The 60,948-nt window shown below is 37.0% G+C and overlaps 1 protein-coding gene across 2 annotated transcripts; it reads left to right on the forward strand.

Moving 5' to 3' along the window:
• Positions 1–8,421: 8,421 nt before the first annotated feature.
• On the forward strand, positions 8,422–37,527 carry TMEM33 (transmembrane protein 33). 2 transcript variants are annotated; one of them, XM_007496512.3, is made up of 8 exons: positions 8,422–8,595; positions 8,821–8,892; positions 13,168–13,262; positions 13,705–13,892; positions 16,446–16,513; positions 18,106–18,239; positions 27,708–27,791; positions 35,458–37,527. In XM_007496512.3, the coding sequence occupies exons 2-8, from the start codon at positions 8,848–8,850 to the stop codon at positions 35,585–35,587; spliced, it is 744 nt and encodes a 247-aa protein (XP_007496574.1). In that variant the 5' UTR covers positions 8,422–8,595; positions 8,821–8,847; the 3' UTR covers positions 35,588–37,527. The 2 variants fall into 2 exon arrangements, with proteins under 2 accessions (XP_007496574.1, XP_056658550.1); XM_056802572.1 differs by lacking the exons at positions 8,422–8,595; positions 8,821–8,892 and adding an exon at positions 9,110–9,258.
• The last annotated feature ends 23,421 nt before the right edge of the window (positions 37,528–60,948 follow it).

Raw genomic sequence — 60,948 nt, forward strand, 5'->3', positions numbered from 1 at the left:
GGTTTTATAGAGATTTTAATTAATAATACAACGAGGAATTAAAGAAAGAGAGAAGGAGAGTAAGAAAGGAATAAGTATGAAGGGCCTCAAGCCAATATAGCCTAGACCTGAGTCTTAAGAGAGAGAGATCAGTCAGTCAGTCTTTTATCACTCACAAGGTCTGTCTAAGCAAGGATTCTAGTGACAGAGTCTCCTCAGAGAGAGTTCTGGCCAGAGTCCTCCTCAAAGAGCCTTCCAGCCAGAGACTGTTTCAAAGGGCCTCTCTCAAGAGCCTCCAGAGGGACAGAGTCCCCTCAGAGGAGCTCCAGCAAGACCTCCTTAGAGATTGTCCTCCAAGAGCTTCCCTTCTCCAGAGCCTCTCTCAAGAAAATTTCCAAAAGGATTGATCCTCAAGAGATTCTGCTTTTTTTTATATAGGGGGTTTTCTCCTATGTCATCTCCCCTAAGTTCTTCCATCTACCAATCTCAGTAGACGTTTTCCAAAGGACAGCCCATTCTGAATTCACTGCTGGGTTGACTAATCCCTTTAGTAAGTTTGAATCAGAAAAAAACACTGCTGGGTCGACTAATCCCTTTAGTAAATTTGAATCAGAAAAAACTTCTGAATAAGTTTTCACCTCTTTGCTCCTGGCAAGTTTACAAGTTGCCTGCCCTTTAATAGGTACTTAGCACCCCATTGTATTAATTCTAAAAATAGGCATGGCTTAAAGAACTTTTTGCTTCATTATAAGTATATGTTTAAGTACTTTCATTGTTTAGCAAGGAGTTTTCTCCCCTAAAGTCTTAAGTACTGGTGGAGTAGAGGTCCTCCCATTTTTGATCCAAGTAGAGTTCTCACATCCAAATGTGGAATGTTCCCAGTAATGAATTGTTCCAATTGAGAATTCCCCAATGGGGAAATTTTAAACATTCATAAGTCTGAGAAATTTCAAGATTCACAAGGTATAGATTTAGAATTACAGGGGGAAGCTGGGTGGCTCAGTAGGTTGAGAGCCAGGCCTAGAGATGGGAGGTCCCAGGTTCAAATCTGGCCTCAGACACTTCCCAGCTATGTGACCCTGGGCAAGTCACTTGACCCCCATTGCCTAGCCCTTACCATTCTTCTGCCTTTGAACCAAAACACAGTATTGACTCCAAGATGGAAAGTAAGGGTTTAAAAAAAATAATATTCCTAATAGTTCCCCAATTGAGTCAATGGGGAGATCTCCCCATTGGATCTCAGCCAACTATGCAATTCTTTTTTTTTTTTAAACCCTTACCTTCCATCTTAGAGTCAATACTGTATATTGGCTCCAAGGCGGAAGAGTGGTAAAGGCTACCAATGGGGGTCAAGTGACTTGCCCAGGGCCACACAGCTGGGAAGTGACTGAGGCCATATTTGAACCTAGGATCTCCCATCTCTAGGCCTGGCTCTCAATCCACTGAGATACCTAGCTACCCCCTAGGAATATTATTATTGATTAAGTCATAAATTATGATAAGTTGAGTGACAGGAGATACAATTCTCAAGCCAGATCAGAATGGGAAGTAGGAGATTCTATCAGAATCCTGTAATAATTAAAATAGTTGAAGGCCTATAAACTGTAATAATTAAAATGGTTGAGGTAATAAACTATAGTGATTAAAATAGTGGAAGACTTAAATTATAGTAGATATAAGAGTTGATGAGTAAATCGTGACCTCAGAAAATATGTTTTCACTACAGTGTCTTGTTTCAAATCAAATATAAGGTGGTTGCCAGGGAAATATTCCCAATTATGAATATACCCAAGTCAACTGGGTTTTATAGAGAATTTAATTAATAATACAATGAGGAATTAAAGAAAGAGAGAAAGAGTAAGAAAGGAATAAGTATGAAGGGCCTTAGCCAAAAGGTCTAGACCTGAGTCTTAAGAGAGAGAGAGATCAGTCAGTCTTTATTCACTCACCCCAAGATCTGTCCAAGCAAGGATTCTAGTGACACCAGGCCAGCATCATCTCAGCTGCCTTCACCAGCTCAATCCTCAATCTGAATCTGAATGCCCATCTGAATGAATCTGAGCTCCTATTTAAAGGGCATTTTCTCCTATGTCACCTCCCATAAGTTCTTCCATCTACCAATCACAGTAGACATTTTCCAAAGGACAGACCATTCTTAGTCCACACCTAAGAAGGTGTAAATTTTTGAGTAATTCACACCAGGAAAGCTCTGAGTAAGTTTCTCAGCTCTTTGTTCCTTGTAAATTCACAAGTTGCTTGACCTTTATAGGTACTTATCTTAAGAACTTTTTGCCTTATTATAAGTATGGGTTTAAGTACTTTTCATTGTTCAGAAAAGAGTTTGCAACTTTATCTTCCCCTAGGGCAGACTTAAGTAGGTGAAGTAGAGTTCTCACATTCCTGATCTAAGTAGAGTTCACTGCCCAAATGGGGAATGGTCTTAATCCAATCTTATGAAGTAGGGTCTGGGAATTTTTAAGGTTCACAATCCTCAAGTGGGTTTGTTTTTTGTTTTTTTTTTAACTGCCACTCTGAGCTCTGAAAATTCTGAGCAGTTTCTCAGGAGTCTTTGGTCTAAGCTTGACCCAAGACAAAGTTATTTCCTCTCTGAGACTTTTCCTCTAAAACCTTTGGAAATATTTAGAGTGACAACTTTTGGAGAGAGGGGTGACTTTGTGATCAGTGTTAAACGTAACAGAAGAGAAAGATCTTTTCTTCTGACTTTTAACCCAGATTGTAGGTAGGCCTCAGGCCAAACCTCAGTCAGGGCAACTCATGACTGGCTAACTCTGAAACTTATCATTGACCTACTTTAATGAACATATATAGATTTTACAAGGCTATTAGTTATAGGTTATTTAGTTAGAAGAATTTGGTTTAGTTAGAATAAGAAGCTCAGTGTAGCCTGGGTTTCCAGGACTGAAGTGTTGCCTTACCGTATCAGATGATGGGTGGTATTAGATAGACATCCCTTTAGTGAAAGAAAATCCTTCTTTTTCTATCCTTTTACAAATCCTAAAAAATTAATAAATAGTTTTAATTTATATATTAGTCTCCAAAGCCAGTTCATTACTGTGCACAGCCCTGAGGTAAAAGCTTCACAACCAGATAGCCTGCTGGGTTTTACCTCACAAACAGCAACAAATAGTTTCCAAAAGTATCTTACAGTTTAAGATCCTCTCTTACAACGTGCATCCCTCACATTAACATCAACTCTTGGAGGGAAGGGATACTTGTGTCTTTATATCTCCAGCATCTACTATCTGTGTGGTACATAGTACATACTTGATACATGTTTGCAATTGATCTATTGAATTTTTTCTGTCTTTTTCTTCTGATTTTTTCTAGTAACAAACATGATTTGGGGGGGGGGATTCATTTTGTATTCTGCTACATTGCTGAAGTTATCAATTTTGTCAATAAGTTTATTCTCCCATTCATTCTCTTGGATTTTCTAAATAAAGCATCATATCACTTACAAATAGCATCAGCTTGCTCACATGCCCAGGTAGACTGAGGGTTAGGTCTTGAACATAATAACCTTCACTAATGTCCTTATCCACTTTAAAGTACTTTAAGATTTTCAAGGTTCTAAACTAAAGGGATGTTCCTCAATTGAGGAATGGCTGAACAAAATGTGGTATATGATGGTGACGGAATACTATGATAAACAGGATGATTTCAGAAAGAGCTGGAAAGACCTGCATGAACTGAAGCAGAGTAAAATAAGCAGAGCCAGGAAATCATTACAGACAGGAACTGCAATACTATGGAAAGATCAGACTTTTCTACTAACAGCAATATAATGACCCAGAAGAATTCTGAGGGATTTATGAAAAAGAATGCTATCTACTTCCAGAGAAAGAACTGTTGGAATAAGAATGCAGATGGAAGTAGACAATTTATCACTTGTTTATTTGGTTATATGTTTGGGGGGGGGTTGATTTTATAAGATTATTCACTTACAACAATGGATAATATAGAACTATGTTTTGCATGATAATATATGTAAAACCTAGGAGAAAAAAGAGTTTTCAGGTTCTTTACATTAGTGATCTCAGTTGATCCTTATAACAACCTAGTTAGCAGATAATACTAAGCAGTATTATTCCTATTTTTACAAGGAAAGAATCCAAATCTTAGAGAGGTTGTTTGCAGGATTTAAGCAGAGATCATTGCTGATTCCCATTCTAGCTAGTAGTATACTATGTTAATTTTCTTCAGAATTGTAAGGATACTATGTTTAAGGGACTCTCTCCAAATAATACAACAGGCCAGCTCTCTGATAGAACATATATGGCAAGTTCCTGTTGGAAGCAGGCAAGATAGAATAATCCATTTTATCTCTTGATTTGGGATCTTCTCCCTCTTGCCTTTCTTTCTGTTTCTAGTTCAGCATTTTTCATCAATTCTTCTCTTTTTTTCTGCTATATTGGTTCAACTCCACAAATATTTAAGTCTGTAACACTATGTACACTGTGCTAGAACCTAGGGATACAAAGAAGAATCTCACAGTCCCTGTTTGTTCAGGCCATTGTAGGGGATTACTAGAGGTACTGAGGTGGAAGATAGGACTATGCATAAGAATAGTTCATCATTCAGAGATTGCTGAGCTCGAAAATTCTGCCCACTAGCCAGGACTTCACAGCTCCCATATTCTACAGAGTTGATCTCTCCCTGTGTGACCCTTTGGGCTCCAGTGAAACTTCCATTCCACCTCCATTGGAATTCTCTTTACCATCTTGGTAAAACTTAGATCTTGCCCTTCGTACTTGTATAGGACAGGGAGATAGAATAGGTATACAAGTACATATAAAAAAAAATAGAATAGGATGAATACAAGGGAAAGGTCAAAACAAAATGAATATAGAGATTGAAGAATGAAGTGAGATTTTCTCTAGCTGGAAGAATAAGGGAAGACTCCAACTTCACAGGAGACATAGCATCTAATTTGTGCCTTGAAAATTTCTCAGCATTGGAGAAGAAGTCCATGCTAAGGTGTAGAGGAAAATAAGTAAAGAGAGAAAGAGGGTGGGGCCTAGGGTGTGATTAGGGAAGGGCAATTTAGCTACACCATAATTAGGAGTTTGTGTACTGTGGGCAAGCTCCCCAAATCATGCCCAGGGCAAGCACTAAAAGCAGTCAATTCAGAGGCAGAAGCAGATACCATCATGCAGGGGAGATGAAGAGCCCAAGATACCAGGAGGCCATTGCTAAGGAGGCTCCCTCCCCAACAGAATCAGAATACTTGGTAGCTTCTTTTTTACCGATGATATTAGCCATCCCCTCAACAAGTATTGAGCATTAGTTCCTCGACATTTTTCATTAATACTTCCATTTTTTCTTCTATATTTAGTTCAATTCAATAAATATTTAAATTTGTAATACTACGTGTACTGAAAACGAACTCTCCTCCCCTCACCAAGCCCTCCAAAAATTCATGCTAGCACTAGAAAGGACTAGGTTGGTTCTCTAGGCTAGTGGAGTCAAATTCAAATAGAGATGGGGCCACTAAACTGCACATAAAGATGCCTGTGAACCACACATTAACTTTAAAAACCAGATGACCACCTAAAGATGACCCTGACACTTTGAAGCCCCTCTATTTGAGAGGATTGATTTTTTTTTCTATTTTAAAAACCGATTTCATATATTCTTTCAGATTACATGTAGATAATTTTAATAATCATTTTCTGACAATTTGGGATCCATGCTCTCTCCCTTCTTCTCATTTCTTCCTCATCCCTGAGAGGGCAGGTAATATGATATAGGTTGTATATGGGCTATCATGTGATTCATATTTCCATGTCTTTCATGTTGTGAAAGACAACACATATCAATTATAGGAGCCATGGTAAAAGTGGTGTCTTGAAGGAGAGAGTAGAGAATGAGAACAGGGTCAAAAGGAGATATATCCATCTATCTGGCAAGAGAGAGATGAGGAACCAGTGAAGGAGACAGTGAGTGGTTAAAAAAAAAAGTAAAAAGAAGAAAGCTACTCTACTTAGGGTTTAATCACTTAACCTTCCCTATGCCAGAATTGTCCCATTGATAAAAGGATGCTAATACTTGTATTGCCTATCAAAGTTCTCTCTTTTGTCTACCTGTCATCCTTAAAGGTTTTTACATTTGCCAGGCCTCTATCTGTAGGGACAGAGATAGGAACTGTGCCTGTGATTTCACTGGGAGGGGAAACTCCCAAGTTAGGAAACTCTCTATTAATGCAGATTAGCACCTTCTTTGCAATTTTCTGTCAAAAGGGACTCTCCTAGAGCATTAAACAGATTAAGTAATTTGCCCAGAATGACCTAAACAATATATATCAGAGGTCATATTTTTATTGATGTCATCTATTTCCTCTATGTATGTGTGTATCTATGTATGGATCTGTGGATCTATGTATCTATCTATGTATCTATCCTACTTATATCTATCCAGGGCAGCTAGGTGGCACAATGGATAGAGTGCCAGGCCAGGAGTCACCTTTCTGAGTTCAAATCTGGCCTCAAATACTTAATATCTATGTGATCCAGGGCAAGTTGCTTAGCCCTGTCTGCCTCAATTTCCTCATCTGTAAAATGAGCTGGAGAAGGAAATGGGATGGTAAACCATGGTAGTATTTTTGCCAAGAAAACACCAAGGGCTGGAAACCACTGAAAAACAACAAATTTTAAGTGTCCTCCCAAAGTAATAAGAAATTAATCTAACTTGTCTTCATAAAACATCTTCATATAACATCATACTTGTATTAGAAGGGCAGCACCTTTCTAGGAAACACTGAATACACTTGAATTTTGCTTTATTTCTGGCTCTTACAACCAGCTGTGAGAGATTTCTTCTCCACTTGTAATATAAGGGGTATGACACTGGATGGCTTTTCAGTTTCTCTTACAATCTGAGAATGAATACTCATGTGTGCCAAGGTTATGGATTCTAGTCAACCTCCCTACCTTGGACATCCCTTTTTTCTCTCCACTTCATCTTCTCACAGGATCATAAGATTTAAGAATGGAAGTAAACAGTGGGATACTTTATAGATGAGGAAACTAAGTCCCAGAAAAAAATGAAATGGCAAGCATTATCATTATTCCAGCCTCCCCTGTTAGTAGTCTCAACATTATCCTGGACTTCTCACTTTCTCTCATACCAGATATCCAATCAGTTGCCAAATCTTCTTGTTTCTACTTTCACAATATCTCTTTCTTTGCCCCATTTCCTTCTTGCCAAGGTTACCTATAGTTCAGATTCCTCTTAGGTTTTGCTTAGACTATTGCAACAATCTAATTGGTCTTTTCTGCTAAAAGTCTCTCACCACTCCAGTCCATTTACCACTAAGCTTCAGAAGATAATTTTCTTTAAGTGCAGATTTGACCATGTGACTCCTCTATTCAACCAATTCTAGGGACTTCCTATTACAGCTATGACAAAACAAACTCCTCTACCTAACTTTTAGAATCCTACACAATCTAGCCTCAACTACTCTTTCTAGCCTCTGCATATTACTTCTCCTCCCACACTCTGTGAGCCAGCTAAACTGACCTTCCCCTTGTTCTTTTGCACAGGGCACTGCCTGGAATGTACCCCTTTCTTCCCTCTCTTCCAGTAATTGGGGTTCATTTAGGTAACAATTCAAATACCTCCTTGTACTTGGAGCCTTTTCTCATCCTTCCAATTGCCTTTCTCCCAAAATTACCTTGTATTTAACTATTCTATACATAATTGTGTTAATTCACTTTATTTTTATAGAGTATCTTTTTATATGTACTTCTTGTCTCCCTTCTCTTATCAGATTGTAAACTTCTTGTGAATAGAGATTAATTATTTGTATATCTTTCTTCAGCACATAATAAACACTCAATGAGGGGTCCATTGATTGATTACACCCTAGAGGAGAGGACCTGGGATGGCGTCCCAAACCTGGCACTTATTACCTGTATGGCCAGGAATAAATCACAAGCTCCCTGGGCCTCAGTTTTCATATCTCTAAAATGAAGAATTTGAGTATATGATCTTTAAGAACCCATCCAGCCTAAATTTTATTATTCTCCCTTAAGATTTCCGGGGTTGGCTAAGAAGGAAAAGGGAAAATGGAAATTTTATATTCATAAACTCACTTGGGTGGGGAAGCAATGAATTTCCAGTTGGAGGATCTGAGTTCAAATTCAGACCATGTCCATCAAATAGCGGTAGATAGAGCACTCCACCCTCAGCTTTGGTTTCCTTACGTTTAAATTACCTCTACAAGCTCTAGATCTAGGATCCTCTGATCCATTTCCTGGATGGAGAGGATTTAAAGGAGGATCAGTTTGTCCAAGCTGACAAATGCCAACAACGCTGCAGAATTTGACCTTAAATTTCACCCTTCCTCCAGTCTCCTTAGCGCCTGGGCCAGTGTGAACTACATTTCCCGACATGACTCAGGAGTCGCCGTGCCTCCGAATCCATCCCCGGATGTAGGAATTCACTTCCTGGTTCCCTAGGCTCTGCGGCTGCTGAGGTTAGAATTACTGCTGCCGGCTGGCCAGATCGGAGAGCGGGCCTCCCTGGGCGCTCGGAGCCGCTTTTGCCGCTCCGCATTCCGCCGTCCGCGCGAACCTGACCCTAGGCGCGGAACAGGTATTTCTGCCTGGGCCCGGCCTGGATGGGAGACCCTATCTGGAGGGGCCCCTGCATGGCTGGGGCGCGGGGGCGAGAGTTGCTTGAGGGAGCGGGGTAGCCTCTTGGGGAGGAGGTGGGGGCGCGGGGGCAGCCGCTCGAGGTGGGGTGGGGGGTACTGCGTCGGAGCGGGCAGGTACGGGCTTGGCTACTGACTTCTGCTCCTTCGTTCTTCTCTCGCCGCAGGGTTTCCCTCTCGCGTGCTTCTCCCTCATGGCGGATCCAGCCCCGAACGGCCCCCAAGGGGCGGGCGCCGTGGTAAGTGCTCTGGGTGCGGGTGGGGACCCCTCCTAGTCGGGAGGGAGGGGAACGTCTGGAGGCCTGAGGCCCTGCAGGCGCACCCCGGAAGCGTGAGGATTTCAGGGCTGTCATTATTCATGGGGGCTACAGGTGGTGGTCATTGAGCTGTTGCTTCCGGAAAGGGCGCAGGAGGAGGAAAAGCAGAAGGAGTAATAGGGTGGGAGGAAGAGAAGGAAAAGACCGGAGAAGTCTGGTGGAAAGACCATTGGATTTAGGGTGAGAGATTCCAACCTGTGTTGGAATTCTGCCTCTGAACTTTAAGTGTACTTGAAGACCTTTCTCATCTTTGGACCTCAGCTTTTTTGAAAAAGAGGAGTTTAGGCTGTAAGTGATCTTTATGGCTCTTCCCAACTCCAAAAGCATAGACCCTAGGTTTGGAAATAAAAGGCATCTTTCTTTTCTAGTGTGCCCTCTCACCTTATCGGGAATGAGAGCCCAAAGAGGTTCAATGTTTGGAGGCAGTTAGGTGGTGGCAGAGGATAGAGTGCTGGGCTTGGAGGCAGGAAGACCTGAGTTCAAATCCAACCTCAGATTCTTGCAGGCTGGATGGCTTTGGGAAAGTCACTTAACCTCTTTTTACACTTGGAGACGGAAATGACAAACCACTCCAGTATCTTTGCCAAGAAAACTCCATACACATTGGTCCATGAAGTCATGAAGCATCTTTTAAAAATTCTATTTGTAATGATGTCTTCCTGCTTTCCTTCTCCCAAAGAAGCATTAGACTTGAGTGATATCTTCTTCATTGCCTTTGATAGTAAACAAATTCAATAGGTATGAAGATTATATCATATAAGATATTAGTAATTCCTCTGAGTAGAACAAAAAACTTGCAATTTGAAATTATATCACTTTCAAAGGGGGAGAGTTTAACAACTTTAAGAGGAGTTTCTGTACAACATCTTACATCTTTCCCATGAGTTTTCTTACTTTTCTAAATCATCAACTGTTCAATATGATGATATATGGGAATAACTTAGGAGTATCATACTCAAATTGAAATAGCACTTAACCATCCATACCTAAGGATTCTGTGGATTCATATTGAATTAGAAAACCACTTATGTTTATATATATTTTAAATTAATACATCAACATTAAAATCAAATAAAAACCGTATTTTAATCTATTCAGGTTGTATTCTAAAGTGTTGTGGTCTTAATTAGGGCCAGTTATCTCTTGTTTGACCTTACCTCAATGTAAATAAAGGATTTTCTAAAAGTCTTATTGAAATTTTGAGCTATTGAAGTTTAAGCTGTAAGCTACTGTTCTTAACTTTTTAGAATTAGATTTTATTTTCTTTAATTAACAAATGGATTTTAATGTCATTCTAGTTCCCCCATTCCACTAGGTGGAAAAAGAGAAAAACATCCTTCTGCACCCTAAATCCATGATATCTCTGTCAGGAGGTAGATAGCATGCTTTATTATTGGTACTCTGAAATAGCAGATGGTTATTTCATTACAGCTATCAAAGCTGTTTATCTTTACAATGTTACTATTATTGTATAAATTGTTCTATTTCTGCTATTTCATTCTTCTTCAGTTTATACAAATCTTCAAACTGTTACCTAGTTTTTATAGTACTGATGTTAGAGTGTATATTGTTCTGGGTCCACTCAGTTGCTCTCCAGGATGATAGGAACTATTTACAGCTCCACCAACAGTTAGTTCATCAATATTCCTGCTTTCCCATAGCCTCTCCAACACAAGTCATTTTCTTTTTTGTCAGCTTTGCCAATCAGATGGGTATAGGGTTAGATCTCAGAATTGCTCTAATTTGTATTTCTTAAATTATGACTGATTCAGAGTGTTTTTTAAAATATGCCTTTAATGGGTTGATGGGGATATGATTGGGGATGTAGACTCTAAATGATCACTCTAGTGCAAATATTAATAATATGGAAATAGGTCTTGATCAATGACACATGTAAAACCCAGTGGAACTGCTTGTTGGCTATGGGGGGTGGGGTGGGAGGAGGGCAGGGAAAGAACATAAAAATCATGTAACCATGGAAAATTATTCTAAATAAATTAAATAAAAATATTAACAACCAACTTTCTGGGGGAAAACACACACATGAACCACATTTAAATTTAATTTGCAATAATATTTTCATCACTTTCTTTAGTCTAGATTACTAATGTCAAATTCACATGATTCCTGTAGGCAGCATGTTGACTTAGAAAACTACAAATTAACATTATGTCTGAATGTTTTATTTTTTATTTTATTAAACATTTCCCAATTTAAAAATATGCCTATAAATCTCCTGGGTTTCTTTCTTTGAGAATTGTTCGTTCCTGTCTTTAAACAAGTTAACTAGGAAATGGCTCTTAATCTTATCGATTTGAATCACCTTCTTTATAACTTGGAAATGAGACCCTGTATCAGGGAAACTTGGTGCAAGGATTTATTTCCCAGTTCTCTTTTGATTTGATATGTTTGTGCAAAAACTTTTAATTTTATGTTATCAAAATGATCTATCTTATCTTTATCTCTTTGATCATGAACTTTTCTTTTATCCGTAGATCTGATAAGTAATATTTTTCTTGTTTCTCAACATTGTTTATAATGTGACCTTTTTTTAAAAAAAATTTTACCTTCTGTCTAAGAATTGATGCTAAATATCGGTTCCAAGGCAAAAAAGTGGTAAAGCCTAAGTAATTGGGTTAAGTGACTTGCCCAGAGGTACACAGCTAGGCATTGTCTTTGAGGCCAGATTTGAACCCTTCAGCACCTTCTATCTCCAGGGCTTGTTTTTTAACCACTAAACCACCTACTTGTCCCTAGTGTGTGATCTTTTATGTCTCTAAGTCATAAATCTATGTGGAACTTTTATTAATAAAAGTTAGCTGTGGTCTAAATTTAATTTCTTACTGCTATCTGGTTTTCCCAAAAGTTTTTGTTAAATAGGAGGATACTTTGTTTTTATTGAGCCTTGGGTACAAGGATACAAACTTCCTTTGTTCCTTTATCTTGGGTACCTAATCTTTTCTACTGATTGATCTATTTTTTAAACCTGTACCAAATTGTTTGGATAACTACTTCTTTAAAATGTGGTAGAGGAAGCTTTTCAAATAAGGTTATCCTTTTAAGCAGAAGCCAGTAACTTTTAAAATAAAAAAAAATGTTTGAAATGAAATTGCCACTACCCTATAGAATATTAAAAAATAAATGCTGAGAGAAATGGAGGACGTAAAACCACAAGTCATGTTTTTTTGTTTTTAACCCTTACCCCATCTATCAGCCTTAGCATCACTTCTAAGACAGAATAGTGTCAAGAACTAGGCATTCAGGATTAAGTGACTTCTAGGGTCACACAACTAGCACAAATCACATTTTAATTTGTGTGTCTATTTAAGATAAATAGGTGGAATAGAAGCCAAGACATGGAGTCTAGAAGATCAGAGTTTGAATTCTACTTCAGATGGTATTTATGTGACCCTGGAGAAATAGCGTAATTTTGATTAACCTCTTTCTTTCTTTTTTTAATTAACCGATTTCTTAATCTGTAAAATGGGTATGCATATATTCTCTCATTTGATCCTAACAACAATCCTGTAAGAATAAGAATAATAGCTAACATATAGTGCTTACTTTGTGCCAGGCACTGTTTCTAAGCACTTCATCACCTAGCTGCCCCTATAAAGGTAGTATTATTACCCATGTATTTGTTTAAAAACTTTTAGTTTGTGGAAATAGGCCTTTGCTAGATTTGTTTAATCTAAAAGATACTTGGTGTTGATGAGTTCCATATTGCTTTCAGATCTCTAAGTATATGTAGTTTTCTGAACACAATTTGTTCTTTCCTTAAAAAAATTAAAATATGAATATTAAAGAGGACTTAATCTTTGTTTAAAATTATAATCTACCCCTTGACGGTATTGTTACTTATTTCTTATCTAATCAGTTTTCTTTGTTAGATATGATTTTCATTTTTTGTATTTTGATACTTTAAAAAATTTCCTTTAATAGCATAAAGGCTGTCTTTATAAGTAATATCTGAAAATCATAGTAATGTGATGTTTATCTCATCCTGTTATGCTTATACAAATTTATTAAATGTAACTTTTTTTTTAAGGCTCCTTACAGGATTTTAACTGGTGATCTGAAGGAAAATTTACATTGTAACTTTACATCAGTTTGTTTAGGAAAAATAGCACTTTATCCTAATAGAATTTTCAGGTTTAATTTACTAAAAGTCTTTAATTTTTTTTTTCTTGAATATAGCAATTTTTGATGACGAATAAGCTGGACACAGCAATGTGGCTTTCTCGATTGTTCACAGTTTATTGCTCTGCGTTATTTGTTCTTCCTCTTCTTGGGTATGTATTGTACATTAATTTGAGGTCATGAATTCCACAAGTGTCTGTTGAAACTAACTTATTTGTAAGGAATGGCCAGGTGTCCTCGGAGATATAGGACGAACAAATCAATCCTTTTTTTGAAATCAAGGGACATTTTGTTCCTAAATATTTATGAAAATGAATGTTATACAAAACTCTTAGCAAAAATGGTTTAGTGGAGCTAGATAATGAGCTTGGACTATTAAAGCTTTTAGTTTTATTTAATGGGTAGGATTTTTCTTTATAAAAACCTAGTAACTAATGGACATTTGTGTTCTGAAGAATATTTATAAAGTAATCTCATCCATTAATAGTAAGCAGAGGTTTTGAGTGTTGTGCAATTATGATGCAATTCCCCAATGAGGAAGATTCATGGTGGTTGTTTGTGTTGTATGATAATTTTTCCTCTGATAATTTACAGGTTACATGAAGCAGCAAGCTTTTATCAACGTGCTCTGCTGGCAAATGCTCTCACCAGTGCTCTGAGGCTACACCAAAGATTACCACACTTCCAATTAAACAGGGCCTTCCTGGCCCAGGCTTTATTAGAGGACAGCTGCCATTACCTTTTGTATTCTCTCATCTTTGTCAACTCTTACCCTGTTACAAGTATCCTTTTTCTACAGTTTTTAACTTAAACTTCAGCTTTAACAGTATTTTCTCTGTGATAGGACTCATCACATCCTAGCTGCTTACCTAATCAACAATCATTCATCTCACCTAGTATTTTCCATAGTGATATGATAGTAAGATATGAATGTATGAATTTGTGAATGTCATTATTATAGCTTCATGGGTTAGAACTTTCAAACATTCAAGTTGGTGCTAATTCCTTCTGGGGTTCTGAAGAAATAGTTAATAGTGGTATTAGAAGGGGCTCCTTGGCTCTGTTTCTATATCTTGCCAATGGACTTGTTTCAGGGGAGATTTATCCATAGGCCCTGGTCTTACTCTGTCTCCTCCCCAGGCCTAGAGAAAACCAAATGATGTTTTTTGTCTTTAATTTTTCATCACTGTTTGGAATTTTAATCTAGAAAAATTTATTTTATTTGATTTCAAGGATGCAGACCTCCTCCTTAGGCATCTTAAAGATCTAGATTCAGCCAACATCTCCAAATATGCCTTTATTTTTATTTAATGGGTAGAATGGTTTTTTGTTTTACAAACCTAGTAGTAGTTCTTTTACTGTGGGCTTCTCTGCTTCATTCACTATTTATGAGAGCCAAACTGGCCTACTTGTTTTCCCCTATAGGTTGCATTCCATCTTCTGGTCTCATGCTTTTGTATAAGTTTTCCCCATGCCTACAATACTGTCTTCCCTTGCCTCTACCTCATAGAATTCTGCTAAGCTTAGCTCAAGTGCCACTTCCTATAGGAAGACTTGTAACTGTGAAAATATGGTTTGCCAAGACTGAATTGCCAAAACTGTAAAGGTTTCGACCAAACTGTAAAGATAATTTTTAGTATCTTGATTTAAATAAAAAATAAGTGGTCGCTATGGGAAAATTCCCAATATGAAAATACCCAAGTCAGCTGGGTTTTATGGAGATTTTAATTAATACAAATGAAGGAATTAAGGGAAGAGAGAGAGAAAATAGTAGAGCCTTAAGGGAGAGAGAGTCAGTATCACTAACCACAAGGTTGTCCCAAGCAAACTCTAGTCCTTCACTGAAATCCTTAACTCCTGAACTGAGTTCAGAGACCCTCCTCTGAACTCCTGACCCCCTGAACTGAGTTCAGAGAGCTCCTTTTAAAGAGAATTTTCTCTTATGTCACCTCCCCTAAATTTTCACATCTACCAATCATAGTAGACACTTTTTCCAAGGACTGCCCATTCTTAGTTCTCATCACTCTTTAGTTCTCACTTTCTCTGGGTATATTATATATTCTGAGTATTTCACATCTCTTTTGCTAAGTTTGCCTTTTGTAAGTTGCTTGACCTTTTAGTGATTAATTTAACCATTATAGGTACTTAGTACCCTTTTGTATTAGATCTAAAAATAGACCACCTAGCTTAGGGTTTTTGCTTCACTCTAAGTATGAGTTGGGGACTTTTCATTGCTCAATCAGGAATTTGCAACTTTATCTTCCCCTAAGGCACTGTCTGAGCAGGGTGGAGTAATTTTAAAGTTCTCAATACATTCCTGACCAAGTACTTTCATTGTAGAAAATGGGGAATAGCTTAAGCAAATCTTCTGAAGTAGAGTCTGAGCAGTTTTAAGATTCACAGACTCCTGCTTTCCTTAGTTTCTAGATTTCTCTTTCCTGTCCCCAAGAAACAACTTTGTTTTTAATTGTGTATATTTTATATTTACTTTTCTATATCTAGGTTATTTTCCCCCAGTAGAATTTGCCCCAGTAGTTCCTTGAGGGCCACAAATGTTGTCACTGTCTTTGTTAGCACAGTGCCTGGCACATAGTAGGCACTTAAATGCTTGTTGGATGAATGGCATGACTTATAATTAGAAGAGAATTGGTTGGGGAATACACTCATTAAAGTTACTTTGATATTTATATTGTATTAGTATTGTATTTTTCTGAAACCCCAGGATGGCTCATGCTACTTATATTCCTGAGTTAGCATAGCATCATATACTAGCATAGTAATACTCCATACTACTACAATGTTTTATTTTCTTAGAAATCTATAGTAAGGGTAAATGAGGAATCTGACTAGATTTATTTCAACATTAAGTTGACTGGTCATACAAAGAGTTCCAAAGATTTTTGCTTGTTTTTGTTCATATTAGACTCCTTGTCTGGGTAATTTGAATTAGCCAAATCATTCTTGAGGTCTACCAGATAATCACCTTGTAGTAGAATAGCCTATACTGAAACCATTCTAGGACAAAAGGTCTTTTAAGGTATCCAAGGAAGCATGTATCATTGTATTGACCATTGGAAACAAAGAAATGTGTACATAGATAATATGACCATATGACCTTAAGAAAATGATGACACCTGCCATAATCTTAGCTTTTTGCAATAAAAATAGTTTAAACAATACCAGTTTACAGAAAATTTGGGTGTTCTAGCTTTATTTTTCTATACTTGTTGTTATTTTTTTCTCATTGGTTCTGAATAGGATGGTTGTTTGATTATAATTAGCTGAAATATAAATTGTCTTAACAAAATCTTATTCTCCTTAATTCCTTACTTTAGTGAGTATCTTTCCAGTCTTATTATTCTCTTTACTTCATGCTGCTACGTATACAAAAAAGGTTCTTGATGTAAGTATGTCACTTGGTAAAATTTTAAAATCTTGTGTTATAGTTAAATTTTTTATATGTAAAAACACTAAGACATTTTGGCAATTAGGGTAGTGGACAAATTTCTTTACTCCTATCTACCTCTACTACGAAGTTATGTAATTTAATGGTTTTAATTTTGGCTTTTTAATGATAGCTGTTGAGGAAAATGTCTCAGTGTTCAAAACCGTATGATCTTTGTTTCATAATTCATATTCCTTCAATCATCAATCACTCTGCTCCTTCAACTCTGATATCCTGGATGGTCAGGGTTCTTTACATATTGATGTTTAGGCCTGCCTTTTGGTTGGGTCTTTTCTTCTTGGTGGAGAATGACATAAACTTGGCATTTTTAGGTTTGACTGTTTTTGAACAAAAATATTCTAAAGTGATCAAGAGTTCTATTTCCATCTCATCCTGGGTAATATGGGGTTGTGTGTTGTTTTTTTTTTGCCTATTCCTATGGTCCCCATGATTCTTCAAAAAGCACAATAATTGGACTAAAATCTGGATCTATAATTTAATTGACATCGGGAATACCTGGTATGGAAACTCCCATTACTAGTGAACTCAACCCATCTGTAAGTTAAATTAGACTGTTTTGAGGGCACCAAAAAGTCCACTGACTTGTCTCTGGTCATATGTGTCAGAGTTAAAACTTGAACCTTTTTCTGACTCAGAGGCTGACCCTTTATCAAACATGGACTCCTGCGAGGTGCTTTGTGAACCTTAAATTACTATAATGAGACATTCTTATTTGCATACTTGGTTAACAAAATTCTTACATTTTTAGTTTATATAAGTCCATGATCTTAATATGGTAAGGGAAAATGTTATCAGTTTTTTGCATTAACTTGCTGTCATCTGAGGGGAACAGAAAATTTAATTCAAAGCTTTAAGTAAAAAAAGAAAACATTTTGGAAAGTTCACTCTTTTTTTTTGGTTAACTTTTAAAATATATTAAATGTCCTTTAAATACAATGAAACCTACAAGCACAAGTGCTTTTTAAAACTTAACTTGTTTTGAGGGTTATGAGCCTTACAGACCTAAATAACATTTTTTTCTTAGCTATTAATTATACTAAAATTATTGCATGTATCTATTTTTGCATAGTTGGTATCTGTTTAGATTTTTTAAATTTTTGTTGGTGATTTTTCAATTTTGTACTGTCACTTCCCAATAAACTGCTTCCTTTAGAGATCCCTTGTTTATAAACAGAAGTTAAGCAAAACAAGCCAACATAGTAACTTCAAATGATAGTGTATCCAATAATAGCTAACAACATGTCTACCATCTCCCTCCTAAGAGCACAGAAATGTGCAGTCCATTTTCAGTTCTCTAGAGACAAGATTAGACAGTGTATAAAATGAATTCTAACATCTGTGATATTTTCCCTTTATATTATTAAAATAATTGTGTTTTTTGTTCTGGTTATGCTTCCTTTGATTAATAGATCTTTTGGTTGGATTGTGTTTACTACTTAATGAGGCATTTTGCTATATAAAATAAAAGAATTGGGAAATCAAGTAAGATTTTATAGTTTTTAATGTACTTTTCCTCTTTTTTTTTTAAGGCAAGGGGTTCAAATAGTTTGCCTCTAGTAAGATCTCTTTTGGAAAAATTAAATGCTAATCAACAGAATATTCTGAAATTTATTGCATGTAATGAAATTTTCTTGATGCCTGCTACAGTTTTTATGCTTCTCAGGTAAGATTACAAGTATTTATCTTATGCATTATTTTTGTGTTAATGATACTAAGTGATGGATAGAGAGGCTAACACATTACTGTTAAATTCAGTGAAGAAATGTTTATTAAGTACCCACTGTGTGTCAGCTCCTTAAAGTGCTTAGGATACAAAGACAAAAATAAAGTGAATTTCTGCCCTTCTTTTATCACATGTATACCATGTGTACATGTATCTTGTTTTTTCATTCCTGTTGGCTGATTTCACAAATAGGGTAAGATGGGGAGAGAAAAAGAGGAAGAGAGAGATTGAGATTGACCATAGTTCAGTTTCTTGTTCTTAAAGCCAATATGTTCTTCCTGTTGTAATATAAGCCTATTTATTATTATTTTCCCTCTGAGGGTAGAAATGTTTTTCACTGTATCTGAGAACTATTAATTTCACCTTTGATCTCTCTGAAACCAAGTGGTAAGACAGGAAGCAGTGTGAATTGGGCAAATCTTTTTATCAGTTTTTTTTTTAATAATTTCATTCACTCATTAATAACTTTTTATGTACAAAGCTCATAGTGATGACAGAGTGGAGAAGTTCTTCCACTATTCCTTCAGTTCAGTTGAACAAGCATTTGTTTGTATACTCTGAAGACAGGTTTCCTTTTTGAGGAATTTAAAATTAAATCTTCCTGTTCCTTAGATTTCCTAATTCCTAGTATTTTTTTAATGTGAATAGTTTCATTTGTTTAACTGGGTACAAGTTGTAATGTCAGATAATGAAATTAAGTTTAGCTTGGGCTTATGTCAAATTTCTAAATCTAAAATACATTTTGCATAATAGCAGTATTTAAGATGGTCCTCATAGCAGTTCAGCTTTTAGGTAGTTAAAACATGTTTTTTTCATCTCATAAAGTGAAAAGATGCCCTATTAACCTGTCTCCCTTATTCACTGTTATTTTCTTCCAATACAATAGGAAAGGGGGACAGGAAGGGAATAATAGTTATTCAAAACCAAGCTTGGCCCTATGTTAAGCACTTTACAAATGTTATCTCAATCCCATCATACCTCCTGATTAGACTATACTGAGTAATGTGTTTTTTTAATATAAGATCATATTTAGCCCTGAAGGACTTGCTAATCAGTATGTTTCCTTGACTATGCTGCTCTCCCCTCCCTCCCCGTCTCTCTTCTTCCCTTCTCCTTTCTCTCCCTCCCTCTGTCTGTCTGTCTCTCTTTCTCTCTCTCTCTCTCTCTCTCTCTCTCTCTCTCTCTCTCTCTCTCTCTCTCTCTCTCTCTCTCTCTCTCTCTCTCTCTCTATATATATATATATATATATATATATATATATATATATATATATATATATATATATATTCTTTGGATAATTTGATGGATAGGTCTTCCCTCTAATTCCTACCTTTCTTTTTTTGGTCACCTTTGTTCATGTCCTCCTCTAAGTCCATCATTCACTATCCATTATGTGATCATCAACCATGTTGGAGACATTCTAGATCTCCTGGCTATTATGTAGACATTACTAGTAGATCATGAAAACTATCCACTTTTATTCATCTTGACATAGGATTTGCCCACTTCCTATTCCTTGTATTCAGTTTTTTGTTGATAATATACTACCATCTTTTTAGAACTATTATATTTCTTTCCTTTGTTCTTTGGATGACTCCGCTTTCATTCTTAGGTAGCTTTGGTATTCTGTGATTTAAACCCAGAAATGTTGATGTTATAAAGATGAGCTTTTGATTTAGAGAGAAGTTTGGGAATCATTAAACCATTGAGCAGTAATTTGATTGGAATATGGTCCACTCTTTCTGCTGCACAATTCTAGGCCTTGATCATTGTCCTTTTGCAGATTCTGTCCCAGGTGGTCCACTGGTTGACAAGGTTTAGGGACTTGGACAACTGGCCTTTTTTTTTTTATCCATTTGGGTTTTCCTGTGTAGTTGATAAAGCTGAGCTCTTTTGAATGATTATAGATCTTGTTTTTGCAGGCAGTACAATCAATGTTCTGAGAATCTCTCTTCCTTTTAGATTTTGTTGGATGTTTTCCAGGACAATGGAAAATAGCCTTTAGCAGATATGTAGCTTCCTATTTATGTCCTATTAGATTGCAATAATCATTAGGCCATCAAACAAAATTAGCCTTGTTGCATCTTTTAAGGAATTTTGTGTGATTTTAACATAAGCATGGGAGCCACCTTTTGAATGAGACCCTTTAAAATAGTATTTTGCTGTGCAAAATTGAATGCTTTTTAAGTCACAACACAATAAGCACAGTGATGAGCACAGTGGAATCTTCTATATACCTTTTAGCATGAAAAGCATACAATTATAAATAATGTAATCCACTCTTGAATGTTGTTTGTGAAAGCCTATCTGTTCCTGTCTCTTCTAGAATATATGTGTAAATTTGTTCTCTTTGAGATTTTTGTGGGCTGATAAATTAGTCTTGTTGATAACCTCTTAATCTCCTTTAAAAAAAAGTAATTATATAATTTTTTCAAGAGATAGATTCCCCTCTTTAAAATATTTTGAGAATTAGCTCCTCAGTGCTTTCAAGATCAGTCAGTTTAAGAAACTTGGTCTGATCAAGTTGCTCTTCTCAGCTTTTTTTTTTAATTATTTCTATTGTCTCATGTGGTATATCAAGATATATGGTATCCATATCTTGATGTGGTGGCCTTCTTGTCATTGACAAACAAAAATCTTGGAAAGTCTTTTCCAATTTCATCTGTTGTGATAGAAGCATTATGAGTCTCAATAACTTTAAAAGTTATTGAGACCTTCCTTAAGACTTGGTTACTCAGGAGACTACTAAGACTCAGTTGTTGTCACTTCTTCCTCATGTGAGTACTAAACAAGAGGAACTCAGGAATACTTGACTGGTAAGTCACGATGGGTAACGTAGGCAAGGGAGCTTTGCTGAGCTGAATCAACTCTAGATATTCTAGATATCCCCAGTATTTATTTTGTTGAATTGCCTTGTATAATATGGCTATTCAACAAGGATTTTATGGGGTGTTCAAGGAAGATTAGTACCTCTGGTGTGAGGGTCTGCTGAGCCCTTTTCAGTACTGCTCAGCCTCCTTTGGTGTCTGTCCATCTTTCACCCAACTCTCACCTGTGGCTCTAAGAAGGTATAGCATAAGCAGCAACCACACTCCATTAAAACCATCTTGGCAGACAGGACTAACCTAGATTGAAGGTAACCAGCGCGTCACAAACCTGTCAGTGACTTAGGATGCTACCCCAAAGATATGAAGCCTTTGCCTGGCAGAATGGGTGGATGAGAAGAGTTTGTTTCAGGGGCCATGAAGACTGCTGAACCAGGTGCTGTGGAGGGCTTAGAGCAGGGGTCCCCAAACTTTTACACAGGGGGCCAGTTCACTGTCCCTCAGACCATTGGAGGGCTGGACTATTAAAAAAAACAAAAAACTATGAACAAACCCCTATGCACACTGCACATATCTTATTTTAAAGTAAAAGAACAAAATGGGAACAAATACAATATTTAAAATAAAGAACAAGTAAATTTAAATCAACAAACTGACAACATAATGGCCCTTATGCATCTAGTGGAGTATGAGGGCCATTGTACCACCGTGTTTCCCCGAAAAAAAGACACCGTCTTATATTAATTTGACCCCCCAAAAAACAGGGGGTGTCTTATAAAACACCCAGTGGCAGTGGTGGGCCTGTAGAGGCCCACTGCTGATGTCACAGGCCAGGTCACCACTATCCGATGCCTGTGTACAGTACTGGAGGCAGTACTGGGCCTGTGATACTATATACCGCTGTCTGGGACGGCAGAGGCTACAGCGCTGGCTGTGATGGTCCTCTCACACCTTGCACAGGCCCATCACCACCACCACTATACCAGGCAGCAGTATACACAGTGCGGAATCCCCTCCCCAGATCGCCACTCACCATACTGATGTCTTCCATTGTGCAGCCACATAATCCTTTGCACGGCACTACGTTCTTGTTCAGTTACTCTCAGAACAAAGCACCATGCAAAGGATTATACCACTTGAAGTAATACTGTATGTGAGTGATGCCGTGCTTTGCGGTGCTGCCACATACAGTGCTCCTCTCACTGACCACCAATGGGTGGGCAAAGTGCCCCTTCTGGAAGTGTGGTGGGGGCCAGATAAATAGCCTCAGGGGGCTACAGTTTGGGAACCCCTGGCTTAGAGCTTGCTCAGATATCAGAGGTACAAATGTCATCCATTGCATCCCAGGCCATTGCTACTCATCATGAATTTTATCTTACCACTGAACTTCTGAGGACTGGAAGAGAGTGTGTGGCTGATGGCTTTGTGTAGCTCTTCCTCCCTTAAATCTACTTCACATACAAATCAAGATATCACTCCCTTGATGTCATTGATCTTCTTTGAAATAGAGGAGGAACAAGCTCGCTATGACCAAGTAAACTTTTTTTAAAGGGTTGATTGTCTCATTTTGTCCCAGTACATTATCAGAAGACTGGCCTGAGTCAGACCCAGCTCAGAAAAGTTGTCTTCAATTTCCTACTTAAATGCTTTTAGGATGATCTGGCTTAATTCAGTCTCAACTGAAGCTATCTACCAAATCATTTGGCTTTGTACTGTTATGAGGTGATAGTGTGCATGTAATCTGAAGTTTTCCTGTGTAAGATTTTACAAATGCCTTTATATTGTAAACCAGTATAACCTTTGGTAAGAAAATGAAATGTTTACTGAGAAATTTCTTAGATTCTTTCAGATTTCTTATTGTGGATATTGCTTTAGAGTATACTAGGTTACTCAGGTAGTCCTTCATGAGGAAGCTGTGTTCCAGTATTTTTCCTTCAGAATCTTCAGTAGATTTTCTATTATTTAGAGTTGTATCTTTGAATGATCACTTTATTTACATGTTTATAGACTTCATTGCCCATCCTTCTGCAATACTGGTTTGTTTAAAAAGGTCATTTTGGATCTGATTTGATTACATAGTAGTATTTTCTCAAGTTATTCTGTTGATTCTGATCTTTAATTTAGGAGGTTGAATGCTTGACATGGCCCCTCTAGTTAGGATACCCACATCAGTACTTAGTAATTTCATATGTAGATCATTTCCTTTTTTGTGTGTGATGTTTTTCAGTGCTTGCCATGTCCAGCTAGCATCTCCAGAAAGTATTCATAATATAGAGGCATAAAATTCCTGTGTGGTCTTTGGAACTTTAGCTTCCTTCATTTTTTGATCCAGTCATATTTTCCATTATTTTTCATCTTCTACATACTTTTGGCTGGAAGTTACCAAGTATTATACTATAATATATGTTGATTTATGTAATTTGTAGTCTTAGTGAGTTCTTTGCAAAATTTACCTAACGCATCAACCTCTGTAACATATGTTGATGTACAAATACTTTTTTTGCAGTGACATTTTTTTATGATGTTCTTCATAAGTATTGTAATATGAGATGATCAAATATCTTGAAATGATATTTCTGGCTGAATTTCTTCATTTGCTTTTCTAAAGCAAGTAGTTGTGAACTTTTCCATTTTTTAAACTTTTATCTTCCATCTTAGACTGATACTGTGTATTGGTTCCAAGGCAGAAGAGTGATAAGGGTTAGGCAATGGGGGTTAAGTGACTTGCCCAGGATCACAGATCTAGGAAGTGTTTGAGGTCAGATTTGAAACTAGGACCTCTGGTCTCTAGGCCTGGCTCTCAATCCACTAGCCTACCCAACTGCCTCTTGAACTTTTCCATTTAGCTTCAATTTCTTTTTGTCTTTCATTTATATTGTCAAAATTGATTTCATTTCTTGGAGTAGCATGTCATCTTGTTGGTCACTGAAAAGGATCTCACATTTAGAATACCAATAGTTAATATTTAGATGGTTTAAAGGCCAGTAATATTTACAGAGAAAAATTCACTTATTATATAGTTTGTAGTGAGCAAATGAGGTCTAAAGGAAAATTAGTGTTTGTTTTTAAAATTTTATTTAAAGTATTAAGCTATATTTATTTGACATATAAAATCATTCATAGTTCTGATTTTCCTCTACAATTTTAGCAAAATTTGAAGCTTGTGTTAAAACTTACTAATTATAGTTGTAAAGGTGAAAGATTAATGGTTGGACAATAATTTTATGAAATTGTATGGTCACCAATATTTATTATATATTGAGTCAGAAATTTATTTACAAAATAGAGAAGAAACAGTAGAGAAATGTGAAGGGAATAGAAACGTTATCTATCCTATCTTAATCCAGGCAGAGATTAATTAACTCTTAGCCAGGAAAGCTGGTAATCATGCAGCCTCCTCCAATATGGAAGCTAGTCTCTCTAGAAACTAGGAAAGGAATCAGCCTTTCACTCACCCCATGAAGTAGTCCAGGAGTTAGAGTCCAAGTTGAAGCCGAGCTACAAGCCCACGATCCAAGCTGCAGTCTCCAGCTAAGCTCCCTGGAAGACTCTCCATTCAGGAGACTACCTCCACAAGATTGACTCAAGTCGCAGGATTCATGGTTTTTTATGGTGACTTCTTGTCCCTGCCCCTCTTTACAGGGGCCAACCACAGTTTCCAAATTGTCTAGCACTGCCCAAGGGGCAGTGTCTGTGGGAATCAGTTCTCACCTTCTAGGGGGGTGAATACTCATCAAAAGGGTTCATAGATTCGTGGTTGATTGAGTTTCTGAGGGTATAAACTCTGATCATAGGATTCACAAGTTTGGGACTGAGTAAAAGGGTGGAGCTCTCTCAGTAAGTGACTTGTGAGTTCTCTTAAGTACCTTGCTAGCTTCCCACCTAGTACTAAGTAGGGTTTTCAATCTTTTGTTGATTCAGTTCAAAAGTAGAAAAAGGAGAGTTAATCCTGTCTTCACAATCTAAGTAGGGGTACTTAAGTTAGTGTTAACTCAAATGGACAAAGGAAATAAAGGATTCCCTATCACAAGTGTAAACTCAGAGAGAACAAAGAATTCCCTTTTACACAGTGTAACATTAGGGTTTTTGCCTTGTATTTAGAGGTTTCACAGTAAGACTTTGCAGCTTCTGTCTTTATGATTTTGATCAAATCACTTAAGTCTTGGGGACTTAACTTTCATATTGTGAAAAGTGAAAGTGGTTTGGATGAAATGAACTGTAAACTCCCAACTCTTAAATTTGTTGTCTTATGACTATATTTTATAGAAAGTAACATTCAAAGTTCAGTATTTGCAAATAAGTGTCAATGTTTTCATCATTACACATCTTTAACCACAGTTTTAAAACAAGTATATTAATTGGCAGAAGCTGTTAGTTGTTATGAAACCATACGTACATTTCTTAATTTTTATGCTTTTAAATTCTCGATGCTTTATTGCATATGACTTTTATTATGTGTGTGTCTGAATAGTTCTTTTTTTGGTAAATATGCAAGATTCTGCTAAAGATAAATTTTTATAGGAGGCAACTAGATGGTATAGTGGATAAGACCATCATGCCTAGAGACTGGACCAGTCCTAGGCTCAAATCTGGCTTTAGACACTTCCCAGCTGTGTGACTCTGGGCAAGTCACTTGGCTCCATTGCCTAGCCATTACCACTCTGCTGTCTTAGAATCAGTGGTAAGTAGTATTGATTCTAAGATCGAAGGTTACATACATACATACATACATACATACATACATACATATACATATACATATATATATGAGGCTAATATTATGTTGACTTCATATGTATTTGTATCAGATTGTTTATCTTCTCAAAGGATAGGAGAGAGAGATGTGGGAGGGATGGGAAGGATTTAGAAATCAAAAAAATTTTAAATTAATGTTTAAAAAATTGTAAAATTAGAAATAGTTAATGACAGAAATTTTTTTTTAATCTTTTAATTTTTATTTTCTTCTGGGTTATACAGGTATCATCATGCATAACCCATTTCTATATTGTTCATTTTTGTAAATGAATAATCTTATAAAACCAAATCCCCAAAACTTATACCCAGATAAACAAGTGAAAAATTGTATGCTTTCATCTGCATTCCTACTCTCACAATTCTTTCTTTGGAGGTGGATAGCATTCTTTGTCATAAGTCCCTTAATTGTCCTATATCAATGTATTGCTGATAGTAGCAAAGTCTATCACAGTTGATCATTCCATAATATTGCAGTTACTGTACACAGTGTTTTCCTGGTTCTGTTTATTTCACTCGGCATCAGTCCATGAAGGTCTTTCTAGCTCTTTCTGAAATCATTCTGTTCATCATTCCTTACTGCATGATAGTATTCCATCACCATCTTATACCACAATTTCTTTAGCCATTCCCCAATTGATGGATATCTTTTTAGTTTCCTATTCTTTGCTACCACAAAAAGAGCAGCTATAAATATTTTTTTGTATAAGTAGGTCCTTTTGGGGGGTACAAACCTAGTAGTTGTATTACTGAATCAAAGGGTATGAATTATTATTATTATTTTTAAAACCCTTACCTTCCATCTTGGAATCAATACTATGTATTGGCTCCAAGGCAGAAGAGTGGTAAGGGCTAGGCAATGGGGGTTAAGTGACTTGCCCAGGGTCACACAGCTGGGAAGTGTCTGAGGCCAGATTTGAACCCAGGACCTCCCGTCTCTAGGCCTGGCTCTCAATCCACTGAGCCACCCAGCTGCCCCCAGTATGAATTATTTTATAGCCCTTTGGGATATAAATTTTGCTCCAGAATGGTTGGATTAGTTAGCAACTTTACCAGCAATGCATTAGTTTCCCATTTTTGCCACATCCACATGCCACATGCCACATGCCACATTTATCATTTTCCTTTATTATCATATTGGCCAATCTGATAAGTGTGATGTGGTACTTCAGTTGTTTCAATTTGCATTTCTCTAATCAAGAGTTATTTGGAACTTTTTTTAACCCTTGCCTTCTATTTTAGGCTCAATACTGTATATTGGTTATAAGGCAGAAGAGCAGTAAGGGCTAGAATTATTCATAACTTTGATTTTTTCATCTCAATACTGCTTATTCATATCCTTTAACCATTTTTCAATTGGAGAATGACTTGCATTCTTATAAATTTGATTTTGTGTTTTTATATTTGAGAAATGAGACCTTTATCAGAGATAAAGATGTGTTTTAAAAAAAAGATTTATATGGAGGAGCAACATGATGTTAGTGGATAGAAAATTGGTCTCCAGTTAGGAAAAACTGAACTCAAGTCCTTCCTTAGACATACCTGCTATGTGATTTTGGACAGTCACTTTACTTGTCAGTGTTCTAGGCCACTTTCCAAAACTCTCTAAGAAGCTAAGTTAGAGAGAAATTGCCAGTCTACTTTAGTAAAGGAGGCTTTTCAACAGGAGCTCCCAGCAATAATGAAATCATTATTCTGGTTTTAAAAAATAAATGCACATATTTTGCTGCCTTGTACCAATTATCCAACAAGAATGTGTTAAGAGTATGAGAATATAATGAAATGTTTAATGATGAAATATTCATTACATGTTTTTAAAATTTTATTCTAGTGGTCAAGGAAACTTGCTCCAGCCTTTCATTTACTACAGATTTCTTACCCTACGATATTCCTCCCGAAGAAATCCATATTGTCGGTAAGCTTACATCTTACAAAAGATTTATACCTACCCTTAGTGAAGAAGGGCACCATGATCATTACCTTTATCCATTCTCTATAATTTAATACAAAGCTACCATATTAGAATTTGGGGGATGATTGAAATTTAATCTTAACTTTAAGAAAATCTTTATTTTTATTGTGCAAATGTGACTTACATTATTAGCTACATAATATTTTATAGTCAAAGTGCCATAAATGTTCCTCTCCAGTGGCTCATCCTGGCCCTAGATTTTTGAAGGCTTTTTCTAAGGAACACAAGCTCTCACTGGTTCTTCCAAACTTGAAAAGCTTTGCATACAAGTCTTTGCGGTGAATGATGTACCTGTTGTTGGTTGGCCAACCCTACTAGGTTTAGAGAGGCTAATTATTTTGACCACAGGAACTGACACTAAGCTATGTTAGTGAAGGGAACTTCCATCCACAAACAGTAATGGTAAAATCAGAGATTCTGTGGAGGGCTAAAATGTTTATTTACTACATGAAAGAACCCAGGCCAAAATGCAAGGATGATGATACAGTTCCCAACTTCAGGGGGCTTACAGTAAATTTGCACAAATAAAGTGTTCTTGTGAAGTCAGCTAACCATATTGCAGAGAAGTTATTGCTCAGCACAATGTAAGAGATGTTCCAGGTTTCTGTGTAATGAGTAAATAGTACAAGAAGTGATTGCTAAAGGAACTTGGAGAGTGGACCAGCATGAGCTCTAGAGCTCTGGGGAGCACTCAGAAAGGAGGAGCAAATTGACTTGGTCCCAGGATATGTAGAATTTTGATGAGGGGGAAAAGATGACCTTTGAATGGAGAGTGGAAGAGAAATCATGTGGTAGTATGGAGGGAAGAAAAGACAAGATTTGTTGGGGGAGGGGGGAAGTAAGAGGGAGATAGAGCTGAGCTTTCAGGAAGGTGAGTAGCTGGAAAGAAGCCTAGAAAGGTAGGGTGTGGTCAGACCCTGTGAGAGTCCCAAATGTCAAGCTAAGAATTCTAGGTTTTTTCCTATGGGTATTTGGGATCTACTTAAGAAATCTGGGGAAGGGATGTGATTTGGGGATAACACAAACCTAGTTAAAAGCATGGTGAATAAGTGCTAAGCCCACCTCTACTAAATTGTATGAAGCCCTCCCAGTGGTGAGACATTGTTCCCCTTATTGTAGAAATTACATACTGGCACATACTTATGTGCTCTTGGTTTTATTTTTATTGTAGCAATATCTGTAAGGATGCCCATCACACAACAGGTTATAGGCTATCCTTGGGCTTCCCAGGAGAGAGGTCTCTGGTGTGTATAGCCACCCACTGATGGGAAGCAGGGGATGTTGGTGGGCAGAGAGCACACAGCACACTGACTGTCTTGGACTCTCTTCTTCTGTCCCCTTGTTTAATTTCAGGATTAAGGGGTGTTTTTTCTTCTCTGTTCTAATATGTACTTTTGAGGCCTTTGAGCATCATGGTTTGACTGAAAAGAGAAGTGTTTCATCTGGCCTGTGGTTAGCTTAGCAGACTCTTGTGTGCTTATCACCTACAGACTCCCTTAGATGAGCCTTGTAGGGCTCCTTATCTCCTATGCACATAAGGACTTTACATGATAGGCAGGTAAGAAGTATTACTGTGTATTTCACACAGTGCTATATGGGGATATTTTCTCTCTTTACAGAAGTCATGTATTTGTCGTTGCATCACACACATGATCCAAATTCACAACATGACTTCCTTAATCATGCATTTGGCTTAAAAAGTGTCACAGCAGATAAAATATTGGGCCTGGAGTCAGGGAGGCTTGAGTTCATATCTAGCCTCAGATACTTACTAGCTATATGAACCTGGAGAAATCCCTTATCTTTTGTCTCAGGTTCCTCAACTTTAAAATGGGGCTATCACAAGCACCTAACTCACAGGGTTGTTTTGAATATCAAGTGAGATATTTGCAAAGTGCTTAGCAAAGTACTAGGTATGTTGCTTTCCCTTATAATGAGTCTTCCCCTCCACCCTCCTACAGGTTGATTTAATTGTATTTCAAGATCTTTGCTTTGGTATTGTACAGGGCACATTGAAGGAGGCAGGAAATAACTCAAGAGAGGATCTGGTAATACCCATAATGAAGTTGATCAGGATTTGAGCTAATAAACAAGTGACTAAAGTTGTAACCAAAGTTGTAGTAAAACTGAAATATATAGAAGATGTTATAACTTCATTTTCTATCTGTTACTCCATTACCAATGTTGATCTGTCACTTTCTTAAATAGTATTTCTCTTAATTTATATGATTTTTATATGTTCTTTTTATATGTTTTTTTATATGTTCTAACCAGAAACCTGTGAATTTGTAAAAAATTGTCACTAAATCTTTTTATACTTGCCAGTTATTTGTCATTCATTATCCTGAAATTCACATCATGAAGCTGATGATATTTCCCATACAATATCAAGAAAATATCTTATGTTACAGCACATTGAGCTTTTTCTGCTATGTTGGCTTATTTCCCTGAAGAGTCTCTATCCTCTCTCTACTGTTCTGTCAATACATGTTGCCTCTAGAGCCTCAGCTTGCTGGTAATCCTTGCAAAGCTCCTAATTGGAACCTTCTGTAGCAGTTGAGCTACTGTTGTTACTGGGTTTTGTGAGAGTAACCAGGTCACTCTTTGTACACTCCTTCATTATTGTAAGGCTGTTTTGTGTGTGTGTGTGTGTGTGTGTGTGTGTACATATATATATATTTTTTTTAAACCCATACCTTCCATCTTAGAATTAATACTGTGTATTGATTCTAAGGTAGAAGAGCAGTAGCAGTAAGGGATAGGCAATAGGGGTTAAGTGCTTTGCCGAGATCACACAGCTAGGAAGTGTCTGAGCTTAGATTTGAACCCAGGACCTCACATCTATAGGCCTGACTCTTACTCCACTGAGCCACCTAGCTACTCCTACTTGCCTGTTTTTTCAAAAGTTTCCTTTCTCCAACATCCTGTTATGTAGTAGGCATGCCATCCTCATGTATAGATTCTCTTCACTGACTTACCCCTTTAGTCATTTAGAAAGATAAAATTTGTGGTTACACAATGAAATGAAAAAGACTCAAGCATTGAGCTAAAGGAACATTTGCTAATATCTGCTAATAAACATACTTAAAGCTTACGTGGAAACAAATCTCTATGAAAAAAGGCAATAGAAAAAGACAACTTAGTTTATTGAAAAACTCTTAAATGCAATAATTCTGATACCTTATCAATAGCACCTATCTTAGGGTAGTCTACAAGGTAGGTTAGAGAAGGTATTAGTAATTTGATGGATGAACAAATGTATAGAAGATTTTTGTGACTTAGCTTGGGTTATATATTTGTTAGTAGAATTAAGATGAAGACCTAGGTGTTCAGAATCCATACCCAGTGCTTTTTCCAATTAGATTATCCTATAGTTGTAATAATAATAAATGACACTTTTATAGCATTACAGAGTTTTCAATCATAGAACAGGTTATATTTACACAACAAAAAAATACAAAAAGAGATCTTAATATTTAGTCTGACTTCAGGCCTTGTCATTTAGTCAAACCTGATCTCTCTAATTCTGCTAAGGATTTCTTTATTGTCAAATCCAGTTGCTTTTTATGAATGAATGAATGAATGAATGAATGAATGAATGAATGAATGAAGTTAGTTGGTAAGCATTCATTAAGTGTCTGCTCTGTGCCAGGTACTGTGCCAAACTGGGGAGACAAATAGAAAAGTAAGAGAGTCTCTACTTTCTAAGAGCTCATATTCTGAGGAGGGAGACCACTCTTAGGGTACCTTGCTTCAGCTAGTCTTCCCTGCTTGTCCTGTGAGTGGAAGTTGGTTGGCATTTGGTGAGGGTTGGTGGACTCCTTTTCCATAGGAGTCCTGATGATGATTGTGAGTGTTGGGGTAGAAGCAAGAATGGTGATTTGGAGGATCTTGCTATCTTAGTCTTCATTCTTTGACACTGTCTTTCTCAATCTTCTTGATCCTCTCTTAAGTTTCCATAAAATTACTAGAATCTCCTATTTAGCTGTGACTATTCCTTAGTCTTTCCTGGATTTTTATTCAGGTCACACCTACTCATGTTGAATGTCCCCCAGGACTGTCCTGGCCCACTTCTTTTTCCCTCCTATACTATTTTACATGGTGATCTCATCAGCATCCATGGATTCAAAATCATCTTTAAGCTAATGATTCCCATATTCTTTTATCCAGCCCTACCCTCTCTCCTGACATTCAGACTTAAGTCTCCACATGCTTTATCTTAGACTGGATGTTCTATAGTATCCAAAATGAATTTGCTTACAACCTAGGATTCCTCATTTTCTCTTAAAACCTCCCCCAATCCATGCTGTTGCCAAGTTCTCTTGATTTTACCTTGATAATATCTCTCATATATGGTCCCATCTTTTCCTCTGACACTGTTTTCACCCTGGTAAAAGGCTCTTGGCACCTCACACTCAGATTGTTGCTCGTGGGTCTGCCGGCCTTGTCTTTCTCTACTTCATTCATCCTCCATTCAACCACCAAAGTGACTTCTCTAAAGCAAAGGTCTTAATTGTATCATCCCTTTCTTTCCCTCCTCCTCCCTCATAAACTCAGTGACTTATCACCTTCCAGAATCAGTATTCAAAGGTCTTCAGAACCCATATCCCCCACCTTTCCAGTCTTATTCCTTTCCAGTCCTATACCTGACATATACTTACTTTTCCATGTAGTGACACTGGCTTCCTTTTGCTCTTTGAACAAAACATTATTTTACTCAATTGTGGGTATTTTCACCAGTTGTCTCCCATGCCTGAGCTCTCTCCCTTTTCTTCTCTGCTTCCTGTCTTCTCTGACTTCCTTCAAATTCCAGCTAACATTTCATCTTCTACAAGAAGTTGTTTACAATTGCTTTTTATTCTTCCCTTTGTGGAAGAGAGAAATGCTAAAATGAATGAAAAGACTGGAATTTGCAAAGCTATCTCAGGAAAAGATGAGATGGAACTCTGCTGCCACTGGGGGATGGGAATGGAACATTCCAGCTAAGTAAAGGAAGAGCAGTTGGGGACTGCTGGGTTTTTTTATCTCTCCTTGGCTTGAAGAGGGAAGGAGCAAAATCCTTACTGAGCATACAAAGCTATATCCACTAAATCCTTTGCTGGGCAGTAGAAGATCCAGACCATTCATCTGTTACATTAGTGGGATAGAGACTTTTTCCCTTCCGGGAAGGAAATAGACTATCCTGCAGAAGATTCATTCAAACCATATCTCTGAGACAAGAAGTACCATCATCTTGAGCCCACAAAGAAATTAAAATAGTCTGGGACTTAGACCCAGACTTGTGCTTCAAACCCCTTGAAGACCTCTCTAGGAGGGAAATAGTCAGGGACTTCCTGTTTCCTCTCTTCTCATTTATACCCTAACCTCCCCCTCCCCCCAGCAGAGCTGTTTGAACAATGGAATCAGATGTGACTAGAGCTGAAGGGTAAGAGGAAATCCCCTTCAGTCTCTTTCTTCTTTAGTTGATGTATTTGTAATTCCCCTTCTACTACATTTAAGATGTTTGAGTCTTCAGTAAAGTAAAAAAATAACTGTTTATTGGATAAAGCGTTAGGGTATAAATGAGGAGAGAGTCTTAGAACAATACTCTATATTGGTATATTGGGTTCTAAGGCAGAAGAGCAAGCAGTAAGAGCTAGGCAACTGTAGTTAAGTGACTTGCCCAGGATCACGCAGCTAGGAAGTGTCTGAAGCCAGATTTGAACCCAGGGCCTCCTATCTCTAGAGCTGGCTCTCAATCCACTAAGCCATCTAGCTGCTCCATCACTCTCTCCACATTCCCTCTTCAAAGATGCCATCTTTGTTTATTCTCTCTAGATCTTTTTCGTACATGGTGGTTTGCTTGTCTCCTCTGAGACCGAGTTCCTTTAGAGCAAAGACTATCTCTCTTTTTGTATCAGTGCTTAGCACAACACCTGGCACATAGTTTATCAGGCATAATCCATGTGGCTCTCAGTACTACTCCAAGGCAAGCCTTTCCACTGGGCCTTGTTCCTCTCCTGGCTCTAGCTTCTTTTAAAAGTTTCTCTTCAGAGTTATATCACTTAGGTCAGAGTCAGCCACAGTGACTTCTCTTTGGTATCCCACTTTTGATGTCTTCTTGTTTCTTGCCAAATACACACATGCTTTTGCATTTCCTTAGCTTTCTCCTTAATGTCCTCTCCTCTCTTCTGCTTGGTTCTACCATCCCCCATTCTTCTCATCAGAACCCTGTAAGGCTCATCAAAGCCAAAAGATCCTTCATGAGAGTCTAGATAAGGAAGTATAGTTAGAAATTTTCTCAGCCTACATGCCCACTATAATCCATATTCTTGTTGGAATTTATAATAGGTCAGGAGAGAGCCCTTGCTGTGTATAGCCCTTCCCCTGAAGGGAGGAAGCAAAGATGACTTGACCAATGACACATGAAGGTAGTTTCCAAAACAGACTTAAACTTTGAACAAGTGGCGAAATTTGAAAATAAGCAAATGAGACACAGAACTGTTAATTGACTCTGCTACTGACTTGTTACTGTAATGGTTACAATGGGTTTGACTAAATCATAAGAGTAAAACAATGTTGTGGTCACTGTTTATAGAAATTAACCCTTAGGTTACAAGACTATTAATGCTCTAATTGCTTCATTATAGTAAGATAAAGATAATGAGAGGGAAATATAGAAAGGAGATAAAGAATTACCTAGCCTATCAACCTAAAGCCTAACAACCCAGAGTCTGTCTCTGAATCTCAGCCTCAGAAACAACCCCCCCCCCCCCCCCCCCACACACACACACACTTTGCTGCTGGATCTCATCTTATATGCCATTCCCTTCATGCACTAGCTCTCCTACATCACCCCTCAGGAACCAATCACAATTCCTCAATTAGCCTGGCAACACCCAGGGGGGCAGTACCACTGGGATCAATTCCCTGGTTGCTTGATTGACCCAAATTCAAAATAAATGGAAGGGAAGTCTAAATCTCTGTTTGATCAAATCAAAATACAAATTCCCTCCTCACATTACAGGGCACTTTGTATACATTGTCTCATTTGAGATCACCCCAGAAGGGGTGTTTATAGGTATTATTATACTTATTTTGCAGATATAAAACTGCCAGCTAGTAATGTATCAGAGGCACTCTAGGTCTTCCAAACTCCTATATTCTGTCAGCGATTTTGCTGCCAATTTAGTGTTCCCCATAGAAATATGTTGGACTAGATAGAAGATATCTTAATTTTTATGGGGAAAAAGCAATAAAGTGAATTTTAAAGGAATTTTTTGCCCTACATATTAGGAACTCCTGAAATGATGATCCCTAGCCTCTCTGAAGACTAAAAATTCACAAAAATCATACTATTTGGGTAGAACTAACCTGATTTATTTTTTTTTGCCTTGCTTTTCTTCCTCATCCTCACCACATACCCCCTTTCAAGAATATTAGGTGCATTGAATTCAACCTTTCCCAGACAATATATAACAAGCTTTAATTTTGAGAATTTTAGTAGTATATTGTTTTGTTACTTTATCTGGGGTGCATTGAAATTTTCCTTTTATTTTGGACTTGCTAGAGTAATATTAATATGGCTTTGTGTTTACATTTCTGAAAGAAAATAATCTTTGTCTTTCAGGACCTTATTTAATGAACTGAGGATTGTTGTTGAACATCTAGTAATGAAACCTGCATGTCCCATATTTGTGAGAAGACTGTGTCTACAGAGCATCGCTTTTTTAAGTAGATTGGCACCAACAGTTGCATAGTTTAACATCCAGTTAAATTATATGTACAATGAACATTGTAAGCAGTTGATACATCTGCAAGAGTTTGTAAATGCCAGGTATTACACTAATCTTGGTCCAGGTTGTGTAATTTCTTTCTGTAAAAATGTTTAATTCTGTAGTGTGTTAAATCAAGTCTTTTTGGTTTCTGAGAAAATGTTATTGTGGTCATGGTGTAAGTAGGTTTGCATCTTATAAACAAACGTCTATTAAGCTAAAGATAAAATCATTTAAAGCAAGGAAACCATCACTAATTTCTTCTTCCCACACAAAATCTCACTAAATTTCTTTCATGCCAGCTCATATTAGCTGTACTTTGCATGTAGTGCAAGCCCTTGATTTAGTCCCACATGTAATATTTGTGGATGTGTTGAGACAGTATTCTTTTTTCCATTTGATAATTTCAGTCAAAATTATCAGAGAAGTAGTAGAATTGCATCAATTTTAAAACTTCATCTAAACAAGCAAACTGATACTATGCTGTTTTTTTAAATAAATTTATGAAGTCCTCACTTTAGAAGGGGACTTTGTCAGTACTTTGATGGCTAGATCTTCTTTGTCTTGTTCAATAACTTGTATAATTTTGGCTTTTAAAATGTCAACCAATACCATTGTTGTCTGGTTATAAAATCATTTCAGTCACATAACCATTTTGGGTAGAGGTCAAAAGGTATGTATTGTAAGGAGCAATCATCCTTCACTTGATCCTTTGACTAGAATTTGTCAAAGAATTTAAATAGGATAGAACTCTAAAACTAAAACAAAAGCTTTTTCCTTTTTTAATACATGTGGTGACAATTCAGGTATTATCTTTATAGAATCTCATAATCTAGATTCTGAACTGCCAATTTTCTTGATTTCTTAGGCTTGAATTTACATAAAGTTTGCAGCTATTGAGACACCACATGAAATAAATGCCTTTAGCTGAAAATTAATTGTAAAACCAAGTGACTGTACTTGGTGACTTATTCTGATAATAATGAAACTTATGCCATATAGATTTTATGTTCATCCAGCAAACCTGATTAAAGAATTACATGAGAAGGTTTATAAGGTAACTGATAAAAAAAATGCAGTATGTATCCTTTCTCTATAATACTTAGGTAAGTTTTGGAGAGTTGGGTACACTGCAACTGTGACTTTATTTGTATGAACTGTTAAATCCTGTTCATTGAGCCTCACAGAATTCCTTTATAAAACTCATTCTGATTTTTATTACTGTTGCATGATTGGAAAATATTTAAATATTGCAAAACTTCAGTGGTCCAAAGTATATTAGTTATCTGTAACTAGTTTTTTTTAATGTGTGCATGTAATTTAGACTATCAAAATACATTCATTAGTCACTTGTCAGTCACCATCAGTTGTCCATATCTTTTTGCTCAACCTGTAGGCACAAAGGCGAAGTTTTTAAAAGGGACTAGAATAATTCTACTTGATTGCTCTTATTTTATTTGATTGAGCTCACTTTAATCAGCTATTTATGGAAGAATTATTATCCACTAAGTTGGAGAAGTAACTGCATAGCACACAGTTGATCTTTTTTTTGTGGCTATTCTTATCACTATATCTGTAATCTGATGGTTTTATAACTAAAATTTCTAGAGCAATAAAGTGAATGTAAAACTAAATTAACCAGTATGTTCCTTTCTAAGAATTTTTTTGAAAAATATTCTTTATTAGATCAAGAATTTTTGACAAGGATAGAAAGAGATTGATTTAAATCCATGAATAATTTTAATTGTAGTATTGGGTGTTTATTTCTGTCATAGAGCATGTTTTGCTTTTTATGTACTATAAATGAAATGTTATTTAAAATAGTTACCCTGAATTCTTTATTTGGAAGATGATTATTGTTCAAAAATAATGGAAAAAGAAAGAAGTAATTTCTTTTGTTGATAAAACCAATTATAACATTAAAACTAGAACTGGTGGGTGTTTGTTTTGGTTAACCAAATGGTTGTCAGTTCCAGTGGTTATTACAGTCAGTGGTATCTCTTAAATACTTTCTTTGACTAAGTGGACATCCAGTTTATTTTTAAACCTTATTTTTATTTATAAGTAACTACTACTTAAGCTTGTAGAAAATAGGTATAACTGATAAATGACTCAGAATGTTAATTTCCATAAAATATTTAACTTTTCCCCAATTACATGTAAAAATAGTTTCCAAAAGACTATTGAATTTCAAATTCTCTCCCTCTTCCCCTTCCCCCTAACAGTCTACCTCTCTTGAGATGGTAAATAATCTCATACATGTAAAACATTTTCCCATATTGATCCTTTTGTGGATATAAACTCAAACAGAAAAAAATTAAGAAAATGAAAAAAGTTTGCTTTGGTCTGAATTTACCCAATTCTTTTTCTCTGGAAGCAATGGCATTTTTTTTATCATGAGTCCTTTGGGATGGTTTTGGATCATTGTATTGCTAAGAATAGATTTTATTCACTGTTGTTCATTGTACAATATTCTCATTACTGTACAACATTGTCCTGGTTCTGCTTATTTCACTGCTTCAGTTCATGTAAGTCTTCCCAGGTTTTTCAGAGCTCTTCCTTCTTGTCAGTTTCTTATAGCACAGTAATATTCCATTTCAATCATATACCATAACTTATACTCAGCCATTCCCTAATTGATGGATATCCCCTTACTTGGCAAATCTTTGCCCCCTCCTCACCAAAAAAGAGCTACTTTAAATATTTTTGTATATATAGGTCCTTTCCCTTTTTGGTTTTTTTGTTGTTGTTGATCTCTGGGATATAAACCTAGTAATGGTATTGCTGGGTCAAAGGGTGGACCATATATATGAGCAATCAATGGAGAGTTTTCTTCTCTAGGAAAAAAAGTGTTTTGTATAGATTTCCAATATTGGCAAATTCTAATGTTGCCAGCAGTCCCATTGACAGATTTTATCTTATAGCCTTCCATAAAATACTTACTACTAATTGTGTATTAACTAGTTAGATAAGTCTACCTCATACCCAAATTAGTCTAGAAGTTGAGCCAACTGAGTTAGTACCAGGCTATATTAAACAATTATGTGTGACAGCTGATTAAAAGCCACAGGATTACATAATGGAAATTTAGCATTGATAACTTAGGTTATGTTAGATAGTTCAGAATGAAAATGGTATTTGTTACTGAGTAGTTGAACTTGTTCAAACATTTTGTTAATGAGAGAAATTGAAAATATTCAGAATAGCTGCTTTTTCCTTTTTTGATCTCACTTGTTAGGGGAAAAAAGCAGCTTATTGTTCTGTCTTCAGAGTAGATCATGTAATACAGTATGGGAGAAATTATATCATAATGTCTTTCTATTTTAGGTGATAACACTCCCTTTGGAATGGGTCAAAGCATTGAAATTACACTGAATTTTACTTTATTTTAGAAATGTCATGCCAGGGCATGCTAATTTATTTTAGTATGTCCAATTACAAATTTTAATTGTGTTTAATAACTGTCAAAAAACCAAGATCCTGAAGTCCATTTTGGACTTGGGGGATTCTTGGAATTGGATTTGTTGGGATAGAATTTGATACAGAGATTCCTTCTTGAAAAAATAAAGTATCTGTCATTCAAAGGTTAAATGTTTTAGAGTCTTTCCCATATCATAAGCAAATGACCAAGACAATTTGAAGTAGAGGAGAATACACAAAACACTTCTGATTTTTCTTTTCCTATTGAGGCATTACTATCATACTACTGACCCTGGTTTGCAACTTCACTTACCTGCAGCTCCTCATTGTCTCACACTTCACTTCTGATGTGATATTTTGTAGTGTCACATATGATCCTTCTCTCCACTAAGAAATCGACCACGCTAATGCAGGTCTTTTTTTTTATTTGAAAAAATTTTAAATTAATTTAGAATATTTTCCCACTTACATGATCCAGGTTCTTTCCCTCCCTCCTTTCACCCCTCCCCATCCTATAGCCAACAAGCAATTCTACTGGGTTTTACATATGCCAGTAATCAAGACCTATTTTCATATTATTAATGTTTGCATGAGGGTGATCATTAGAGTCTATATCCCCAATCATATCCCCATTGGCCCATGTGATCAGGCAGTTGTTTTTCTTCTGTGTTTCTACTCCTACAGTTCTTTCTCTAAATGTGGATAGTGATCTTTCTCATAGGTCCCTCAGAATTGTCCTGGATCATTGCATTGCTGCTAGTAGAGAAGTCCATTACATTTGATTGTACCACAGTGTATCTGTCTCTGTGTACAATGTTGTCCTGGTTCTGCTCCTCTCACTGCCTCAATTCCTGGAGGTTGTTCCAGTTCACATGGAATTTCTTCAGTTCATTATTCCTTTGGGCACAATAGTATTCCATCACCAACATATGCCACAATTTGTTCAGCCATTCCCCAACTGGAGGACATCCCCATATTTTCCAATTTTTTTGCCACCACAAAGAGCATGGCTATAAATATTTTTGTACAAGTTTTTTTCCTTATGATCTCTTTGGGGTATAAATCCAGCAGTGGAATGGCTGGATCAAAGGGCAGGCAGTCTTTTATCACCCTTTGGGCATAGTTCCAAATTGCCATCCAGAATGGTTGGATCATTTCACAGCTCCACCAGCAATGCATTAATGTCCCTACTTTGCCACATCCCCTCCAGCATTCATTACTTTCCTTTGCTATCATGTTAGTCAATCTGCTAGGTGTGAGGTGATACATCAGATTTGTTTTGATTTGTATTTCTCTAATCATAAGAGATTTAGAACACTTTTTCATGTGCTTATTAATAGTTTTGATTTCCTTAACTGAAAAATGCCTATTCATTTCCCTTGCCCATTTATCAATTGGGGAATGACTTACTTTTTTGTACAATTGATTTAGCTCCTTATAAATTTGAGTAATTAGACCTTTGTCAGAGGTTTTTGTTATAAAAGATTTTTCCTCCCAATTTGTTGTTTCCCTTCTAATTTTGATTGCATTGTTTTTTTTTACAAAACCTTTTTAATTTAATGTAATCAAAATTATTTATTTTACATTTTGTAATATTTTCTACCTCTTGCTTGGTCTTAAAATCCTTCCTTTCCCATAGATCTGACAGGTGAACTGTTCTATGTTCACAATGCAGGTCTTTATAACCTCTCACCTTAACTGTCCAACAGGCCTCAAATCAGTTTTCCTTCCTCAAGTCTGCCCTCTCTGAACATCTTCCACTCAGCTGCCAAAATGATTCTTCTGCAGGCAGAACTAACCATGTAACTTAGTCAGCAAATTTTATTGACTCAATTACATAAGATCAAGTGTTAAGTAAAAGTAGTCATTAAAGCCCTTTAGAAAATGTCCCCCTCTTTTCCAAACATTTTCCACCTCTCTTCTATTTCCTCTTGTGATCTAGATACTCTGGCCTCCTTTTAGTTCCTTGCATGTAACCCTCCATGTCCTATCTACATTCCTTTAAATTGGCTGTTCCCTGTGCCTGAAAAGCTCCCTCCTTACCACCCCTTAGCTTTATTGGTTTTTAGATTACCATCCATCAATTCCATATAAGAGTTCCCCCTTATCTATGGTTTCACTTTCCAAGGTTTCCTTTGCACCAGAGGTCCATCTGAGGCAATGACCTGGGAGAGAGCATGTCAGTTCTTCTGTTCTTACTTGAAGGGTTTTTTTTTTTTTTTTGCTGGGGGATGGGGAGAGGGGAGGTAGGAGGTTACAGAAAGCCAAGTTGAGGGGTAGTATTGGGGGTGGGGAGCTTAGTACTATTCAGTAAAGTTAACATAAAAGTTAAGTTAAAGTGAGAACTTGACTATATAGGGTTGGGTACTCTCTATGGTTTCAGGCATCTACTGGAGGTCTTGGAACATATTCCTCACCGATAAGGGGGGACTACTCTACAGTAATGTATAATAAGGTACAATGTACTTTATTATTACTCTAATGTTGGTCTTATGTGTGTTAAATTTATCAATTAAATTATATGTGTGTACAAGAAGATCACGTATGTGGAATCAGTAGGTTATATATCCTTATATCTGAGGTTTCAGCCATTCATGATGGGCCTTGGAAAGTTCATTCTGGGGATATGGCTCCCCTATTGGATATCTTGGATGTATATAATTATTTGGGGCAGCTGAGTGGCATAATAGATAGAATGCTGGGCCTCAAATCAGGAAAACTCAAATTCTGACCCTAGGCAAATCACTTGACCCTTTTTTGCCTCCATTTCCTCATCTGGAAATGAACTGGAGAAGGAAATGGCAAACTACTGCTGTATCTCTGCTAAGAAAATCTCACCTGGGTCCACAAAGAGTCTGACATGACTGAAATGACTCAACAACAAAATATAATGGTTTACCTGTTGTTACCCCCATTAGAATGTGAGCTCCTTGAAGGAAGGGACAGTGCCTTTCTTTGTGTTTCTCTAGCAGGAAATAGTTTCTGCCATGTAAAAATAATGAATGCTTATTGATAGATATAACTGCCATTTACAAAGTATTAAAAGGAACCACCTAAAATCCTCACCCTGCCCCCCTCCTAGGCCCTGTTGTTAAAGAGTGAAACCAAATGTATAAAGGATATAAATAATGGCAGTAATGAAAACCAAAATGAATTGAGCAAAAAGGAGAAACTGGGAAACTAATGAGGACACTTTCAATTCAATCAGTTTTCCTAGAATTTTTCATTTTGAGCTGGGAACCTAAACTAATGACATCAGTTTCTGCTAAGTTAATTGAAACTACTGGCCTAGATTAGGCTATACTAGTGTCAAACATCCTAACCTAATTTAGAATAGTTATGATAAATATTTATAGGGGAAATCTCAAAGGAAAAAGTGTTGTGCTATCGACAGCAATCTATCATTCAGTAGGTGGCACCCTTTCCTTAGCCACTTGGGTAGATGTTTTGAATTGAGTTAATGCCACACTGGAGGTGCTCTCTGAGTAAGATGCCAAATGAAGGTTCTAAGTGCAATGAATCCTTTTAGGTCATTGTGAGTACATATTATAATGAGGTTTAAAAAGACTACTAGTACATTCTGCAACCTAGGGCTAAAGATGAATGGGCTACAACTGGGAACATAATTGAATTATCCAGCTGTCTTTATATCTGCTTGTTTTACGTCCTTTTTAAGTGACCAAATTACCTAAATCATAAAACTCCCTCTACTGTGACCCTGTGGTTCTCTAGGATTAAGAAAAAGGCTTTATTATACATTATTACACTCTCCTTTCTTCATCCCAGCCAAAATGGCTTATTTGCTGACTCCTTATATGAGACTCCATCACCCATCTCTGTGCCTGTGCTTGCAGTGCAGTCTCCTCCACACTGCTTCATAGAATCCCTAGCGTCTATCAAGATTCAGTTAAGTGCCACCTCTTCCTGGAAGCCTATCCATTGTTGGTGCCCTCCTCTTCCCAGAAATTACTTTGTAATGTATTTCATACACTACAACTCCTTGACTTTTGTTTTCCCCAGTTGAACGTAGGTTCATGGAGGGTGGGAAATATCCCAAATATTTGTTTTTGTTAAGCCTGGCACATAATAACACTTCAATAAGTCTTGATTTAATGAATGAAAGTGTTGATTTGAGAACTTTGCTTGCGGTGTAATTGGTCTACTCAAATCCTTTATGAGCATTTTTACCTCCCAACTACTAGTTAAAAGGATCATTTTAAAGTTTGCAAAGCCCTTCCACAAATATTTGAGCCTCACAACCTCCTGCTATGGGTAGTATAGACATTTTATCCTCCTTTGAGAAATGATAATGTTGAGATAGGTTTTATATACATATAAATAATATAACATAATAATAAAATATATATATATATTTGCTCTGGTCATAGTTGGTTAAGTTTGGAGCCAGACTGGAATCTAGGTTTTTCAAGCTCACTTTCTATTACATCATGTTGCAGATTGCATGTTCTGGGTAGCATATAGTAAGAATGGATTTCTCCTCCAACCCATAGAAATTCAGCTGGAAACCTGAATGTTTCTGCAAGAGGACATAGAATAACAAAATAACTCATTTAGTGCTTCAGGGTTTACAAAACTATTTCCTCAGAACCCTGGAGGAAATGCAAGTATTCTTTATCCATTTTACAAGATTTGTCCATTGGGGAAAGGAAGGGAAAAAGCGAAGCCCTTTTTACACATATCTTATTTGATCTTCACAACAGCCCTGCTGGGTAGATGCTATTATTCTCCTCATTTTACATTTGAGGAAACTGAGAAAAACAGATTAAATGTATTGCCTGGGGTTACATCTAATAAGTTCCCGAGGCCAGATTTGAACTTGGACCTTTTGGGCTCCAAGCCCAGAGCTGTATTATACAATAGTAAACAAGGTGCTCTGTGCTCTTTGGTGGTGATAAGCTCTAGAAGTATTTGTCACCCAAGGTAGTGTCTCTAGGTTTAAAGTTAGGTTGTTTAGGGGAAGAGCATAATTTTCAGTGTATAAGTTTAGTCATAAAGTGTATTTTTTTGGGCAGTGAGAAAGAAAACCACAGTGAAGTGACTTTGATTAAAATGTCATTTACAAGAGATAAAAGCAGTAAGTTTAAAAAAAATAGAGGTTTGGGGGTTTATTTGCATCAAAAATAGGTCAGAAAGGAGGGTGGGTAGTAGAGATTGTTTCTTAGGGATCTGTGGCTAGAGTCATGTTTCTGCAAAAGTGAACTCCTGAGTTTCCTTATATGCCTTCTTCCAGTGCTAAGCTCTTGTACATATTCCTTTTTTCCTCCTTGACTTGCGGGGAGAGGGGAATGATAAGAACTCGTTTCTCCTTTATTTATGCTTTGTTGTTGGTTTTTTTTTTACCTTGAAACAAGGACAACTTTTCTTAGCATAGTATTTAATTTAAAGACTTCATTAGTCATTTGTCATGTGACTTTGAAGTTAATTCCTCTCTGAGATGAATTTTTGCCTACATATGTTTTGGAAGCAGAAACACAAATAGGCTAAAAATCTTGGATGAATGACCCTTATGGTGTATAATATTGGTGCAAAGAATGTAACTCAGTCTTAAAGAAAATTAGAATTAGAAATAGAGCTGTAAAGAATTGCTAGTTACATAAATACATTATTACTCCTGTTGCTGTATATTTTGAGCTCAAAAGATTCGTATATACAGTATGTCAGCATTTCTAAGGAACTTGTCTTGGATCCATTTTTTAATAACTAATATTTTACAGGTTAGGGAGTTCTATTCTTTAGACCTATGCCATCCAGACTGTATAAATTTCTAAAATAAATTGAAAAATTCATCATTCCTCTGTATTCAAGGACTGAGGCACATAAATGCTAATGTAGGGCTCAGAGGGGAAATATAGTTCTCCTGCATATTTGAGAAAATGTGAAGCCCTTTCAAGAAAATCTAATAAACATAATAATCACAGCCTGCTGACACTAAGGAAAAAGGACCTCATTCGCTCTTTCTTTTATGCAGCGATTTACTGGTCCCTACTGATTTCCAAATTGGATCACTGTAGTAAATTATCCATGCTGGTACCTGTGAAAGTAAGCACTGGGATCCATATTTGTTTTGTGTTCTGCTTAAATCAGCAAGAATGATAAATTTGATGGTGTAAAATTGGAAGTATCAAGGGCTTTCTTTAGTGATTGAGCAAAATAATGTCTCCACTTGTAATTTATTGTGACCCTTTCTCACAGTATGTGCTTTGTATGTCTAATACTTATTTCAACACAAATTAGTTTTTCTTTTGTCTATATCATCACAGCTAAGATTTTATTGATGTAAAAAATCAAATTGTGCAATAAAATTTCTCTCTGGATTTAGAGCAGGCTTTAAAATGTTATATTGTGAAAGAACATTTTACAGTTTAGAACTTGGCTTTCTTTAAGCTTAATTGACTTATTGTTCAAATAAGTAAGATGAATAAAAACCACATCAACATTTGCTCAGTCCATTACTAATATTGGAAATGCTATAATTTTGTGGTCTATTTCATGGTGAAAATGAAAAAAAGAAGCTTAATCACAAGTGATGATTAAATCATGAATCAACAGGTTGTTCTCCCTCCATACTTCCTTGTGTCTGATGCTATTTCAGGTTATAAAACATTCACCATGAGTTATAGGTAACATTAAAACATGTAGCATACCTATGTTAAAGTCCTAAATCAACATTAAATATACCATATAGGAATATACACTTAAAAAATTTGGAAATATTGCTGGCGATGGTTGGTAGATTGTTTCAGAGCATTACTACCATATTTGGACAATGATTTGCTCTTCTGGGTGAGATGCTATACAAAAATTGGTCCTTGTTCTCTAAAGAATTAATCTAAAAATTCCAGTGACCAGTCATGATTGTAGGCATGCCTCCAATCTATCTACAGAGAGGTTGTAGACTGTTGGCATGAAATAAAGCATATGTTGTCATGTGACCAACGTGTTGATTTCTTTTGTTTAGATTCACAATTGATACAAGAGTTCTGATAAGATATAAGGTGATATTGAGGAATGACAGGGATATAAAACATCAATAAAGTACTTTTAAAAAAATTAAGAGTGTAGTAATGACTGAAGTTGAGATAGTTATTTCAGATAATTAAACACTGAATAGATAAGTCAATGGCATGTCTAAATTGTATATAAACCAAGGAATCTGTAGTTGATAGGCCTATTCTAAGCACAATACCTATCTTATGATTTATGACTTTTTAAGCATTTGTCCTTTTGTAGGAAACATCCCCATGGCAGCCCCAAATGAACAATACTCAAACATAGATGTAAAAACCCACCTACCCCCATTTCTCCTAATACTACTATAGAAGCATTTGCCTCTTCTATGGTGATAACCCCATATGGGGCCATAGGATCTAGACACAGAAATGACCTTAGACACCATCTAGTTGAACTGCCTGTGAATTTCAAAACTATTCCACCCTAATCAGACCATTCTTTAGAAGATGTGATTTAGCTATTTCCTGATCAGTAACAATGGATATACTTGGAATAACAGAATCAGGTCTTGGAAACTACATTCTTCACCCTACTCAGTTTAACAAGATTTTGAAGGTCTGCATCAAACTCAGGATTTAATTATCTGAGGAGATGTCCTTCAACAGACATGTGCAAAAAAAGGACAGACCTCTGGGCTGTCCTAAGTCAAGCTAAGTCCTCATTGGTACAGATGAGACATAGAAAAATGATCCATATAAGGCATGGCATTTCTTGGTCCCTCCTCTTTCCCTAGAGACTGGCTGGCAGCCTTGCTAAGCGTTTTGACATCTTGGAGTTTTGCCCTGAAGCTGATTTCAGGTTCAGGCATCTTAGCTGAGCCCCTTTGGAGGTCAGGCTGATTCCTTCCTCCATACTCCAAACCCTTACTCCCTTATCTCCTGATCTCCCTGCCTGATACTAATCATGCAGGGAGAGAAGGAGAGAAAAAACCTACTCCTTCCTTCTTCTTAATCTTCTCCACTATCAATTAAATCACCATAATATTTGGCAGCTGACTTGAGTATTTTATTATTTGGGATTTCCCTTGGTGACCACTTAAATTTAGATTTTTTTTCAGTCTCAACCATAATTTCACCCTTTACATGCCCAATTTCAGAGATAATAGAACTGAGACCTAGAGAGAAGTGATTCTCTCAAGGCCACAGGGGTAGCAAAGAATTAGAGCTGGAATTTCAATACTGATTCCCTGACCCCAAATCCACTGCCCCTTCTTTATGCCATATGCCTCCATTTAAGAAAAAAAAAAAACAACTTTCTAACAAAGCTATCTAATCATGGAATGAACATAGCAGTGAGTCATTTTAGATCTTTAACTTGATGTTGTATGATCTGCTGGGATATTGAGATGTAATCAGATTTTTGTTCCAGTATGGATTCAATTATTGAGTTTCTGGTGTCACTTCCATCTCTGATATTCTGTAAATCCATCTTGATCCTCTTTTCAACTCTTTGTTACTTAAGTTGCCAATCAGAGTAGAATGGAGTAGAAGTAGAATGATCAACTTCCCAAATAAAGAAACCAGGAGGCTTGAGAGGAACTAAACATTTCTGATTCAAAATAGTAATAGAGATTGAAGATATAAACAGGTGAAGAAACACCTAGCCAGCCTGGGACAATGTCTGCAGTTATGCCTTAAAGCTTTTTTTTCTCCTATAAGTGAGGCTTTAAATTGAGCCCCAGAAGAAACACTTTACAAGCCATATGGAAAGTAAATCCAAAAAAGTTATCTTAGAAAGCCACCATATGGCTGTTACAACCCACATACCTCCTATTCCACCACCTAGAAGATATTTAATAAAAGGTAGATGTTATTGGGTAATGAAATGATACTTGTCGGGGTCCAGGGGGAGGTTGAGTCCTCTGGTCATTCCTTGGAAAAGAGGATTTAGGAATGTTTTACCCTCAATAAATTACTTTCTGACCTTCAGAGGTCCCTGGGTGGTGCAATTCTGGCAGGTGGCTGGCAGAGTGGATAGAGTGGCAGCCCAGAGTTAGAAGACTCCTTGAATTCAAATCTAGCCTCAGACACTTCCTAGCAATATGACCCTAGGCAAGTCACTTAACCTCATTTGTCCCAGTTCCTTATCTGTAAAATGAGCTCGAGTAGGAAATGACAAAACCAGTCTACTATTCCTGCCAACTGGGGTCATGAAGAGTGAGGCATAACTGAAACAATTGAACTTCAACAACCAAGGGAGACAATGGATAGAATGGCCAGTCAGGAATCAGGAAAACCTTGAGTTCAAATGTGAACTCAGACATTTACTAGCTATGTGACTGTGACCAAGTCACCTAAGCTCTATCTCATTTCCTCAACTGTAAAATGGAGATAATAATAGTGTAAAATGGAGATTTGAACCCTAGACTTCAATCCTCAGAAGTCCTTGGTATTTCCCAGAATTTCCTATAATCTCACCTGAGTACCCCAGGTTGGTGAGATCACAATTAGTATTTAACTGGCTCTCTGCCTCCCACTCACTCTCTACTCGGCCATTGCAAGATGTAGTAAGTAAGCTTTGAATGGGCTAATCAGCCCTAGGCATGTGGTTTTCTTATTTTGTATTTCTTTATTCCTTGATTTCTAATAATCTTTAATAAACCTCATGAAATATATTTCTATTACTAGAGACTAATTTAATTTTTACAATAGCAGATACCTTTCTGGGTTGTAGGGATCAAATGAGACACTATTTCTAAAGTGCTGACTTAGCACAGTGCCTGGTACATAGTAGATAATAAATACTTGTTTTCTTCCCCTTGCTTCAGTTTCTTAAGAGATACAACATATTCTTTCATTCACCCTATATATAATCCTGTCCATGCCCTATTGTTGCACTGTTGTATCTTAAATATGTAATTTATCTTTCATACTATTTGAGGTTGAATGCTTATTTATTTTTCACTGGAAAACCATTTTGTTTTTTATTATTTTTCAAATATTAATCATGTTATAATAACTAGCACTTCTTATAGCACTTTTAGATTTGTGAAACATTTTTGTTAAGGGCAAAAATTAGGGTTGTTGACTGAATATATTATTTTAGTGGTCGCCAGGGATTTAAATTCAATCCCAATAAAATATTCAAGTCAGTTTGGGATTTTTATGGTGGTTTAATTACAGTAGTGGGAAGAAATTAAGAAGATGAGAGAGAGGAAAGAGAATTGGACTGCTCTGGCCCAGTCTGAGCCAGGCAGGAGTTCAGAGGTCTCTGCCAAGGGGCCTTCTCAGAAGACTAATTCTAATTGGATTCCAGCTACGAGGCCTCCTCCAAGATGAGGGGGTCTCCTTTCAGGAGGTAAAGGAAAAGAGGAATCAAGCTTTGGTTTAGTCACCAAGGTTGCTCAGGGAAGACACCTCATCTAAACCATGCTACAAAGCTTCTCCCAGTAACCTCATTGCCAAGCGGCAAATGCCAAAACCCGCCAAGAGCTGCAAGCATGTCAAAACGCTGTCCACAACTCTCTACTCTGCCGAGAGAGAGAGAGAGAGAGAGAGAGAGAGAGAGAGAGAGAGAGAGAGAGAGAGAGAGAGAGAGAGAGAGAGAGAGAGAGAGAGAGAGAGAGAGAGAGAGAGAGAGAGAGAGAGAGAGAGAGAGAGGGGGGGGGGGGGGGGGGGGAGGGAGAGAGAGGGAGAGGAAGGAGAGAGAGGAAGAGGAAATGACATAAAATATATAGATAGTTCTTTACATCACTTCCTGCATCTCACATGTACCAATGGTAGCTTAAGCTTGGCTTTTGACTTTGGACAACCCAGGGGGTTTGTCAGTTGTTTATGATTTGTCACATGCTAGCACATGTTGGTCATAGGCCATCCTCCTCACAGTTAATCCTTAAGTGGGGGTATATACATTCCTTGGTTGCTAAAATTTTACATTTTCCACATTTCATTTGATCCTTACAAAATCCTTTTGAGTTAAATGCTATTACCCCTATTTTACAGATGAAGAAACTAAGGCAGGCAGATATTAGCTGTCTTTCTGAGAGACAGTGTTCTCTAGTGGGTAGAAAGCTAACCTTGGAGCCAAGAAGATTCATATTCAAATCTTATCTCTGACACAGATCAGCTGTGGGACTCTGGGCAGGTGGCTTAATTTCAGGGCTGTGGGGAGCTGTTTATAATTCTAAATTCTAAGAAAAGACCTGACTGCACTGGTTGAGTCAGTTCCTCACCTGGGGTTCCCTAAGCCAATGAAAACACAAATATGTTCTCTTATACCCTACCCCTCATCACATAGATCCTGAATGGGATTTTTTAAAAGTCTTATCTGTGAATTATTATTGATATCCACATATAAAGCACAAAGCAATGTCTTGAGAATTCTTTCCTACATTTCTGTCACAACCTTGCATGCAGTTTCAAAACTTGCAAAAAGTTAATTAAATAAACTTAAAAAAAAATACTTGCAAAAAGTACGTATTTGTCTCTGGGGTACTGCCCTCTGGTGGCAAATTGTCAAAAAAAAATCCTAAACTGTTGACAAACTGGAATTTGATTTGTTAATTATAATTAAATGTAAAATATATATTTTTTGATTAAGGAAAGTTTGTCATTTTTTACTTTAATCCAGTTAGTGCTTGCATTAAATTGTTCAATCAAAAAAAGAAAAGATCTTACTAAGAGATTGGAGGTTCTTAACATTAGGTCTTTCAAGGCTCTCATGAATAGATTACAAGGAAGTCTTGGAAAAGACTTACATCTTTAGAAAAAAATTACATTTTTGGTTTCACCAACTTCTAACCAAGGTCATTTTTTTCAACTCAACCCAGAAAGTGTGTGTGTGTATGTGTGCGTGTGTGTGTGTGTGTGTGTGTATGTGTGTGTTTCCCAATAAGGTGAAATAAATATGGCTGCTTTGTTAATCATGCAAAGCAAATATTCTATTTCTTTTATCTTAAAAAAGTGCTTTATTATTTACAGATGCAAGTGTACTTTGTAACTGGGTAATTAAATGTTGAATAGTGTCATCTCTGCACAATTCAGTGTATTTATAGAAAGCTGTCTATTCTAGCCTCTGTATTTTCACCTCACCTTTCTATCATCCCCCTTAGTATGGTATGCAGAGGGCTCTCTTAAAAAGAACAAGATGTATTTTTGGAGTCAGTGTTCAACCACTTCATAATAATGAAAATGCTAAGCACCATTTATTATTATCTCATTTGAGTCTTACAACAACTTGAGGAGATAGATACTATTATTATTATTCCTATTTTACAGCTGAGGAAACTGAGGCATTTGGAGATTGAGTAATTTGCCCTGAGGCACACAGTTGTTAAATATCTGAAGCCAAATTTGACCTCAGATCTTCTTGACTCCAGGCCAGGCACTCGTGTATCTACTCACCACCTTGCTTCTTCTTGGTGAATCTACTCATATAGTATCATAGCCTCAAATTAAAAGTCTCTTACAAGGTAGTTTTTTTAAACCTCAACCCAGAATTATCATACTCCATTTCTCTAACACATCACCATGATATCTTCATTAAATTAAAGATATGCATCAATCCACCAATTGACAAACTAAAGACTACTTTGTTTTCTGGAATATCTATATTAATTGCTATGGTGTTTAGGTGACTCCCTACAAATGACTAAATAAATCTTATGTACAACTAATAAGGAAAAAATTCAGGTTTCAGAGGTATTAGAGGTATAACCAAAGAGAAATTTAGGTACTGTTTGAGCTATCAATATGACATATTACAGGCTTGAAGAGGCTTCCAAGACTGATTCATCTATCCTAGTCATCGTCTGACCATTAAATATTTGTATTTTCATATATAGGGCAATTGAGATGTTTCCTACCTTCCAGGGGCTTCTTTTGAAAGTGGTTCTCCTCAGAAGTTGATCACTATTGAACAGATGACCCCAGTCTTTGAGCCAATTTCCTCTTACTGAAGCTCTGAGGAGGGGTCCAAAGCGAGATGCTGCACTTATTTCCAAATTAGTGACCCACATTGCCATTGGCATTACTCATCATCACTAACCACGACCCTTTACCTATGGTGCCCAGCCAGCATAAAGCTCTGGAAAAAGAAAAAATAGGTTCTCAAAAAAAAGCTTCTCATTGCCACTCAGTTGTTTAAGGGTCTGACAGAAGGGCCTGGTGTCCATGGGAAAAGTTAAGGGTCCCTAAGTCTAATTAGACTTGGAAAACATATTCCTGCATATATTTTTTAAATTTTTAAATTTTTTCCTTTTTTTATTTAGAATATTTTCCCATGGTTATATTATTCACTATCCCAACACCCTCATTCTTTCCTCCCCCCTTCCTGAGTTCGACAAGCAGTTCCATGGGGTTATACATATATCATTGTTCAAAACCCATTTCTGTGTTATTCATATTTGTAGTAGAGTGATCCTTTAACATCAAAACCCTAAACACATCCCTATCACATTACGTGATTGATCACATATTTTTCTAATGCATTTCTGGTTCCACAATTCTTTCTCTGGGTATGGATAGTGTTCTTTCTCACAAGTTCCTTTGCACTGTCCTGGATCATTGCATTGCTGCTAGTAGAGAAGTCCATTATGTTTGATTGTACCACAGTGTATCAGTCTCTTGTGTTTATTGTTCTTTTGGTTCTGCTTCTCTCACTCTGCATCAGTTCCTGGAGGTTGTTCCAGTTCACATGGAATTCCTCCAGTTCATTATTCCTTTGGGCACAATAATATTCCATCACCAACATATACCACAATTTGTTCAGCTATTCCCAAATTTTTTGCTACCATAAAGAGCATGGCTATAAATACTTTTGTACAAGTCTTTTTCCTTATTATCTCTTTGGGGTACAAACCCAGCAGTGCTATGCCTGTATCAAAGGGCAGACAGTCTTTTAAAGCCCTTTGCACATAGTTCCAAATTGCCCTCCAGAATGATTGTATCAATTCACAACTCTACCTGTAGTGTATTAATGTCCCTATTTTACCATAATCCCCCCCCCCAACATTTATCAATTTCCTTTGCTGCAATATTGGCCAGTCTGCTGGGTGTACAGTGGTACCTCAGAGTTGTTTTAATTTGCATTTCTCTAATCAGGAGGGATCCTGCATACATTTAGCAAGAGGTACTGTGTTGTGAAGAAAACACTAGATATGGATTCAAAACATACGAGGTTTCATAGATGCTTCTGATATTTACAAAACCATATGACCCTGTACAAATCACTTCACCATACTGATCTTCAGTTTCCTCAGCTATAAAATGGGGAGAATATATTATCTGGAATGCTTACTTCACAGGGTGGTTTTGAAAGCCAGATGAAATAATATAGATTAAGGGTGATGTGAATGTCAGCTCTCATTAGTAATGTTATTATTAAAAATAAAAAACTAATGCTTAGAGAAACTAAACAATACAAATGGAGTGGGGGGATGGAGAGATGTCTTCTATATTAAAATGATGGGAAAAAGAGCACCAATAGTTAGAAATGCCTGGATCTGCCTGATAATTTTAGCTCTGCCACTAACTATGTAACCATGAAGCTTTTATATCGTTTGAGTTTTTGATTCTCTTGTATCAAATGGGGATAATGATATTTACTCTACCTACCTCACAGGATTATTATGTCTAATGAGATAATATATGTGAAAATCCTTTGAAAAGCATAACCCATTCTATAAATGTAAAGTATTATTATGTATGGTAACTAACAGGTCTCTCATCCATCAGCTTGTCATTTTTTGTTCCTTGTAATAGCTTCTCCTGATGGCTGCTCCCAAATTGAATTGAAAACTGTAACTTGAATAGAAACTACAAACTGTCATCAAGAGAAGTTACTGTAGATTAGTAACTCCAATAGATTTAAAGTAAGTACACTGTTGGGAAGAGCTTTGAGGTGGCAAAGAAAGCCTCAGTCATGAATACTGACAATCACAACCACTTACATATTTTATGAAGGATTTTAAGGTTTATAAAGTACTTTCTTGACAACAACCCTGTGAGAAATTAGGCAGCACAAGTATTACATTTTACAAATGAAGAAACTGAGACTCAAAGACGTAGGGCATGTGGCAGGCAGGATTCAGATCAAATCTTTTCTCTCTTGGTCTAAGGCTTTTGTTCCTATATTGTCATGCTCTGAGACGGGGCATGGTTAGTGCTTTGAGCTGGCTGCTGAATGGACCAAAAAGAGTTAAATTAAAATGTAAATATTAAAAAAATAAAACCTAATGATCCATAGCACCATATGATTTCAACTATAAGTGTAATTGCATATTTATGGTAAGAAATTAATAAACATACAATCTGTGAGCAAGAACCATTTTGATTCCGTTTTATTATTTGGAGAAAATGGAACTCTTCAAAACTGTGACTTCAAGGTCATATTCTGGGTTAATGTGATCAAATCTTGTGTTTCCACTGTATGATCCTTCTTTCATTGAAGAAGGTGGTTGTGTGGTGGGGATGCCATAGATGTGGAATCAATAAAAAATAAAGGATTGTTTCTCCTTATGCTATCTAGTATGGTTTTTTTAATTCATTTGCTATAATATTCATTAAGCACCTATTAAGTTTAATATACTCTGCTAGGCGCTAGGAAACACATAAAGTAATAAGACTGTCTCAGCCACTGAAGAGTTTATAATCTAGAAGGGGGAGCTAAGGCACTATGCAGTTGACTATGCTGTACTAATAGAATATAGAGAGTACAAGAAAGAGGTACAAAGTATTCTAAGAAATTATTAATGCTGGTGGCTTGGAAAGCCCCCATCTACAAATAGTAGACATTTGGGAAACAAAGAATCCCCAGAGCTGTTAATAAACCATTTTTTCCTTCTCAACTAACTTACAAGCTCATAGTGTTGACTCTGGGGCCAGTGTGTCCAAGCTGAAAAGACACTAGAGGCATATTTCTAATCAGTAGTTATAGAACTCTCTCCCAAGCATATTGTTGCCAAACCTCTACTGGTGGATGTGAATGAATTACTGGAAAACTAATAAGTAGGGGAATCAAGAAAAGTCTCTTGAAGGAAAGGGGTCTTTAAGGGAGTCAGAGTTTTTAAAAGAGATGAAGGAAAGCATTCCAGGCATAGAAGATGGCTTAGTGTAATAAAAGATGTAAACTGACTGGAAATTACTACTGATTAAAATGGAGAAGGTAAACTGAATGGAACCTGTTTCTTCAGCAATGACTGTTGTTCTCTGGCTTTGACTTAAGAGAGAGAGCTGCTAATGGGAACCTGAGGCTGCTTATTAGTAATGGAGGTAGAACAAATGCTGGGGGATGCCACCACACAGGGATGCTAGTACACAGGGGACACTGCTCTAGCTAGATACTGGAGGATACTTTGGGGTTTCTGCCTATTGATCCCTACTGATTGCTGATGGATCAATCTATTTCCTAACCCCCTTCCTCCCTCACTCCCTCCCTTAACCAACCTTTCCCTTTTGCCTCCCTCATCTCCCAAATCTTCTTGAAGCCTTTGCTTCTTCCCTCCCTCCTTAGTGAACTATAAAGATACTCCAGTTGCTTTCTCAGTCAGGGGGTTTATTGGGATAACAGGATGGGAAACTGAGGTAAGAGGGATGAGGATTTCCCTAGACTATGGGGATAATTTTAGAAAGGTTTGAGGAAGTATTCCAGTCACAAACTGTGACTCTGAGACAGTTAGGGAGATGGAAGACAACAGCACTTCAAAATCTTCTTCACAATCTGCCAGGTCTCTCAGTTTAACCCTAGAAAGAAACAAAATTCAAAATCTCTCCTTTTCTCCTGGCCAGCTCAACTCTCTTATAGACCACCAACTGAAAAGCTTCTCCCCTGGTTAGCTTCCACTGCTCAGAGCCTGAGAGACAGAGACCAAGTCCCAAAAGCCAAGTTCTCTTCTCAGTGTCCACTTCAACTGCTCAGAGTCAGAGAAACCCCAAAAACCAAATCAGCCTCACAAAAGTCTTTCAGCCAGCTTCAAACCTCCAGGGAGAGAGTGTGTGACTTCCAGTCAGAGACAAAGTCCAAAAACCAAGTTTCTCCTCTCAGAGTGTCGCTAGCAAACCCCCAACTGCCACTCCTGGGAACTGTTAGATTTAAAATAATTTTGAGCGTTAAATAGTTGTAGATAAGAGAGTGGGAGCCATAAACTGTGATAATTAAAATGTTTGGGAGCAAGGGAAATATATAACAATTATGACCGCTGAAATATGTTTTCTACTGTGTCTTGGTTTTATATAAATATAAGATGGTCACCAGGGAATATATTCCCAATTTATGAATATGCCCAAGCCAATTGGGTTTTATAGAGAAATTTAATTTATAATACACTGATTAATCAATAGAAAGAGATAAAGTAAGAAAGGAATAAGAATGAAGGGCCTCAAGCCAATAAGGCCTAGACCTCAGTCCTAAGAGATAAATCAGTCAGTTGGTTTTATCACTCACCCAAGATCTCTCTAGGTAAGGCTTCTCATGCCAACCTCAGACTCCACCTTCAAGAGAGCCTCCTTTCAAGAAATGTTTCCAGAGAATTCTCCTCCTGACTCCTCCTGAGTTCTCCTTCCACAGCCTCCTTCAAGACCTCTCCAGGAGCTCTCCCTCCAGGACCTCTCTCCTCTCAGACCTCCTCCAGAGCAAAAAACCCCCTCCTAGTCCTCAGACCCCACTATCTTTAAGCCCACGATCTAAATTCCCTCCCCTCAGTTCTCACATCTACCAATCACTGTTGATATCTCCCCTGTGCTAAATGGTGGCTCTAGCTTAACCCAGGACCGCCCAGAGGTCTGCCCCCTTTGCACATGTCTGTTGAAGGTCATATTCTCAAATAATTAAATCTTGATCTTTGCTGCAGCCCTTCCTAAATCCTGTTACTCTGAGTAGGGTGGAGATTGTAGTTTCCAAGACCTGGTTCTGTCATTCCAAGTATCTCTATTGTATCAATTCTAAAATCAGTCATGACTCAAAGAACTTCCTGTTCTATGCTTAAGCATAGGTCAAAGCCCTTTCCATTGTTTAGCAAAAGGTTTCTGTCCTAAAGTAGTCTTAAGTAGTGAGAAGGATCCTCCCATGTCAAGGAGTTTCACATTCCAATAGAGTTCTTACTATCAGTAGGAAATTTTTTCAAGTATGAAATTTCCCAATGGGGAAATTTCCAACATTCATAAGTCTAAGAAATTTTAAGGTTTACAGAACCTTCCGTTGGAATCTTGGTTCTTGCATCTTGGTCCACATGTCCTGCAAAACCTCTCTCTCTCATGTCTCTATCACATTAGGCCTCTCAGCCATCAAAAGTTTCTCAGGTTTAAAATAAGCTGGAGAAGGAAATGGCAAACCGCCTCAATATCTTTGCCAAAAAACCCAAAAAACAACACAAAATAGGGTCTTGAAGAACTGGACACAACTGAATTGAACAACAATAAAAAATAAGCTTCTAATGTGTGATCCTGGGCAGAGATAGAAGGTCATGTGTAAAAATAGCAAGAAGCACAATTTGACTATTCTACTGTGCATGAGGGGAATTAGATTGTAAAGATAGGCTGGATCCAAACTGTAAAAGATGTTAAATGCTATTCTGGTGTAGTTTTTAGGGAAGGCATAACACTGGACCTCTTCTATCCTTCTGAATGTGTCCCAAATGAGAATTATCTCTTGTTAGTTCACTTCAACAGCCTGGGTAGGCTGGATGACCACTGGTCAGGATTCCTGATCCTGTACAGAGATTAGACTGGTTAGCTCTGAAGTCCCTTCCAGCTATGGGTTTGTGTGATTTCTTTGTACTTCTACTCTGTAGTATGCAGTGTGTGTAGTAGATGTCTACCTTCCTCAAGGAATCCTCTTGCATCCACCTCTTGAGAATTTATGGAAATCAGAGAGCCAGTTAACACTAGCTGGTAGATAATTTGGTGTTTCTCTTCTCATACTCTCAGTGGAGCTGTCTACCAGGTTTTTTTCTGTGTGCAAGAGCAGGGAAGACTTGGATTTGGGGGCATTCAGGAGCAAAAATCCAGAATAATAAAAATAGGAATAACAAGTACTAAAATCACAGTGTTTTGGACCATTCACTCATTTGAAGTAATTATGAGAAATCAGTATTAGGGTTGCAATTGTATAGTCAAAATTCCAAATAGCATTATGCACAATTGTCCATTATAGCTTATCACTGTATCAATCATGCAAAAAATGTTCATGCACATGCTACATGCCAGGAGAACCAAAGTACTTTGTTCACTCTTTTATCTACTACAAAGTCTAGAGGCTTAGCTGTATTAACAGCTCTGCTAAAATGGTCCCTCCTCATTGTTAAGAACTTCGGAGTATATAATTGTAACTTACTTTCTAAAAACCAGAAGGGCTTCTAATAGTAATGAATATGTAAGATTCCTTCAGATTTAAAAAAAAATTATTGCCTCACCTGGAAATGAAGAATATTTCACTCCTCTCCACAGAATGTGGTGGGTTATAGGAGAGGAATGAGGGCCACACATTGCCAAGGATGATAAACTTGTTTGTTTTGCTTCTTTCTAATAATGGAAGATTTTAGTGGGAAGGGACTATTATGGGAAATGAAAGTGATTCATTTTTTTTTAAAAAAAGCACTGAAATGGGGGCAGCTAGGTGGCTATCAGCAGATAGCCAGGCTTAGAGATTGGAAGGCCTGGGTTCAAATCTCACATCAGATATTTCCCAGCTTTGAGATCAAGTCACTTAACCCCAATTGCCTAGCCTTTAACACTTTTCTGCCTTGGAAGTGATATCTAGTATTTATTCAGACAGAAGGTAAGGTTTTTTTTTTTTTTAAAGCATTGAAATGCTTTTTGACAAAGTATTTACCCAAAAATATTATCACCTTAGTTTCTGAAGTGGGGCACTTCATAAAGAGAGTCTGAACACCCAGAAGTTCAATTAATGGAACCAATATTATTTATTAATAATACGGTACCTAACTGACCAGGGCAACCTTCCTAGTGAAAGTTGCACCGGACTGAAATTATAATGCAGTTTTTATAGGGTGCAAGATACAAAGCAAACAATGTTCTTTATGAGACATAACCTTGATGGAGCGAGCAGTCTTATCATCTAGAAGCTATATTGGTCAGTAGTGTGGGGTACAAGGCATTCTGTGTATCTTATCCCAGCTGCTGGCACTAAGGGAGTTCTTTTCTCATGGATTCTAACTATTCTGAGCTGACTGACCTTCACAGGAAAGCTCAGTTCTGATTTCTACTTTCCCAGGGAAAAACAGATTTTTCTGGTCAATGACTTAGTTTACCTCACTTCATGTCCATATCTATTACCCACCCCACCCTCAAACTCCCAGAATCAGCAGCTAGTTCAGTGCATAACCAGCTGTCCAGGACAAACTTTGTCTTGGGTGACTGATTGCGAGATTAGGACCAAGAAGAAATCTGTTAGCCATCACCATCCAATCATTCTTTTTGTGTAAAAGAGCCTGTGCCAAGTTATCAGATGTTCAAGTTTAGAATTCACTTCCTGTCATTACTAAACAATTCAGTGTCTGGAATAACAATGTGTAGCAGAAGCTTCTCTGCAAGTTAATGAATAATTTTTCTTTGTACTCTGGCCTTGATTTCAACGCATTTGTCACAGCCGTATGCCTTTAGTAATTACTCTTTAGGCACCTTCTAAAATGCTTCTGGTTTTTTAAAAGCATTTTTTTACTGCTTGTTTTTATTTCCCATTGTTTAGTTTGTCCTTTCCTATTCATCAACTATGTTCTCCCTCCCACTGTAACTCTGCAGGAATCTCTAATGTAATAAAAAGGATTATGACTCTTGCCTGTTTACTTTGCTCAGCACCCAGGAGAGGCTCTTGCACATAGTAAGTGCATAATAAATGTTTGGGAAATTGAAGTCTGTTACTACACCTATTAAGAGAAAAATGAATCGAGTCTTTATATACATATACAACACATACATAATACACAAGTCAGTGCCTGGGGTGCCTTCCAGATCTAAAGTCCTAGATATTTTAGTGTTCATTTCTTGATGTAAATAAACTAGAGTTATAGTCCTGTTACCTTTCTTTGTTGTTTTGCAAGAAAGGTTTAATCTTTCAAGAGAACATTTTTAATTGGTTGCCCAACACAGTTGTTATCTTCAGAGGTGTGCTGGTAAATGTTTAACAAACTGGCTTGCTGGGGGGAAAAAACAAGATATACTTGGCACACTTTAAAGTTTAATCTGAATTATTAACATTTTCCCCATCACTATCTTACATATAAATTATTAACAATAAAAAAGGCCTGATTTGGAGATTTTGCTGATTCCCACAGTATAAATGTTCTCATTGAAAATTTAATAATCCGATTAGCTGTATGAATCAGTTCCAGCAGACCTGTGGCTTCCTCTGATTTGGGGGGATTTCCAACCAGGAACCAGAGTAGCCTTATGTCAGTCAATTAAGGGATACACAAGACCACTCACCACTTTCATCCAGATCCAATTAATCTCTGGTCAGTCAAGATAACTCTCTGATAAAAGAATTGCCTTCCTGAAAGTCAGATGCTAACAAACCAAAATGAATGGGTGAGAATGGAGAGTGTGCATGTGTGACTTCACTAGGAAAGGAAATGCCTTCTACCTGAGCAATTCAGCAAATGTTTTACAATTTATAAGTTTCCTGTTGGCACTGAGAGGATAAGAGATTTGCTAGAGGCACATGGCCAATATGTATCAGAAGTCAGGCATGAACCCAGGACTCTCTGATTCTAAGACCTGCTCCATATCCACTAAATTGCCACAAGGCTGCTGCCAAATACTGCTCATTTAAAAATTAAATTAAACATTTCTGGGGTCAGATTTGAATCCAGATCCTTCCAACTCCAGACTTGATACTGTTGTGTGCTACCTAGCTGTCTCTTCTGAACAGAATCATTTTTCCCTTTAAAGCTAGTCAGGAAGAAGCTAAAGATTTTAGTTATAGAAGCAAATGCTTATAAA

The sequence above is a fragment of the Monodelphis domestica genome, chromosome 6 (genome assembly GCF_027887165.1).
Source record: "Monodelphis domestica isolate mMonDom1 chromosome 6, mMonDom1.pri, whole genome shotgun sequence".
Lineage (NCBI taxonomy): Eukaryota > Metazoa > Chordata > Mammalia > Didelphimorphia > Didelphidae > Monodelphis > Monodelphis domestica.

Bases quoted from the DNA above. Each gene is read 5' to 3' on its own strand.
- TMEM33 (XM_007496512.3), top strand. From the start codon at position 8,848: ATGGCGGATCCAGCCCCGAACGGCCCCCAAGGGGCGGGCGCCGTG. The intron at 13,893-16,445 runs GTATCCTTTTTC...TCCTTACTTTAG, and splicing joins CAACTCTTACCCTGTTACAA to TGAGTATCTTTCCAGTCTTA. The intron at 18,240-27,707 runs GTAAGATTACAA...ATTTTATTCTAG, and splicing joins ACAGTTTTTATGCTTCTCAG to TGGTCAAGGAAACTTGCTCC.